Below are 72,089 nucleotides of genomic sequence, written 5' to 3' on the forward strand. Positions count from 1 at the left end.
TATGAAGAGGGATGGTTTGTTAAACCGCTCTGAGAATTGTGGCTTACTCAGCATGCTATTCTTTGAAGGAGAACTACCTGAAAATGATTCACAGATGGTAAAGGGACGTGGGTGGTGCTGTGGGTAAAAGCCTCAGTGCCTAGGACTTGCCGATCGAAAGGTTGGCGGTTCGAATCCCCGCGGTGGGGTGCGCTCCCGTTGCTCAGTCTCAGCACCTGCCAACCTAGCAGTTCGAAAGCACCTCAAAGTGCAAGTAGATAAATAGGGACCGCTTACTGGCGGGAAGGTAAACGGCGTTTCCGTGCGCTGCGCTGGCTTGCCAGATGCATCTTTGTCACGCTGGCCACGTGACCCGGAAGTGTCTCCGGACAGCGCTGGCCCCCGGCCTCTTAAGTGCGATGGGCGCACAACCCTAGAGTCTGTCAAGACTGGCCCGTACGGGCAGGGGTACCTTTAGGCTTGCTAAGATTTACAAGATTGAATCAGATAAGTGCTGGAGATGTAAAGAGGTGGAGGGAATGTTCTTTCATATGTGGTGGACATGTAAAAGGGTAAAAGAGTGTTGGAGTTTTAAAGTTTTAAAGTACTTTCCCCCCAAAACCCAAGTCCTTTCTGTTGGGGATAATTTAGACTGAAATCCCCAGGTGTCAGAAAAGGTTATTTATGTATGCCACTACTGCGACCTGTGTTTTGTTACCCCCAAAATGGAAGACAGTCCAGGAATCAGTGTGTTTTTACATGAATAGAATGCGTCCTTTTATTTAAAATGCACCTCTGGGTTATTTGGGGGGGGGGGTTGCCTGGTGTTTTTGCATGAGTAGAATGTGTGCTTTTATTTAAAATGCATCTCTGGGTTATTAGTGGGGCATAGGAATTCGTTCACCACCCCCCAATATAGTTCGGCCCCCCACAACGTCTGAGGGACAGTGGACCGGCCCCTTGCTGAAAAAAGTTTGCTGACCCCTGGTAAACTGTTGTCATGGAGCTTTAAATGTATGGTGTGAATCTGACTTGTGTTTATTCATTATGCAGCACATCTAGGCAGAGGCACAGCCCTTAAATTAGCGCCAAAGGATTCTGCCTTCCAGACATTACTAAAGAGGTAGCTGTCTTCCTGCAGCAATGACCCTTAAACAGCCACAACCCTTGGCAGTATTATAGGGGTGAGCAAGAAGGGGGAGCCCCTGAATTATTGTAGGCTTCAAACTGTTTCTTTGTTGGTTTAGTTCTCCCAGAGAACTAAGACTGCATTCACTGTGGGTTCTTAAAATCTGCAGAAATTGGGTGTGTGTGTGTAGGGAATTCTAAGCATATGGAAATTAATGGAGCTTCTCTGAGAGTAATTAAGGGGAATCTCAGGGAACTTTTGTTGGAACTGTCAAGGCTGGTGGCAAGCAGATTGTCAGAGCGCCGTAGCACGCATCTCAACTGCCACTACAAATTTTAAGGTCCCAGATGAAAGGAACACTTCAATAAAATAAAATAAAATTGGGGCTTCCCTTCTGGTCCCCCCCCCCCATAAACTAGGGAACTCAATTGCATAAGAAACGGAGGAAATAAAATATTCAATGAAACATTGGGCAATAGATATTGGTCCTAATATAGACATGGAAGCACGGGAATGATTGTGGAATATGGCTATAAAATTTACAGCATGTTATGGTCTATGAGGGACGCGGGTGGCGCTGTGGGTTAAACCACAGAGCCTAGGACTTGCCGATCAGAAGGTCGGAGGTTCGAATCCCTGCGACGGGGTGAGCTCCCGTTGCTCGGTCCCTGCCCCTGCCAACCTAGCAGTTTGAAAGCACGTTAAAGTGCAAGTAGATAAATAGGTACCACTCCGGCGGGAAGGTAAACGGCGTTTCCGTGTGCTGCTCTTGTTCGCCAGAAGCGGCTTAGTCGTGCTGGCCACATGACCCGGAAGCTGTACACCGGCTCTCTCGGCCAGTAAAGCGAGATGAGCGCCACAATCCCAGAGTCGGCCAACACTGGACCTAATGGTCAGGGGTCCCTTTACCTTTATGATCTATGAGAAAATATATGACAATGATATATCGATGGTATCTAACGCCGAGTAAGTTGGCAAAAATGTATAAATTAAATCAAATAAGTGTTGGAAATGTAATGAGAAAGAAGGTTCTTTCTTTCACATGTGGTGGTCTTATAGTAAGGTCAAACTTACTGGGAAATGATATATAATGAAATGAAAAGGATGTTTAAAATAACCTTTGTAAAATCAAAACTAAACCCAGAAGCTTTTCTTTGGGGAATTATAGGGACAGAACTACCTACAATGTATAGAAACTTATTCATGTATGCTACTACAGCGACAAGAATGTTACTTGCCCGGAAATGGAAAGAAGCAGAAGTCCCAGCAAAGGAAGAATGGATACAAAAACTTATGGAATATGCTGAAATGGTAAAACTTACCAAGAAGAATGAGAAATCGAGATCACACACACACACACACACACACGCGCATATATAATATAATTAATAATATAATATAATATAATATAATATAATATAATATAATATAATATATATAAAAAAGAATGGAAATGTTTAATGGAATATTTGCAGATAAATTGCAAAGAGATAAAAACATTGGCAGGATTATTGTAACAACCTGCAGTTTTATAAGAGTATATATTTAAAGTAGATGAACAGATGAGCATTTTAAGTTAATTTGGTTATGCAGAAGGTATTAGAAACAAATTTAAGGAACCACAGAAAGAGGGGGATGGAAGTCAAGTTTTGAAATGTCAGAATGATTGTAAAATTAGTGAAGTGTATAAAACTGTCTTCCCAGAGTGGTGCATGCTCTGGTTATCTCTCGCTTGGACTACTGCAATGTGCTCTATGTGGGGCTACCTTTGAAGGTGACCCAGAAACTACAACTAATCCAGAATGCGGCAGCTAGACTGGTGACTGGGAGTGGCCTCCAAGACCACATAACACCGGTCTTGAAACACTGGCTCCCAGTACGTTTCCGAGCACAATTCAAAGTGTTGGTGCTGACCTTTAAAGCCCTAAACGGCCTCAGTCCAGTATATCTGAAGGAGCGTCTCCACCCCATCATTCTACCCGGACACTGAGGTCCAGCGCTGAGGGCCTTCTGGCGGTTCCCTCGCTGCGAGAAGCCAAGTTACAGGGAACCAGGCAGAGGGCCTTCTCGGTAGTGGCGCCCTCCCTGTGGAACGCCCTCCCACCAGATGTCAAAGAGAAAAATAACTACCAAACTTTTAGAAGACATCTGAAGGCAGCCCTGTTTAGGGAAGCTTTTAATGTTTAATAGGTTATTGTATTTTAGTGTTTTGTTGGAAGCTGCCCAGAGTGGCTGGGGAAACCCAGCCAGATATGTGGGGTATAAATAATAATAATAATAATAATAATAATAATAATAATAATAATATAACTAGTGAAATGTATAAACTTGAATAGAATGAATGAATGAATGAATAACATGCATAAGAAACTGGGAGCATCAGAAGATGCCTGATTTCAAGCCCAGACCATTGTGCCATCTCACTCAGTATTGGTAACTCTGGCTGGCAGCGGCTCTCGCCAGAGAGGACAGGGAGTGAACCTGGAATTCTCTGCATTCAAAGCAGATGCTGTACCACTGAGCTGCATGCCTCTTCCCATGAACTGGTATCCAGAGACATTCTGCTTCTGATCCTTAGCAACCAGGACCAGTAACCATTGGTAAGCTGTGTCCTCCAAGAATTGTTCCCTATTAATGCCATTCACATTGGTGGAACCATCACATCTTGTGGCAGAGAATTCCACAGGTTAATCACAGGGAAACCACGATGCTGGGGGGAAAACAAATGATCCAGAATCCTTCAGCTTTAGCTCCCCAGGCTATAAAACTGCCATTATAGCAACTCCCCTACTACAGGGGTTGAATAAGGATGACCTGGACGAGGCAATATCTCATTTAGGCAATGCATGTTAGTGGTTTGCTTTTACTTAAAAAAATATATCCTTCAATAAATCACTTGTATTCTCTGACTAGAGTATTTTGCCAGAGGAATTCAGAGAGAACTGATGATTCAGATCAATGATTGAATTATTATTATTGTTGTTGTTGAACTTGTAAGGCCCATTTCACAACTTCTTCTTCTTCTTCTTCTTCTTCTTCTTCTTCTTCTTCTTCTTCTTCTTCTTCTATTACATTTCTATACCTCCCTTCATCCAAGGATCATGGGGCAGTTTACAATATAATAATACAAAAATACATACCATAGTTACAAGCAAAAATAATAACCTCTCCACACGCGCGGGGGGGGCACATTTGAGCCTGTGGATTCTTACCACAATTAAAGGTAAAGGTACCCCTGCCCGTACGGGCCAGTCTTGACAGACTCTGGGGTTGTGCGCCCATCTCACTCAAGAGGCCAGGGGCCAGCGCTGTCCGGAGACACTTCCGGGTCACGTGGCCAGCGTGACATCGCTGCTCTGGCGAGCCAGAGCCGCACACGGAAACGCCGTTTACCTTCCCGCTGGTAAGCGGTCCCTATTTATCTACTTGCACCCGGAGGTGCTTTCGAACTGCTAGGTTGGCAGGCGCTGGGACCGAGCAGCGGGAGCGCACCCCGCCGCAGGGATTCGAACCGCCGACCTTTCGATCGGCAAGCCCTAGGCGCTGAGGCTTTAACCCACAGCGCCACCTGCGTTACCACAATTACAGCTGAGATAAAATGAGTGTAGCTGAAACACCTGGGATAGCTCAGTTGGTTAGAGCACAGTGCTGATAATGGCAAGGTTGTGGGTTTGATCCCTGCATGGGACAGTTGCATGAAGTATTTCTGCGTTGCAGGGGGTTGGACCAGATGATTCTCAGGCTCCCTTCCAACACAGCAATTCTGTGATGGAGATCCTCGCTTTGTTTTTAAGGGGGTTGTTCTGTCCCTACTTTAAAACTGAAAAGCAGAACCAGGAGAACACTGGGCTGAGTCCTAAACCCAGTAAGTCGTGAGCTTAAGCTGGGGAAAAATAAAACCTGGACCAGCTCAGAAATGCAATGTCTTTGCCCAGCCTGCCTCTTCCCTGGGTAATATCTTGGCTGCATTAAAAGCATCACCGTTTCTCTCTTCTAGAAAATGTGTTTCAGCATTAATCGCTTTCCCCTTCTCCAGCTAGTGCTTTGTGTTGCAGAAGATGGAAATGACCCAGCATATTTTTGAAGGGACCGTGTAAACAATGTAAAATATCAGCCAGGCTGCTGCTGCTGACTCCTTTGTCATTGTGACTCACAGCCTCCTTTGGCAATTGTGCCTCTCATTCTCTCTCCCTGCAGTTTATCATTTCTTGGCTCACTGTTCACGAGCTCAGCAACTAAAAGCCACATTATTACTATGGGACGGACTAAGGTCAGCTTACGTCCAAATGTGCGAATGTCCCATCACGAATGAAGAGAGCCACACTGAATTTTCACGAGTGCCGAGCTGAAATGTGCCTGTTTAATGAGGAGGAAGCCTTTTGCCAAATCAAATGGGGATTAGAAACGTTTCCTTGACTTTTGTCCAAGTCCTAGCCATTAAGTACGTACAGCACAGAGAGACTTGCAGAAAAGGCCCCGTGGGCTGATTTTTAAAGTGCAAGACTGGGCAGCCTTCAGAACAATGAAAGTCCATCATTTTTCTGACCAAGTTGAGACAACCTTCTCACCTGGATTGAGCTAAGGCACAGGGCAGGAATAGACACTATGGTGCTCTGCAGAAGATGTTGGACTACAGTTCCTATAATTGGCCATGCTACCTGGGGCTGATGGGAATTGGAGTCTAAAATTCTACAAGGCAGGCTTAAGCAGTATGTGGACCGAGAACTCCCAGAAGTGCAAGCTGGATTTCAAAGGGGCAGAGCACCAGAGACCAAATTGCAAACATGCGCTGGATTATGGAGAAAGCTAGAGAGTTCCAGAAAGACATCTACTTCTGCTTCATTGACTATGCAAAAGCCTTTGACTGTGTCGACCACAGCAAACTATGGAAAGTTCTTAAAGAAATGGGAGTGCCTGATCATCTCATCTGTCTCCTGAGAAATCTCTATGTGGGACAAGGAGCTACAGTTAGAACTGGATATGGAACAACTGATTGGTTCAAAATTGGGAAAGGAGTACGGCAAGGCTGTATATTGTCTCCCTGCTTATTTAACCGGCTGGGCTGGATAAATCCCAAGCCGGAATTAAGATTGCCGGAAGAAATATCAACAACTTCAGATATGCAAATGACACAACCTTGATGGCAGAAAGTGAGGAGGAATTAAAGAACCTTTTAATGAGGGTGAAAGAGGAGAGTGCAAAATATGGTTTGAAGCTCAACATCAAAAAACTAAGATCATGGCCACTGGTCCCATCACCTCCTGGCAAATAGAAGGGGAAGAAATGGAGGCAGTGAGAGATTTTATTTTTTGGGCTCCATGATCACTGCAGATGGTGACAGACGTCACAAAATTAAAAGACGCCTGCTTCTTGGGAGAAAAGCAATGACAAACCTAAACAGCATCTTAAAAAGCAGAGACATCACCTTGCCAACAAAGGTCCGTATAGTAAAAGCTATGGTTTTCCCAGTAGTGATGTATGGAAGTGAGAGCTGGACCATGTTGTTGTTGTTGTTTAGTCGTTTGGTCGTGTCCGACTCTTCGTGACCCCATGGACCAGAGAACGCCAGGCACTCCTGTCCTCCACTGCCCCCCGCAGCTTGGTCAGACTCATGCTGGTAACCTCGAAAACACTATCCAACCATCTCGTCCTCTGTCGCCCCCTTCTCCTTGTGCCCTCCATCTTTCCCAACATCAGGGTCTTCTCCAGGGAGTCTTCTCTTCTCATGAGGTGGCCAGATGCTTTTGAATTATGGTGCTGGAGGAGACTCTTGAGAGTCCCATGGACTGCAAGAAGATCAAACCTCTCCATTCTGAAGGAAATCAGCCCTGAGTGCTCACTGTAGTCCCAAAAGGGCCAAGGCTGCCTATGCCTGGAATACAGGAACTGGAGCATGGGGATTCTTCAAAATTTGCATTTCTCCGAATTCTGTGATGCTATTCTTTAGCCAAGTAATTTGCACAAAAAATGCACATATTAGTAAAAATAGAATCGTGGAATTGTAGACTCGGAAGGGACTCTTCCAACCCCCTGCAATGCTGGAATATGCAGCTGTCCCATACGGTTATTGATCCTGCTAATAGAATTATATGAGGACATTTTTTAAAAAATGACAAATTGATTTGAAAGAGTTGCATTGCAGGACGTTGGACTAGATGAGCCTCAGGGTCCCTTACAACTCTACAATTCTATGATTGGAAAAATGAGAAACTTAAGGAAACCAGAAAGGCCTGAATCCTAATTCTTAGGCTCTGGACTGACAGAGTTGGCAGTTGTGTTGCCTTGCCTGGAATAATTTTTTGTTTGAGCTGGGTCTTTGCCTAAGCAGCAGGTCTTCCCTGAAACTGCTGCCCTCTAGATGTTTGCTGAACTCCAAATCCCATCAGCCCCAACTGGCTTGGCCAGTGGTCAGGGATGATGGAAGCTGTAGTTCAACAACATCAAGAGGGCACCGGGTTGAGGAAAGCTGGTCCTGGCTTGGCAGCTGCCCACAACTCAGTCCTATGAATTGTCAAAATCAAGATTTGAGCTCAGAGATGCTATCAGACTTTGAGTTTCAGATGCACATTTACACACTCCTCATACTGGGCTATTGTTAGAGGATTGGGGTATGAATGTGGACCAACCTCTGCTTCATTTGGAGCATGTTTAAAGCAAGACATATTTCCAACCTGCTCCCAATGACAGGCCTGATTAAAATCTCATTTTCTCTCCCCTCCACTTTTAAAAAAATTAAACTCAATTTTAATTTCATGTCAATAAATAATTCATCCTGATTAATTTATTAATGTGTGCGGAGATGGAAAAGATGGAATTTAGTATTAGGTTATTCTTATGTGAGAATAATGGGTTTCTGACTCGAGCTGAGCAATCTTTCGGGTGTCTGCTCAGACATAAGTCCTACTAAATTCAAAGGGGCTTACTCACAGTTTTGTGTGTCTAGGATTGCAGCCTAAAAAGTTGTCTTGATGAGCAGAGTATCATCCCCACCCTCTGGTTTGCAACTTGATGTGTAACAATAATAAATAGATTTAAATTTAAGGGGCTATGGTAAAGAGACCTTGGAAGGCCCATAATGGAAGAAGAATGGCTCAGATATGTAAAATTATTTATGTCAATTAGACACTGTTAAGTCTTGGTGTTATTAAATGCCCTCACGGTTTCTAAACAGGTCAATGATGAGGTGGCATTTCAGCAAGATGTAAGGAGGCAACCATTCTGACCTTTATTTGTCACAATCAGCACTGTTTCCGTTTTCCTGCAGTTCAGTTTCTACCCAACACTATGCTGTTTCTCTCACTGCCGACTATGCAATGCAAGTTATGTAACTTACATATCTATTTATGTAATTTACATAACTTATGCTCATTCTGATGTAAATGAAACATCCAGAAAATGCAAAAAAACCTTCATTAATTACAAACCATTTGCAGACTTAAAAACATCATTTTTTAAAAAAAAATATGAATTTATATATCGCCCTATACCTGGAGGTCTCAGGGAGGTTCACAGAACCATGAATGAAAACAGATCTTATTCACTTGTCTGATTCCTGACCACAAACATGCAAACTGCTGCAATTTCTGCTTCCTCTATAATTTTCCATGGAATTATTTGATCCCTCTAGTGGTGACACCAGAAAGAAAGAACAAATTCACAGGGGAATAGAGAAGGGCCAGATTTTTTATTTTTGTGTTCATAAGTCACTTATAATTTACATGCAGATAGTGTGTTTCCTTCAATAAACCCAGATGCCAACTTTGCTGCCATATACACCCGGACAACACCATAACTCGCCCCAACTTCATCAAACATTCCATCTCAGGACGATTTAATTGCTCATCTTCTAACATTGTGTATGCCATCAAATGCCAACACTGCCCTTCAGTTCTCTATATTGGACAAACAGGCCAAACCCTATGCCAAAGGATAAAGGTAAAGGTACCCCTGCCCATATGGGCCAGTCATGACCGACTCTAGGGTTGTGTGCCCATCTCACTTAAGAGGCCGGGGGCCAGCACTGTCCAGAGACACTTCCAGGTCATGTGGCCAGCGTGACGAAGCTGCTCTGGCGAGCCGGCACCAGCGCAGCACACGGAAATGCCGTTTACCTTCCCGCTATAAAGCGGTACCTATTTATCTACTTGTACTTAGGGGTGCTTTCGAACTGCTAGGTGGGCAGGAGCTGGGACCAAAAGATGGGAGCTCACCCCGCCGCGGGGATTCGAACCACCGATCATGCGATCGGCAAGCCCTAGGCACTGAGATTTTACCCACAGTGCCACTCACATCCCACGCCAAAGGATAAATGGACATAAATCTGACATCTGGAATCACAAGACAGAGAAACCAGTAGGAGAACATTTCAATCTCCCAGGAAATTCTACACAAGATCTCAAAGTAGCTGTCTTATTACTAAAGAATTTCAGAAACAGACTGGAAAGAGAAGTTGCTGAATTGCAGCAGCAGCAGCAGCAGCAGCAGCAGCAACAACAACAACAACAACAACAATACAGGTGGCGCTGTGGGTTAAACCACAGAGCCTAGGACTTGCCAATCAGAAGGTCGGTGGTTCGAATCCCCACGAAGGGGTGAGCTCCCATTGCTCGGTCTCTGCTCCTGCCAACCTAGCAGTTTGAAAGCACGTCAAAGTGCAAGTAGATAAATAGGTACCACTCCGGTGGGAAGGTAAATGGTGTTTCCATGCGCTGGTCTGGTTTGCCAGAAGTGGCTTAGTCATGCTGGCCACATGATCCGGAAGCTGTATGCTGGCTCCCTCGGACAATAAAGCGAGATGAGCGCCGCAACCCCAGAGTCGGTCACGACTGGACCTAATGGTCAGGGGTACCTTCACCTTTACATTTACCAAACTTAAAACCATGGAGGGACCTGGTCTGAATAGGGACATTGCTTTATCTCATTATATATGATAAAGCTGTTTTAACCATCTCACCACTTGCTTTTTCCTGTAAGACCAATTGCAGTTGTTAACAGTCGTCAACAGGTTTACCACACCTATCAGCCATTCACCCATTCCCACCACCCTTCTGAGTAACCCCCCCCCCCTCTCACTATATATAAGGCTCTGGTGACTTCTGTTTCAGTGTATCTGAAGAAGTGTGCATGCACACGAAAGCTCATACCAATAACAAACTTAGTTGGTCTCTAAGGTGCTACTTAAACCACAGAGCCTAGGACTTGCCGCTCAGAAGGTTGGTGGTTCGAATTCCCGCAACGGGGTGAGCTCCCATTGCTCGGTCCCTGCTCCTGCCAACCTAGCAGTTCAAAAGCACATCAAAGTGCAAGTAGATAAATAGGTACCACTCCGGCAGGAAGGTAAACAGTGTTTCTGTGTGTTGCTGTGCACTTTGCCAGAAGGGGCTTAGTCATGCCGGCCACATGACCCGGAAGCTGTATGTCAGCTCCCTCAGCCAATAAATTGAGATGAGCGCTGCAACCCCAGAGTCGGCCATGACTGGACCTAATGGTCAGGGGCCCCTCTACCTTTAAGGCGCTACTGGAAGGATTTTTTTTTTTATTTTGTTCCTTCAAGGGGGTGAGGTATTTGTCTGCCAGGGAATGAGGGTAACTCACCTTCCCCTGCCATCCTTTATGAAATACGCTGCTGGAATATTCAGCTCCTCGAAAAAACCACCACTAGAGTAACAGACCACAAGAAGAGAGCTGTAAGTAAAAGAGAGAAGATCACAGGGGAGGAAAAGGTTCAATCAATGTTTACATAATGGGCTTGAGTAACTTGCATGCTGCCAGCCCAGCTCTGGAAAAGCAGATAATTAAGGCCACAGGAGACTCTTGAAAAAATCTTTGGAATAACAGCAAGCATCTACATAACACTTTTCACCTTTGAGGATAAACATCCAAAGATGAACTTTTTTCTTTTTAAGCAAAGGCAAAAATCACCAAAACATTGGGTGCAAAATGAACCAGATTTCAATTCCTGAAATTGCAAACTGCTTGGCAAATAAGGAAGTGAGCAGCAAAGTCTGTGTTTCAAATTCGGCTTTCAGGTGGAAGATAAGCCATGCCTTTCTTCTAGGGAAAAAAAAGTGTCTGTTAGCAGCAAGGCGATTTATTTGAGAGTAAGTTTCGGGAATAATAATAATAATAATTTATTATTTGTACCCCGCCCATCTGGCTGGGTTCCCCCAGCCACTCTGGGCGGCTTCCAACAAAGATTAAAAATACATTAAAATGTCACACATTAAAAACTTCCCTGAAGCTTTAATAGTGGTAGTGGTTGTTGTTGCCTGTACAGTATTTTTGTTGGGAACTGCTAGTGTAGTCCAGTCAGATGGGTGTGTCATAACAACAACAACAACCACCCATCAAATTTAGCAGAGCTTAATTCTGAGTAGACCTGCATAGGGTTGGGAATTTAATTTGAAATCACCATGGTGAAAAAGCAGTGTTTATTCTGGATTAGTTTTTTTTAAACGGTTGTAATTTTAAAAATTATTTATACTTTCCAAGTTTATACATTTCGCTAATTTTATAAATTTCATTCATTTTACAATCATTTTGACATTTCAAAACTTGATTTCCTTCCCCATCTTTCTGCAGCTGCTTTAATTTATTTTTATATCTTCTGCATAACCAAATTATCCTAATTTGCTCATTTATTCATCTTCTTTAGATAAATACTCTTATGAAAACTACAGGTTATTACAATAATCTTGCCAATGTTTTTAATCTGTTTACAATTTATCTGTAAATATTCAATAAACCATTTCCCTTCGTTTACAAAAAGTTTGTTATTTTGATTTCTTATCTTCCAGAATAAAATTATTCTTCAAATCGGAAGCATAACACTCAAAATGGAGCACGTTTGACTTCCAAAAGAAGTTCACAAACTGGAGCACTTACTTCCGGGTTTGCAATGTTTGGGTTCCAAGTTGTTTGAGTACTAAGGCGCTTGAGAACCAAGGTACCACTGTACTTCATTTTTTGGAAATGCAATGTTAGCCACGCAAACTATTCTCACATTTGGAAGCCTCGCCTGAAATTTTATGCTAAGGGTTTTGGTTATAGGCAATTCAGATCTTGTGCCACGTGTTGGGAATGTTTTAAATGCTTGGGGCATTCTCTGAGGAATGTTAAGTTATTACCTAGGAGCCTCACTGGTGCAGCTCAGATTATGCATGTGTAATATTGGGCACTGTTATTAAAAGCACTGTAATTTGCAAGTACAGGCAGATTGCTGGATATGGCTCACCAGAGCAGCAGACAGGCAGACTGGTTTTCTGATGAAGTGCTATCATTTGTCGTATTTTGGAATCAGCATTATGCAAACGAGAAGCATGATTATTTTCTGTACTTCTGTCATTCTGAACCTTCCCCAGTAACTGAAATCATTTGGGCATTTGAAAGAACACAATGTGGTTCAAACTGTGTAACATGTCAATGGTAGCACCCAGAAGGAAAGCTTCTTAACCGATTTGTACCATTGGTCTGGTCAGGGTAAGACATGGAACTGGATGGCCTGATCCACTTGTGTTTTTTACTACATACCTTCACAACCACTTCCGCACTGAAGACTGACAATTTTGCAAGCTGCTTCCAGCAACTGCTATGGTTGACATGATCTACAGTACAGACCCACTGTGCTGTATCTGTCAAATGGATGTGCTTGTCTGTCCAAGGCTTCAGCCATCATAGTGGCTGAGTGCCAAAGAAACTGAAGACAGGCAATCTGTATATACTTGGGTTTTTTCCTCCCATTCCCTTTGCAACAGTTCCCTCTCCCATCCGAGAGAGGGCGGGATCTAAATTCACAGCTTGATATGGATGACAATGAATTTCTTGTTTCCAAGACAGAAAAGTTCACGTCAAAATAAGGAATTACCACTCAGTTTTGGAGAACCACAGCATTTTTTTAAAAAATGCTCTTTTGGTTCAGGAAGCTCAGTTCTGATTTTGGTTTCAACTTATCCCAAAAGGCCAGAGTGATTGAAACCTTCAACTAAAGCAAAGCTGGTTGTGTGTCAAGCACACAGTTCTAATTTCTGTGCTGCATTCTTAATCTATATTGGAAGTGCTACAGCAGAGATGATTCAGTTTGTAACCAAAGGGTAAACTTTGTCCTCAGTCTTAGTCAACTACCCAAGGGTGTGGTGCTGCTACTTAGCAACCAGTCAGAGTGGATGGTAGAACATGCTCTGATTGGCTGTGGAGCTCGGAGTGAGTTTTTCCTCTGCATGTTTGGTTGGATGTTTCCCTTGTTTGTTGTACAAAGACTGAAGTAAGAAAGACAGAAACCTCTCTCTTCCTTCCACCTCAAATTATACTGTTTATGTTCGGTTTCCTCAGTTAATTTATATTAGGATTCTTTTCTCTGGACTCAGATGGCATTATTTGAAAGACTTTAATAACACTTTGCACTCAAATATTTGGCAGGGGTTTTAAGGATTGTCCAATTCAATTTAGTCTCCGAGAATGCTGGGAATCCTTAGATTAATCCAAGGATCCCCAACCTTCAGCCCTCCAGATATTTTGGACTACAATTCCCATCATCCCTGACCACTTGTCCTGTTAGCTAGGGATCATGGGAATTGTAGGCCAAAGCATCTGGAGGGCCGAAGGTTGGGGATGCCTGGATTAATCCCATTCCTCACAGCAGCAGTGTAGTAGAGGATATCATTTTCCTGGACAACCTGTTCCATCATCCAGCTCATTTCCCAATTAGAAAATCTTTTTTGGCTAATCAATCAAAATGTGATCTTGCTTCTTCCACTGCACAGGCAACATTTCTTATAATTTATCACAAATGAAATAGATTTCCTCACAGCATTTTTGAAGCTGCATAATAAGCACTGTAATCAGTCGCCATTTTTGCTTCTTCAGTGATTCTCATGGATTTGTTTTTTGTTTCCCCAGATGAACGATATTATTTTGGAATGTGAATTCCCCTGAAAGCACATAGCTTTTGTTTTGTTATTTCCCTCATGGCTTTATTTGCGCATTAAATTCCTATCAAGCCCTTCCTCTCAAAGGAGCCGAAGGTGGCAAACAAGTGATAAAACAATAAAAATATATTTAAAACAATTCCAGTACAGATGCAGACTGAGAAAGCGTTCAGCTTAGAAAGCTTGGTGAAGGAGGAAAGTCTTCAGCAGGCATCAGAAAAAAATGACATAGATGGAGCCTGTTCAATATTCGAGGGGAGTGTATTCCAAAAAGCATGTGCCACAACACCTAGGGGCTAATTCCAACACTGTAGAACAGGGCACCTGAAAGAAAGAAAGAAAGAAAGAAAGAAAGAAAGAAAGAAGGAAGAAGAAGAAGAAGAAGAAGAAGAAGAAGAAGAAGAAGAAGAAGAAGAAGAAGAAGGGGAGTAGTAGTAGTAGTAGTTTGGATTTGATTTGACAAACACTCTGTGAGGTGAGTGGTGCTGAGAGACTTCAAAGAAGTGTGACTGGCCCAAGGACACCCGGCAGCTGCATGTGGGGGAGCAGAGACGCAAACCCGGTTCCCCAGATTACGAGTCTACTGCTCTTAACCACTACACCACACTGGCTCTCATCTGACCCTCATCTGCAGAGCAGTGATCAGTCTGGTATATAAAGTGTGGGACAATCTTTCTAGCATCCTGGTCCCAAGCTGCCTAGGGCTTCATATCTCAAAATCAGCACCTTGAAGCCTGGTAGCTAATTTGCAGCCAGTTGCTCCCTAGCATGATGTGACCAACATATTGAAACCTCATAAAGGGGATGCAGATGGCGCTGTGGTCTAAACCACTGAGCCTCTTGGACTTGCTGATCAGAAGGTTGGCGATTTGAATCCCCAGGTCGGGATGAGCTCCTGTTGCTCTGTCCCAGCTCCTGCCAACCTAGCAGTTCAAAAGCACACCTCTGCAAGTAGATAAATAGGTACCGCGACGGCGGGAAGGTAAATGGCATTTCCGTGCGCTCTGGTTTCTGTCATGGTGTTCTGTTGCACCAGAAGTGGTTTAGTCATGCTGGCCACATGATTCGGAAAGCTGTCTGTGGACAAACGCCAGCTCCCTCGGCCTGAAAGTGAGAAGAGCACCGCAACCCCATAGTCGCCTTTGACTGGACTTAACTGTCCAGGGGTCCGTTACCTTTATTTTTATTTTTATTTAAACTTCATACCCTGCTGAAGTCAAGAACAGAACTTTAGATTTCAATCAGTAATATACATTCCAAGGGACAATCAAAGACAGCATATGGTGGAGAGTCTACAGATGTTGGACAATACCTCGGGTTAAGTACTTAATTTGTTCCGGAGGTCTGTTCTTAACCTGAAACTGTTCTTTACCTGAAGCACCACTTTAGCTAATGGGGCCTCCTGCTGCTGACGCGCCGCCGGAGCACGATTTCTATTCTCATCCTGAAGCAAAAGTTCTTAACCTGAAGCACTATTTCTGGGTTAGCGGAGTCTGTAACCTGAAGCGTATGTAACCTGAAGCGTATGTAACCCGAGGTACCACTGTAATGAAGATGCACATGGTCATGGTACAAGGAGCACGAATGCTGTACAGAGAGCACAATAAGGGTGCCTTGACGTTTGCATAGATTTGGAAGCTGAAGCAATCCTCACTGGTACACCGAAGAAGAGCAGATAACATACAAATGAAAACACTTTTGAAAAGCATAAAGCCCTACTGCCATGAACGGCCATGGAACTCCATGTGTGTGGCCCATCTCATTCTAAACCAGTAGCAGCACAACTCACACAATATCCTTTTCGTGGCAAGCAACCCATGGTGGCTGCTGCCCATTGGGACTGATAGGGCCGAAGGCTGGGAGGCCAACAGAAGGTGGCACCAGAGCCAACAGCAGGCAAAGCCAATGAGTTCTCGTTTTGCTTTATCCTTGCTGAGTTCCCGAAGGGCAACCCTGAGATTATGGAGGAGGGTGTTGAGAGCAAGGGCCACCCCCCTGGGTCAGAAGTCATGAAGAAGGCAGGCAGGTGTGGGCTGGCCAAGGGTAGACTGAGCTTTTTGGGACAGTGCCCCATTTGCCCTCATGGACCAACTCCCCCCACAAGCGACAGTGAAGATAAAACCTACACCCCCTTTGTGGCAGCAAATGGCTTTTCATGAGAGTTCCAAAGGAATTAGTTTTGTGTTTTGTGTTTATATTAGTGTTGTTCGGGACGGAGCAAAAACACCGTATGGCATTCCTTCAACTAGCTTACACTGTTCCTTCAAATAGCTTACTATTTATTATTATTATTATTTAATCTAAATATGTGTGTATCTGATACACCAGTGGCCAAAAGTGTGGAATCCTTTTGGAAAAAGTGTATTTCCAAGTTTGATGGCTCATAACACCTGATTGGCTCTCTAAACACTTATACTCATTGGCTTCATTCAAATGAAGGAAAGTTACTGCATATCAACCTAAGCAAGTTGTGCTTCCTTTTTCTGGTTATTTGGCTATAACTTTTGACAGAATACAGATAATTGAACAAACTTTGTTGCATTACATTCTTCATTAAATTATCATTCCACTGATAATATTGTATTACTCCAAAAAAAAAGTGGTGTTATGAGCCATCAGATGAAGCTACAAGAAGTATTTGTGGTTCTCGAGTTATTTAATTCCCTGCTACCATTTAACTGCCACAAAAGTTTATACAGTGGAACCTCGGGTTAAGTACTTAATTTGTTCCAGAGGTCTGTTCTTAACCTGAAACTGTTCTTAACCTGAGGTACCACTTTAGCTAATGGGGCCTCCCTCTGCTGTCGCTCCGCTGGAGCACAATTTCTGTTCTCATCCTGACGGTGGAGGAAGGTTGGAAGAAATTCAAGGATTATCTTAGGAAACACTGTAAAATTAACGAATGTTAGATTGACATGGGTTTAGAAGTTAAGTGGTTTTCAGCGGTAATGATTAAATAAAAAGAAAAGAAAGGTTAAAAATTAAATCGAGAATAAGGGAAAGGATTTGCTGATTTGATAAATAGAAATTGGAATACAGAAAAGGGAGGTATGAGGAGGTCGGGAAAGTAAGTCACAAGAAAAAAAGAGATTGAAAATATACTTGTTTTTGTTTGTGTTTGTATTGTTGTTTTGTTTATGTGCAAAATTTAAAACTTTAATAAATATCATTTAAAAAAAAAATCTGTTCTCATCCTGAAGCAAAGTTCTTAACCCAATGTACTATTTCTGGGTTAGCGGAGTCTGTAACCTGAAGCGTTTGTAACCTGAAGCGTATGTAACCCGAGGTACCACTGTATATAAAAATGTAGCCTGCGTTTTTTGGAATTTGTGCTGTGGATTCTGCTAGTTAAAGAGGCCTGGAAGGGATGCAGATTGCTGGTATTAGAAAGGCTAATAGGCCAGCTGTCAATTTTAGACCAGTGATTCATAGAGGAATCCAACCGTTTTCATTAATGTCCTGAATTTCTACAACGCAGCATTAATCATTACTCTTGCAGATACTTTCCCACCATCTGGGAATGAAGTCAGACGGCAGCCTGGAAGCTGGGATCTGCTGGACTTCGCCCTGAGTGTTCTCTCAGCCCAAAGAATGTGTGCTTTCTTACAAACACACAGGCAACTTTTACATTTCACTACTGAGGTTAACAGCGTCACTTTGCAGTTTCTTCCATTCTGAGAACATCCCTTCGCTCACCTGTCCAGACTTGGCTGGGGAATCAGTGATGTCCCAGATTCCCTGCTCCGTTAAAATGTGATTATAGGCTTTTCAGGAGCGTTGGGCTATTGGCAAGCATCCTCGGATTTAGCCCAGCCTTCATCAAACTGGTGCTCTCCAGATGTTTTGGACTACAACTCAGCCCCTGCCAGCATGGCTCTAGTGGGAGCCATCAAAAACATATGGAGAACATCAGGTAGACAAAAGTCAATTTAGCCACTTTTCCGTATGCCTGTGGTGAGTAAAGATGCTACAAAGCAAGACAGAGGGAGGCAGGACACAAGTGAAACAAGAGGAAGAGTTTGGATTTGATATCCCGCTTTATCACTACCCGAAGGAGTCTCAAAGCGGCTAACATTCTCCTTTCCCTTCCTCCCCCACAACAAACACTCTGTGAGGTGAGTGGGGCTGAGAGACTTCAGAGAAGTGTGACTAGCCCAAGGTCACCCAGCAGCTGCATGTGGAGGAGCGGGGAAGTGAAGCCGGTTCACCAGATTACGAGTCCACCGCTCTTAACCACTACACCACACTGGCCAGTGAAACAACCCCAGTTTGTTGTTGTCCCTGTATTGATTGTCCTGGCTGAGGAAACATCAGAGCGCTGTGGCTGCTGTCTTTGCATTCCTGGTTTTGGAGGAAGGACTAGCAGCAAAAAATAGTGGTTATTCACTACAGACTATTGGATAACTAGCTAAATAATACAAACATATTAAGGTTCTTCCAAAGAACATTGGGTGCATATACATACTTACATACATAGTGGGGTAAATCATGGTTTGTTTGTTCTTTCATTTCCTTGATAAACAGGAATTTTTCTCAACTTCATTTTTTAGAGTTGAGTGGACATGGATCAAAACTAGGGACTCAGCTGTATAGCTGCAAATAAAATGTTTTGTGTGTGTTTTAAGTGCAATATACAATGTGACACTAGATGGTGATGGTGAGCCTTATGGAAAATTCCATGTATTGTTAAAAACTTTTTTTTAAAGCATTTTCAGAACGGTTTTTATATGTGTGTAGATTCCTCCTAGGAATCACCCAGACCACTTTCCTGTATTATATCTGTATTGCTTTTATGTTATCCCACCCACGACATGCCCACAAAAAATAAGGAAAAACCTACACACCCGTAAGCACCAGGACATTCTTCTCATGGGAAAATTCTGCGGACTTGCACAAATTCTACAGCTGCCTTAGATTTAAGAAGTATCACCAACACTGCTCAGTACACTGGATATTTATAGCACCTGGAAATAATTGGTTTCAAGTTTCGGTAGCAGGATAGAGTCTATTTTTTAAGCAAGGAGATGGTTTCAGATCTGGATGACTGGGAGAGGGTAATAAAAAGTCAACTGCAATGCAGTAGGGTAGCTGGACTCCCACTTTCCTGAAATGTACATTAATCTTCCAACTTGTTGCTAAAAAATAAATAAATGAAAACAAATCCATTCCCAAATGCAAGACAGAGTGGTCCTCCTGGTTGAATACTTTGAGCATGCCCTGTACTGAAATTACATAACTAAAGAACAAAGCGAAACTTCCATCACAGTTCAGGATAACATGATTCTTGCCCTCTTCGGAACTGGATCCTTTCCTTCCGGGACATCCTTGCAGGAATTCCACAGTGATTAATGCAAAATAGCACCCTGTTGTAACAAACGGGCTTTCTCCATAAAGTTCCTCTTAAAGGGCATCATAAAGTCATCGAAGTCCACCTCATAACTAAAACGCTGCCGGCGCATCTCTCTCTTCCTTAGAAGGTCTTGGGTTGTTGCTTCTGGACTCCAAGTCTTGAAAGAGAAAAGGATCCCATAATTAAGACTCAGCACGTAAGAGCATTCCTTACATACATTTCTTAACGGAAGGAAAAAAGCATGGTTGATATATTTTATAACCACCCCCTCCCATGCCCCCGCCATGCTGAATTTAGGATTGAAAGAAGCATTCTTTTGTAGCCTATGGTATAGGTTTCTGGTGTGTTCTTGATCATAGTGTGTTTATGGTACCCAGAAAGATTGGCAACCTCCAGTTACTATCTCGCTTATTCCCAAGTTTTATATTTTCCAGGCGGCTTGCTTTTCCAGAAGGATATTTTCAGTGCGTTTCCCCACCCCTAAAAAAATGTTTATGGGTACTCTCATTTTCCTACTCATATTGAAATACTGCCCCTCAATGAGGCCAAACTTAGATACACAAAATGTTTAGGAGTATGTGTACCCCTGCGTCCCCCCCAGAAAAAAAGCATTGGATTTTTTTTTCACAAACTGAACCCCTCCCCAGTACTGCTGGGCTCTGGAATAAAGTTAGCAACATCTAGCTGTAAAGAATTCAGAATTATGGAGCGGAAGTACTCCAGCAGAGTTGAAGCATCATATACAATCCTGTCACCTACAACTCCCAATAGGGGAAATATTCAAGAACAGAATTTCTTTGTGGTCATTTCCTCCCCCCTCAGATGAGTGGAACACTAAGAAATAAGCCATTCTACCACATTCTTCCCCAGAGACCCACTCGGGTGTTAAGATCAGCAGAGGGAGCTGGTCTTTTTTTACAGACATACTTACCCTCTGTGGTGTGAAAGTGATATTAACTTTCCTTGTGGCTCCTCTGGTTATCAGTGAATTCAGATGGACGACATTATCCTTGAGGGATTCTTTCTTCTCCTCGAAGAGAGATTTCTCAGCGATTGTTTCCGATGACGGTAGAATCTTAAACACAGAACATCATCAGTTGCACAAGTGTTTGTGTGTGTCGTAAATGTCTCACGCAATTAGCCGGAATAGGCCTTTTTGCAACCCAAGTTTCTCGTTATGTGTCAAAATCCAAAAGCAGGGGGCTGTCGCAGTATGTATGGGGGTCATGGAGGCTGCTCCCCCATTGCAATGTGAGCACTGATAATAATAATAATAATAATAATAATAATAATAATAATAATAATAATTTATACTCTACCCATCTGGCTGGGCTTCCCAAGCCACTCTGGGCGGCTTCCAAAAGAATATTAAAATACCGTAATACATTAAACATTAAAAGCTTCCCTAAACAGGGCTGCCTTCAGATGTCTTCTAAAAGTCTGGTAATTGTTGTTCTCTTTGACATCTCTTTGACATGTAAAAACACCAGGCAGGCCCCACAAATAACCCAGAGATGCATTTTAAATAAAAGCACACATTCTACTCATGTAAAAACATGCTGATTCCCAGACCGTCTGTGGGCCGGATTGAGAAGGCAATTGGACCAGATCCGGCCCCTGGGCCTTAAGTTGCCTACCCCTGTAGTAAAGATTTCTTAGTTTACAAAACTATGTGCATTGTCTCTTTCTTCAAGTTGTGCTTTCTACAGATCAGTTTCATTTGTTGTGAGACATTAGTGTTACATACAATGTTAGGTTAGGAAGAAAAGGGGGGATGAGGGGGAGGCGTGGGGTGGGGTGGGGTCAGGTGGCACTAGTTGTGTTTCCTTGGTGGTGAGAAAGCTTGGGGTGGTCTAGGGTGTGGGTGGTTGTCTTTGATTGGCTGTAGTGAGATTTGTTTTTGTGTGTGAGTGGGGTGTGTGTGTGTGTGTGCATTTTTTGATCAGGTTAGCCAGATTGATTTGTATGTTGTTGGCGGATTCGTGTCATTGTCTTGTTGGGCTGTGTATGTGATAAAGGGGAGCTATACCAGGCCAAAGGCATCTTCTTCTATTTGTCCCTTTGTCAGCTTCAGTTTATGGGTTAGTTTTTCTAATAAGGCTGTTTCCCACACTATTTGATACCATTGGTCCATCCATGCTTACTCCAGACAAGTCTCTCCAGTGTCTGGCTATGATGCTTCTGGCTACCATGCAAGCTGTTGAGGTCTTCTGCTCCCATCACCCCCTGGCCAAGCTGCCTGGGGATGACGAGAGTTGAGTCCAGCAACATCTGGAGAACCCACCATTGAAGAAATCTCTTGTGCGGAACCATGGCATCGCCTTACCTCCTCTTTCACAGACTCTTTCGACGCAGGATCTGGGATCTTTGGCTTGGGAGTGCCGGGCGTTGCTGGAGTGGTTGGGGCTCCTGAGGCTGCTGAGGCTGCTTTGGCCGGTGCCTTTGGCCTGGCCCCCTTTTTCCCTCTCTGCTTGTCCCCTTTGCTGTCAGGTGGCTTCGGCATGCGGTCCAGCGTGTCTTGAATGTAGTGGACCAGCCGGGTGTCAGCATAAGCCTTTGCAACTTCCAGAGCGTTTTGTCCTGTTTGTAAAAAGAAGGTGGCTCAGTATGTGAGGGCAGTGGCGTTCTTCTGCCTGATTCCAGAGTGATTCCATGTCACCAAGAATACAGGGACAGAGTGGGATGGGAGCCCAGAGTATTTGGGTGGTAAAGATGCTATTGAGATACAACTAACCTGGGTGCATAAAGTTCAGTGGTGAAGCATTGTAAAATGATTGGATTTTGAATCCATTGGCGCCTACCTCTTTCTTATTTATTTATTGATTGATTGATTTATTGACATGATGTACCACCCTATACCCAGGGGTCTCAGAGCAGTTTACACAGGCTTCCTCAACCTCGGCCCTTCAGATGTTTTGAGACTACAATTCCCATCATCCCTGACCACTGGTCCTGCTAACTAGGGATCATGGGAGTTATAGGCCAAAAACATCTGGAGGGCTGAGGTCGAGGAGGCCTGAGTTTACAGAATAAAATCAAGACATAAAACCACAAAATACATAATAGAAATAAAAACAACAACCCAATAGCCCCCTCCCCCAAAAAACCCCACACACAAGGGCATAGGATATAATCAGATCAACCAAAGGCCAGGTTAAAAAGAAATGTTTTTGCCTGGTGTCTAAAGGTGCATAATGAGGGTGCCAGACGAACTTCCCTAGGGAGAGCATTCCACAGACAGGGAGCCCCATGGACTGCAAGAAGATCAAACCTATCCATTCTGAAGGAAATCAGCCCTGAGTGCTCACTGGAAGGACAGAACTTGAAGCCGAGGCTCCAATACTTTGGCCACCTCATGAGAAGAGAAGACTCCCTGGAAAAGACCCTGATGTTGGGAAAGATTGAGGGCACAAGGAGAAGGGGACGACAGAGGACGAGATGGTTGGACAGTGTTCTCGAAGCTATGAACATGAGTTTGACCAAACTGCGGGAGGCAGTGGAAGACAGGAGTGCCTGGCGTGTTCTGGTCCATGGGGTCATGAAGAGTTGGACACGACTAAATGACTAAACAAAAACAACAACATAAGCTGGAAAGAGTTATTTTTTAAAAAAAGAAAAAGAAAATGTAAAGGGGCAATGATTGAATTTCCTGTCTAGGTCAGAAGTTACTGATGAAACACCATAGCTAATTTAAAGGTTGCATTGGCTGTCAATTAGCAGTAACACAAAGGTTTTACCTTTTCTGTTTGTCAGCTGAGGCTTAGCACCGGCGTTGACCAAATGATGAACCGTGTCCAGTCGGCAGCTCTCAAGGCCTCTCATCAATGGGGTTCCATAGTTGATTGAAATAGCATCTACTGTTGCTCCAGAATTGATGAGCAGCTCAGCAATATCCTGCTGGCCTGCATGGCATGCATGGTGGAGAGCAGTCCACATGAAATTGTCTGTTGCGTTCACATTAGCCCTGCAGGCAAAGAACAATTGTTCTCTATATTAGAAATATGCTGTTTTGTCACATAGGGACATTTGAGGAATTTCAATTCAGTGAATTCCAATGAGAAGGGACCTGATTTGTTAGGATCCATCCTACTCTCGTGTAGGACCCTGGCAGAGACACATGCCCGACTGGCATGTTCTCTCCCTCCTGGTCGATCGTTCGGGAGCTTCAAAAGCTTTCTTCTTCCCGAACATCATAGAGACCGATGCCAACAGACATCAGCACACTTAGGGATCCACAGAGTGCAGCTTGTGTAACAGACCTCAGCAACTCAGCATTTTGGCTAATCTACTTTATTTATATATAAACACACACAGAGCACTGCAACATGGCTCCCTCTCTCTCTAGCATCAGACAGCAAAGAGAAAAAGAACAAAGGACAATCGTCCCACTTCACGGAACACAGTAACACAAACATCCTGTCTCTGTCACTTCCCATTCTGTGGAATGAAAACATACACCGCCATGTGATAGATAACAATCCCATGATGGCAGACAAGGAGGATGAATCTCCAATAATTTGCACACACCAATGCCGGTTTCTGTTACAACTACTGCAGTGCCTGATTGACATGTAAGCTAACAAGCTATAGCTTAGGGCCCCACTCTCTTGCCCCCCCCAAAAAAAAAAATTAAAGGAAAAAACCATACCTGGATGTACATTTCCAAAATATAAGATAAAAACCAAATAAAACAAAACCTATATACAGCAAAAGTGTTTTGTGGTTTGTAGGCTCCTATGATGTAAGCAATGAGTCCATAAATTACCATATAGCATACCGTATTTTTTGCTCTATAAGACTCACTTTCCCCCTCCTAAAAAGTAAGGGGAAATGTGTGTGCATCTTATGGAGTGAATGCAGGCTGCACAGCTATCCCAGAAGCCAGAACAGCAAGAGGGATTGCTGCTTTCGCTGCACAGTGATCCCTCTTGCTGTTCTGGCTTCTGAGATTCAGAATATTTTTTTTCTTGTTTTCCTCCTCCAAAAACTAGGTGCGTCTTGTGGTCTAGTGTGTCTTATAGAGCGAAAAATATGGTATATTCAACACAAAAAACAGAGACAGTTTGTTCCTGTCAAAGGACAGCTGGACATATAAAGGGCCCCATTACCTTCAGTAGCTTAGGGGCTCATCAAACCTAAATCCGGCCCTGACCAACTGCCATTATTCATCACCACAATGATGGTACACAATTGTCTGGGACTGGGTAGAGGAGGAATGGTGAAGCCCACCTCCCCAGCCTGACCCTTCAAAGAAGAAGACCATTCAGAATTACAACAGGGGTTTGAGGGAGGTCACAGCTGACAGTTGGCTGATACATTATCACTAGAAAGCATTCCAGACCCATCATCTCCCAGAACCCAGCGAGTCTTAAAAATAGGAGAGCAAAGGGCCCTCAGCACCAACCGTAGAAGGGATGATGATTGAGGAAGTGGGAGAGAAGCGGAGATTTACTCGGAGCAACAACATTATTCCGAGAGGCCACATTTCTAAGCCTCTCTCTGTGAATATTGAATAAAAGCAGATGATAAGGATTTTCCCTTGTCTTGTCCATTCCTGGCAACCAGCCATGGGGGTTGGTTCCTCCGCTGCCTGACAACAGTTGATGCAACACCTTTCTTTAAGCCAATCTCTAAGCGGTTTGCCAACAAGGTCAAAGCATCCACATACGGAACGGTACATTTAAAGTACATGAGTTCCCTGGAAGAACCTTGGAAACTGTAATTTACTCCCCCCAGAGCTACAATTCCAAGCACCCCATAACAAACTACCTTTCCCAGGATTCTTTGGAGAAGTCACGTGCTTTAAATGTGCTTCAAAGTATATGTAAAGGTAAAGGTAAAGGTAAAGGGGCCCCTGACCATTAGGTCCAGTAGTGGCCGACTCTGGGGTTGCGACGCTCATCTCGCTCTATTGGCCGAGGGAGCTGGCGTACAGCTCCCAGGTCATGTGGCCAGCATGACTAAGCCGCTTCTGGCGAACCAGAGCAGCACATGGAAACACCGTTTACCTTTCCGCTGGAGTGGTACCTATTTATCTACTTGCCCTTTGACGTGCTTTCAAACTGCTAGGTTGGCAGGAGCAGGGACTGAGCAACCCCATCGCGGAGATTCAAACCACTGACCTTCTGATCAGCAACCCCTAGGCTCTGTGGTTTAACCCACAGTGCCACCCACGTCCCTCAAGGTATATGTACACAGTTATATACTGCCTTTCCTCCAAGGGGCTAAGGCTATCATGCATTGCATTCTCCCCCACCCCATTTCACTCTGCAACAAATCTGAGTTAGGTTAGTTAGGCTTAGAGATGGTGACTGACCTAAGGTCACCAGATGAGTTCCATGGCTGAAGAAGGATCTGGTTGTGGATCTCCTCAGTCCTGGTCCATTGCTCCCACCATGACAACTTGCCTAGGCTGTCACATCACAATGGTCACTTGTGCTGGACATAGCCATTTGTCTTCAACTCATGGGTGAGGACACACTACTACTGGCCTGCAGCCTGAACTAAGGTGGGAGACAACAGCACCTCTACCACAAGGAACACACAAAGAAATGGGTCTCCAAGTGTATCTTTGGGTTAAAGGAAGGATATGAAAAAGTTGACTACTGTTCTAGCCCGTCCCTTTGAGTGCAGCCTTCTGTTGCTTCCTTCACAACCATCTTGTGAAGTTGGATAGGGTAAGACTTGGTGGCCTGTCCAAAGCTACCCACAACTTCTTGGTAGTGGCGCCCGCCCTGTGGAACGCCCTCCCTTCAGATGTGAAGGAAATAAGCAGCTATTTTATCTTTAAAAGACATTTGAAGGCAGCCCTGTTTAGGGAAGTTTTTAATATTTAATGCTGTATTGTTTTTAACACTTGATTGGAAGCTGCCCAGAGTGGCTGGGGAAACTCAGCCAGATGGGCAGGGTATAAATAAATAAATAAATAAATAAATAAATAAATAAATAATTACTACTACTACTACTACCCACTGTCAGGATGGTGTCAGCGGCTCCTGCCTGGTTGCCCAGGAAAGTATCAAGACAAGGGAAAGTTTCTTACCCTCCATTTTCATTTTAATATTACAAATAACCCAGCCTCTTGGATGAAGGCATTGTCCCGAGTGAATCTCCACCCTCTGTTTCTCCCACTTCCTCATTTGTCACTTCTATGGGTGCTATTAGGTGGCCCTCTGTCTTTGAGCTCTTCACTCTCCTACTTTTAAGGCCTGCTGGATTCTGGGACATGGAGGGTCTGGAATGCTTTCTAATGACACCATATCAGCCAGCTGCCATTTCGCTCCTGCCTCCTCCTCTCCCATTATTTCCCAACTCCCCCCCTCATCTGCCTCTGAGCTGTGACCTCCCTCAAACCCCTGTTGTAAATCTATTCTGTCTTCCTCTTCCTCCTCTCTGGAGGGGTCAGGATGCAGAGGTGGTCTCCACCATTCCTCATCTGCCCAGTCCCTGATGCCCACTGACCTTAGTGTCTGCACTCTGTCAACCGCAAAATTCTGAATGCCCTGCACAGGGCATGGACACACCCCTCATAAATTGGGGGATGTATCATCACTGAAGCAGTCAAGTACAACATTTTCCTGTTGCCTAGAGTGGACACCTAGGGGAATGTGGCTCCAGACAGGGAGGACTTCCTGCCATACCTGCTCTGGAGCCTCCTGCCCTTGTGTATGACCAGGTAGATGTGCATGAGCTTAGCAGACCCTGTGAAAGGGCTAGCCACACAGCCATATTCCCTTTTTCTCTTTTCAGACTTCTCTCTTGGAACGCCTCTCCTGGCTCTTAGCTAACACATGGGTCATCCTTACAGAGGATGGAAGCCACAAAGCAGAAAGTCTGAGGTGTAGCTAAGACTTCTTTTCTGTACAAATGTAACTGTAACCCCCAGCGGCGTAGCATGGGTTGTCAGCACCAGGGGCAAGGCAAATAATTTGCGCCCCCTAACCCGGGGCAAGGCAAGTAATTTGCGCCCCTAACCCCTAACCTGCCGCCGCTGTCAGCTTCTTCTTGCTGCTGTCTGGGCTGGGGTATTTACGGTAAGGTAGCCACTGCGGCGGCGGCAGGTCCGTGTCAGGTGATCTGAGCTGAGTTGCCGCTGGCGCTGCCGCCCAAACAACGCCGCTTGCCCGGAGGAGGAGGGCAGAGAAGCGAGGAAAATGCAACATGGCCCAGCAGCTGCAGCAGCTGTGGCACCGGCGGGGCTGTGAGGAGGGGCTGCCTGACGCTCCCTCCGCAGCCCTGACACGTGGGGACCACGGCGAGCGCTGAGAGCCGCTGCCTGCCGGACACCTTCAGCCTGGACGCGCGCACAGCTCGTCGGTTCCGCGAGACATGGGGCTCTGCTACAGCCTGCGCCCGAGGCTCTTCGGCGACTCCGGAGGCGGTGAGCACGCCCACCCAGATGTTGCGCCCGGTGCGGCCGGCCCCCCTGCACCCCCACGCTACGCCACTGGTAACCCCAAGATCAAGCCTGCCTTCAGATTACTGCTGTGAACTGAATGTAAGTAAAACTTTACTCTTACTTTTAAAGAAGACTGTCTTGTGCTATTATTATTTTAAGAGGGAAATAAAAGGGGGAACTTACCAGAAACAATCCAGACTGGATTGCATAAGTTAAACGATTCTAACAAATCCATCAACTTGCTTCCAACTATCTGCAAGGGAATGTGCTCTCCTGCTTGCTCACTGGCGTGAGTGAGGAAGGATAATGTTTCATCAATACATCCTCTTCCTCAACATTCCCACATAAATCCCACATTACTTGTGTCTACAGGGTTGCCTCCTATGCCCACCAGCCCAATAAGCCTCCAGAGGAAGTAAACCCACCCTCTTTCCAGGAGAAACTTCACCACTTCGATGTTCCCACTTGCGCAAGCGGCCATCAAAGGAGTTTTGTAGAAATGGTCTCGTATGTCCACTGATACCCCTGCCTCAAAGGCTTTCTTCATGGACGAAAGGTCTCCGTCTTTAGCGAGGTAGTTGATGTGGGCGAAAGTCTTCAACGGGTCGTCAATGTACCACCAGGAATCATCTTGGATGGGGTGCTCGGGAGGGTGGTCCCGATTGAATCGGTTGCAGTCCGTCACGTTCTTATAGGTTTCGATCATGTACTCGGGCGGCCCGCCATCTGCCCGCCGCGGGTACGCACTCTCCGGAATGACGCAGATTGGCATAGGGGCAACAAACTTGGCTTTCCTGCCTCTCGCTTTCTTGGGTTTCTTCTTCTTGGGACCATAAGATGTAAGGAGGAAGGCTTTCTGCAAGAACCGGTTGCCCTTAAGAAACTCCTCGAACTTAATCCCTCCTGCTCGCGTTTTCTCGTGAGCCTGAGCAATTGTCATTAATTGTTCAGCCTCCACAAATGGACACCTCTCTTCGATGATGGACACAAAATCTTCCTTGTTCACGGCCCCGTCCCCTCGATCTGCGATCTCAAATGCTTCGCGAAGACTTGCCTGGTGTTCTACGGTCCAGTCGTGTAGCCTAACAGCCCAGGGTGGGTTGGGGTTCTTCACCCCAGGTTTGGGCTTGGAATATTTGGCATAGCGCCGCTCAATCTTACGAATCTCCTTACTTGCTGCTTTGAATCCACCGTCTTTAGCCACCTGCCTCGGGGTCTTTTTCTCTAGGTTCCTCCATGTAGGGTCAGTGCCTAAAAGGCAAAAGTGTAAGTTCCAATGAAGACAGCTCTAAAATCTTAGAAAATGAGTCAAAAGAAAGTCTCAACACCTGGGGAATCATCAAAACCGTGGTTGACTCATTCATTTTATGGCTCTCAAGATTCTTACGGAATAGAGGTGACTAACCCTTTCTGGCCGGAGGGCCACATCCATCCTTGATCAACCCTTGGGGGGGTCACATGCAGTTGGTGGGTGTGGCCAAAGGTGGGTGTGGCCAGCCCACATTCTTTCACACACTCCCTTGCTTGGACACAAGCACCACACACCAGCACACAACCTGCTCACCTCTGTGGATGTGCGAACAATCCACAGGCCACCCCACAAATTAAATGTCCATATCATAAATTAAAGCATTGCAATATATTTGATATTACTTAATATACACAGTTAATATATTTGATTAAATACATATTGTGTATTTAACAGATTCAATACATGCAACCAGTAAACCAATTTCATACGCAAACAGACGTGGGTGCTTTTTCTAACAAGATTTCACACAAAAATTTCTTAAGGCTTTAAGATGTCATTTTCCTGAATGTTGCTGAAGGCCGCCAAGCAAGGCATCGGGGGCCACAGCTGTGGGTTGGACCACCCTGATGCAGTATATTACAGGCACCGAAACAAGATTGCTTTGTTCCTGCTTGAGTGCAGTGGATTTTTGTTCACTGAATCAGGTGACTGAACCCCTGAGTTTATCCCGGGGTTGGGGGGAGCGCTTCATTCTCAGACAACCATCCTTTACCTCTTTGACCTATAAATCTGCAACACTCTGCATAACCCCCAGCAGCAGCGTAATGCAGCGGCGTGTTTCCATTCATGGCTATCAAACCCACATCTCCATTGTAGGCGGAAATAAGCTTCAGGATCTGCGAAGCAAAGTCAACACCATTAAACCAAGACAGACATACTTTAACCAAATGTACTGTACCTGTTTTCTTCTCAGCAAAATTGCAGCAAATGGATGCCATTTAAATAGTCTGAACAGCTGTAACTATATAAGCTGGGGCACCAGAGAAAGGCCTAATACAGGGGTCAGCAAACTTTTTCAGCATGGGGCTGGTCCACTGTCCCTCAGACCTTGTGGGGGGTGGACTATATTTTTTTTGGGGGGGGGGAATGAAAGAATTCCTATGCCCCACAAATAACCCAGAGATGCACTTTAAATAAAAGGACACATTCTACTCATGTAAAAACACACTGATTCCTGGACTGTCCACAGGCCGGATTTAGAGGGCGATTGGGCCGGATCTGGCCCCCAGGCCTTAGTTTGCCTATCCATGGCCTAATTAATACTTGGCTGTGTAATGGTGAGAGGGCAAAATTCCTGCACAGAAATACCCCCACTTAAGACAAGGTCTGGAGCACCTGCAGCTTTTCAAAATTTGCGGGACTACAAAACCCATATTCCCTGACCACGGCACCATGCTCACTGGGGCTGATGGGAGTTGGAGTCCAGCAACATCTGGAGCATAGCTGTCAACGTTTCCCTTTTTTAAAGGGAAATCCCCTTATTCTGAATAGGATTCCTCGCAAGAAAAGGGAAAAGTTGTCAGCTATGGTCTGGAGAGCCGAAGGTCGCCCACCTGTGCTTTAAAATAAGCCTTTTTCTCCTTCTGACAAGGGCCAAACTCCATATCACGTGAAATGTGTCTCTGCATTTGTGTGGGTGTTTCAAAACAGTGCCCAATTTAGAGCAGCGAAGTTGGCTTCCCCGCACAGGGCGCCAAGCCGAGGGGGTACAAAATTGAGAAGATCCATCACTGAGAAGATTCCTTTGGGGGTGCTAAATTTCGGCCTCACTACCAAAGATGGCCAAAGCCCACCGCTATCCCATACGAGCCCTGCGTGGGGAGCCGTGATCCACAACAGAATTGAGGCACAGGGATAAGGAGTTTAATCCTCCTCCCATCATTGCTGCAGTGACTTCCAAAATAAATCCCTTCTCCCAGTTGAAATTGGCAATTGCCTTGGGACAAAAGTTGCTACTATGCAGCTTCACCTTTTGGGCAAATAGTAAATTTGAGGGTGGGCTCCAATTTTTTATGGTATTGCACAAAACCACTCCCAATCTAGACTGGGCCCTTTGCAGGTGCTATTTTTAAAAAACCACACAAAGAAATATTGAATATAAAATGTAGTATTACCCAAAGGGACGCGGGTGGCGCTGTGGGTTAAACCACAGAGCCTAGGACTTGCTGATCAGAAGGTCGGTGGTTCAAATCCCCGTGACGGGGTGAGCTCCCGTTGCTCGGTCCCTGCTCCTGCCAACCTAGCAATTCGAAAGCATGTCAAAGTGCAAGTAGATAAATAGGTACAACTCTGGTGGGAAGGTAAACGGCGTTTCCATGCGCTGCCCCTGGTTTGCCAGAAGCGGCTTAGTCATGCTGGCCACATGACCCGGAAGCTGTACGCTGGCTGCCTCGGCCAATAAAGCGAGATGAGCGCCGCAACCCCAGAGTTGGTCACAACTGGACCTAATGGTCAGGGGTCCCTTTACCTTTATTACCCAAAGGGATCATTATTCTGACTCTTTAACTAGCTATCTGCCACTTTCAAAACCATCCTCATGACTCCTCACTGCTCTCCAGATCTTCAAGATTCTCCCTCCCTGAAGGAGGCAGAGGCTGAGTGGTGCTGAACAGCACTGGCTCTTCCTTCAGGACAATGACCCTCAGGCTGTGCAGGGGAGTAGCACACAAAAAAGGTAAAGGTAAAGGACCCCTGGACGGTTACGTGCAGTCAAAGGTGACTATGGGGTTGTGGTGCTCATCTCGCTTTCAGGCCAAGGAAGCTGGTGTTTGTCCACAGACAGCTTTCTGGGATATGACTAAACTGCTTCTTGCACAACGGAACACTGTGACGGAAACCAGAGGGCACGGAAACACCTTTTACCTTCCCGCCGCAGTGGTACCTATTTATCTACTTGCACTGGTGTGCTTTCGAACTGCTAGGTTGGCAGGATTTGGAACAGAGCAATGGGAGCTCACCCCGTCATGGGGATTTGAACTGCCGACCTTCCGATCAGCCAGCCCAAGAGGCTCAGTGGTTTAGACCACAGCGCCACCCGCATCCCTCTCACCATAGCACACCACTATAGTATCTCCATGTTTCTTCCTATTTGGGTCAAGCTAAACATTCTAAAAAGTGTGCTTTGGGAAAAAGCCAAATTGGATTTTCTGGGATCCCCTCTGTTAGCCAAGCCTGATTATTAGTAATTAACCGAGAGAGTTCCTTGGGCTGGGTACCTTTGTTTCTGACACCACCAACAAAGAATACCTCAAAAAACCCTCCTTTGGCAGCAAAATGTGCGGCATGGTGTCTTTCATCGTCAAAAACATTAACATTTCCACCTCTCTCAAGAATACCGCGGACCACATCCAAAACCCCTTCTCTGGCTGCTTCCATCAGGGCTGTGCGGCCGGTCGCCTGCAGATCAGAGAGAGAGAGAGAGAGAGAGAGAGAGAGAGAGAGAGAGAGAATTAACACATATTTGCTCATTTACCATATTGCAAAAAGTGGAGGGGGGTTCAGAGTGAGGCATCTAATCATAAGCCTGCATTTTTATCAAAGCTTATATTTTTGATTAAGGCCTGTATCTTAAAAAGAGCTTAAAGATTTTCAAATGTTTATGCCAGGCAGAAGACCAGCTGCCTAAGAACCTTGGCAATGTTTATTCTCCTGGACAAGGGGGCCCCCTGATTTATAGCAGAAAACAATTCTCGAAGTCGTAAAAAGGGAATTACAGGCTGAGAGCCAAGGTTACACTGACCCTACATATTACAGAAGATAAAAAAAGCGATAAACATAATTAAGAGTGGGTAAATAGTAAAATAAAACCATGTGCCTCCCATTAAACTTGAGCCATATTTTCCTAAGGTTGAAAGGTCAAGAGCAGTGAAAAAGGCAACTGGCTTGGCTGGAGAAGATAGGTTTCTTCCTATCTTATTTTGAGGCTGGAAACTGTTCCTTCCTTTTTTACTTTGAGAAGGTTTATTCTTCTAAAAAGCTATCTATGTTATGTATTAAATATATTGGCTTAAATGTAATTATGCAAAGGATTTAGAAAGAAAGAAATGTTAAATCCTTATGCTAGATTCTTATTTCATATAGTTGGAAGAGATCACAGGGGCCATCAGCCATCAGCCCAGCCCCCCTGCCAAGCAGGAAACATCATTAGAGCACACATATGGTTGTCAGGCCTTTGTTTAAAGACCTCCAAGAGAAGGAGATCTTTCAATGATGATGTGAACTCAAGATCCTTGACATCTGTTTAAGATAAAAATTTAAGATTAACCATTTGTTTTGGAGGGCAATAGGGCAAGGAGGGCAAGAGGTGAGCTGGTAATTAAGGTTCCTTGTTGAGACACATGTAAGATATATTACTACTTATTTGTCATTTATAGATAGAATATATAGCTTTTTGTTTCCCATAAAAGGGCAAAAGGAAATGGGTGTATCTTTTGTGATTGGTTCTAGCAAACAGCCAATAGGAATTTCAACCAGGCTGATTGGACAGAGGCAGCCACAGGAGGAGCAAGGGGGCTGGATTAAGGAAATATAAGTGCTGGCCAGAATGGCAGGAGGGCAGGCCAGAGCTTGGTAACCATATACCACTGTGCCTCTCATTTATTTGTCTGACAAATAAATTATTATTTTAATTTCTCTATTGCTGCGTTGAATATTTCATTCCAGCTAAGCGTTAACCACAAGCAGGGTGCTACAAGAGGAAATGTCTTAAAGAATGGAAGCCATGAACAGGGGTTAGGGCTGCAAAGTAGTTCCTTGCTGCCCTCTCCTCTACCTTAGAAAAAAGGGGACTGTGTGTACAATGGGAGCCATTGTTTCAGGTACAAAGCAGGCCTCTCTGAAAAAGATCACAATCCTAGCAGAAAACATGAGATATTTCTGTGGCCTGCTCCCTATCTTGAATTTACATGTGTATTAGTGTGTCTTGATAACGCCGGGAGGAGGGATACATGAATCTGACAATCTCCATTTCTCCCCTTTTCTCATTTCCCCAGTCATCTCCAAATGTCCACATCAGTTTGCAATTTCTTAATATCCATACATAAAAAAGGCTTCCTGGAAATTCACCGGTATTTTAGTGTGAATTTATTTTTATGCGCTTCCTTACTATCTGCAGTTTTTCAAGTTACAGCAGCACCTCAGTTCTCGAACGTAATCCATTCCGGAAGACCGCCAGAGTTCTGAAACGTTCGCAAACCGAGGCACAAAGGGCTGACTGCAAATGCAATTGAGAAAATTGAAAAATTGAAAAGCACACAGCGGAAGTCGTTCAACTTCCGAGGCACGTTTGAAAATGGAAGCATTTATTTCCTGGTTTTTGGTGTCCAGGTTCTGAAATGTTCAGCAACACAGACATTCGAGAACCGAGGTACCACTGTATGTGTTATATATATCTATACATGTATACAGTGGTACCTCGGGTTAAGAACTTAATTCGTTCTGGAGATCCGTTCTTAACCTGAAACTGTTCTTAACCTGAGGTACCACTTTAGCTAATGGGGCCTCCCACTGCCGCTGTGCCACTGCTACACAATTTAAGTTCTCATCCTGAAGCAAAGTACTTAACCTGAGGTACTATTTCTGGGTTAGCGGAGTCTGTAACCTGAAGCGTCTGTAACCCAAGGTACCACTAAATATATATATCTATATATGATCTGCTGCCTGGTTGATCAGGATAATAAATATTCTTAAAGCATTTTTATGGTTGCTTAATTTAACCAATTAGCCACTGCAGCCCTAATTATTATTATGCTTACGCCTGTCGGCATTCCACTCCCCACTCTTAGAATGGCTAAGAACATTCTTACTGGGTTTGTTGCATTAGGGTCTGCTCCTCTCTCCAAAAATGTCATGCACATGTCTCTGATCTCATGCGCCTGCTCACAGGCTTGTACGAAAACTGGCTTCCCCTCAAAAGTGCAGTTGTTAACATCCGCCCCATATTCCAGGACCATCTGAACACAGCGGAAGTGCCGTTTGGTGGGCAGAATGCAGTAAAACAGAACACCTGTGTGAAGAATAGTCGCAGAGTGGCTTAACAGGGAAAGAGCCGTGATCCTGAAAAGAGAGACCAACCACTAAATGCCAAGTAGTAAAATAATCTGCTTATTGCCTTTGTGTACTGCCCATATAACTAAGTGCTCAGGGAGGTTGGCAGAGGCATTAAAATATACCAATACAATCCAAACCAAAATAAACACTCAAACCGATTAGTTAAAATCACAACACCAAAATATACATTACTAAAAACAGCATAAGCACATCAGTTGAAACAATGAGGAATCAATACGAAACTAGCAAAGGGGGGGAAATGGAGCAAAGAACTAATGCACCAGATATTTGCTGTGCTTTTTTTCGGGGGGGGGACGCATACCCCGAAACATTTTGTGAACCTAAGTTTGGCCTCATTGAGGGGCAGTATTTCAATATGAGTAGGAAAATGAGAGTACCCCTAAACATTTTTTTAAGAAAAAAAAGCATGGATATTTGTACCCATGATAATTAATATGAAGGCCAAGGAAATCAAAATGATCTTCAGCAGGTATCTAAATACCATAATGTGGGTGCCAGGAGAGTATCTTTGGGAATGACATTCTAGTTATTTTATTATTTATTGATTGAATTTATAGACCGCCCTTCGTCTGTAGATATCAGGATGGTTCACAGCCTAATTCTATCAACCGGTGGTGGATGGGTGTCACTACTGATTTTTTTTTTAAATGATTTTCATTAAATTTCCTGTTTTACAATTTCAAATAAACACTTTGCATCCTTCAGATATCAATGACTTCCCTTCTTCTCTTTCCATGGTTCAATTTACATATCCCTGCATATTTTAGAAAAAAACTATACCAATCAGTTTTCTATTATTACATCCGCAAAACTTATTGACACTTTTGAATGTATCTTAATGCTGCCAGTGTTTTTAGCTGTACACAGTTATTTCCCATATATTCAATAAACATTTTCCAATCTTCTCTAAACATATGTGCTTCTTGTTCTCTTATTCTATATGTTAAGTCTGCAAGTTGTACATATTCTGTGAACCTAAGTTGTGAATCTTCTTTGGTTGGAACCTCGCTCGCTCATTTTCCATTTTGCGGCTAACAAAACACGGGCCACAGTTGTCACATACATAAATAACTTTTTCTGGCACCTGGGGATTTCAGTCTGAATTATCCCCAACAGAAAGGACTCTGATTTTTTTTAATAAAGTAATGCAAGTTTCTTTTCCTAGCAGATACCTGACTCACTTCATTAGCTAAGCTAAGGGAAGCTGGGAAAGGAACTCAGATGAAGATCTCAGGGTCTGGGCAAGTATGCATGGGAAGAGATCATCCTTCAAGTAACCTGGCCCCAAGCTGTTTAGAGCAGGGGTCAGCAAACTTTTTCAGCAGGGGGCCGGTCCACTGTCCCTCAGACCTTGTGGGGGGCCGGACTACATTTTGAAAAAATAATAATAATGAATTCCTATGCCCCACAAATAACCCAGAGATGCATTTTAAATAAAAGGACACATTCTACTCATGTAAAAACACATTGATTCCCAGACCATCCGCGGGCCGCATTTAGAAAGTGATTGGACCGGATCCGGCCCCCGGGCCTTAGTTTGCCTACCCATGGTTTAGAGCTTTAATTTATTTATTTTTCCAAAAAAATTATTAGTTTTCACAATATTATAAACAAACAAACAAACAAACAAAAACACACACAAGACAAACAAACATAAACCATAGCCTTATTGAAAATTACAGTTATTAAATTTGTTAAGTGACTTCCTCGCTTCCCCTGGTTGAATTTCATTGCATTTCCTTTTAACGGTTTTCCAAATCCCAATTTTTATGAAATTTAACTTAAACATTAACATCCTTAGATCTTCACCGTATGGTGAACATATTAATTCATCACTTAACAGAAATAAAATCCTAAGCCCATTAAGTATCTGCAAGCTATTTTCAGTTAGTTTAACTTAACAAATTTAACTAAATAATCATGGTTTAGAGCTTTAAAGGTGAAAGCCAGCACTTTGAAATGTGCCCCAATGTGGATTGTACTTCTTGAGCTACAAGAGAAATCTCCACCTCCCTTGCCAACACCTGATTCTCTTTACCTTTTCCTTCCACATCAACGATGGTCATGTCTGCCTCGGCCTGGACTAATACATCCAAGGCCAAGTCATGGCCCAGCTCAGCGGCTTTCATCGCAGGGGTGCGCCCCATCCGATCCTGAACATCTGGATGAGCTCCGAGCTCCAAGAGAAAGTTGCACATGTCAATGTCATTGGCAACACAGGCCAAGTGAAGAGCAGCCTCTCCATCGACTGGCTCGGTGAAGTTGATGAGTTCCGGGTAGCCGAGTTTGGTGAGCTTCTCAATCTGTTTCTTGTCCTTCTGGCGAACGCACTGGAGAACTTTGTAGATCTGTAGGTTTTCGAGCCTTTTGTCAGCCAACATTCTCAATCAACCGAAGGAAGGATATTCTCATAGAGGTGGTTCTCTGGACAGAAGGAGAAAATGGGAGAAAAATGAGTCTCTTTTGTAATGGAATTCTACGATGTACCCCATTTATGCTGTGGCAGTTAAGCATATCTGTTAAAGGATGTGACTGTTTCCCCAGCCACTCTGGGCAGCTCCTAACAGATTAAAAACAGAATAAAACATCAAACATAAAAACTTCCCTAAACAGGGCTGCCTTCAGATGTCTTTTAAAAATCAGGTAGCTATTTATTTCCTTGACATCTGATGGGAGGGCGTTCCACAGGGTGGGTGCCACCACTGAGAAGGCCCTCTGCCTGTGGCTCATGACACAGTAAAGCATGCCACACTACCATAGCCAGTGGAAGCTGGTCCTTTAAAATGAATGGGATATTGCCCCACCAACTTCAGTTTCCCTTCAGCCAGTTCCCACCAGCCTATCTTCTTACAGCAGGTGGCATTGCCTGTCATGTTCCTCCTCTTTAGTCTACACACACACACACACACACACACACACACACTTAAATTTTCTGTTTTACAATTTAAAATACTCATTTAAACATCCTTAAAGTATCAATGACTTCCCTTCTTCTCTTTCCATGGTTCATTTTGCATATCACAAATCCTTGCATATTTTACAAAAACTATACCATTCAGCACTGGCGGAGGAAGACAGGCATGGGGGGAGCTATGCCCCCACCTGCTCTCTGCCCCCCGGTGCTGGAGCATGAAGCTCCGCCACTGCCATTCAGTTTTCCATTATTACATCTGTCAAATCTTGTTTACACTGCTGAATTTATCTTAATGCTGCCAACATTTTCAAGTATACCCAATATCGCCCCATGTGTTCAATAAACGTTTTCCAGTCTTCTCTAAACATATGTTCTTCTTGCTCTCTTATTCTATATGTTAAGTCTGCAAGCTACACATATTCTGTCAGCTTAAGTTGCCATTCTTCTTTGGTTGGGACCTCACTCGTTTTCCATCTTTGGGCTAACAAAACACAGGCCACAGCAGTGGCTTACATAAGTAACCTTCTCCTTAGACTTAATGTTGCCCTTGTAGAACTCCAAACAGGCAGGAGGATGGAGACAAAAGTAGAATTAGTTGGCTCTGTCTGTCATTGGCTGTGGCTGTGCGGACTGTTGATGTCCCTACCTTCCACTCAACCCAAAGGGCGCCAGTCACCACTGGCCACCACACTTATGTTTGCAGTCAGTTGTCCTTTGCTACTGCTGTTTGCCATTGCTGTTTGCAACTCATTAATACTCCTGATGATGCAACAGTGCAACATAGCAACAATGCCATAAGTCAAAGATGGACTGGCACATTAGCTTTCACTTGAATCTGTTTTAAAATTCTAGTTTCTAGGAGTGTGTCAACTGAGCCTCAAGAATAAACCCTCAACCTCTTGGCAAATACGGGTGCTGTGATGTTTGCACACATTGCGAGAAGCCTCCTTGTGAAACCTGAGGGTCAGAGGTGCAAGACAACAAACCCAAAGCACGACAAACAAAGCAAGTTCACACACGCATGTGACATCCAACCTGGATGGATTTAAAAGAGGATTAGACATGGAGGACAAGGCTATTGATGGCTGGTGCCCATTGAGGCTGGTAGGAAAGGAGGCAAGTTATAAGCAGAAGCAGCGCCAACAGCAGACCGAGTCAACAAAGGCTAGATTTGTCCCCATCCTCCTCTCTGCTGACTTCTACAAGGACAAAGCTGAGCCTAAGGAGGAGGAACAGCCAGGAATAACCCCTGTAAGTAAGAAGGTAGGTGGATGGGGGCTGGTTAATGGCAGACTAAAGTTGGGTCCCTTTGTAGGCATCTCAGAGGCATCTGATTGGCCACTGTTAGAACAGGATGCAGGACTAGATGGGCTTTCGTCTTATCCAGCAGGCTCTTCTTAGGTTATCTAGGGTGGCATGGAAGCACTAAGGGTTGAATGCCTGGAGGCCAAACCTGCAGGCAGAGCTTTTGTGACACACCAGGTATCACCTTCTGTCCAGACCTGGGGGCTCTGTGCTGGAAACCTGCCTCCAATTTCTCAAAAGTTTCCTTCCCCTTCCATTTTGCTGTCTCATTCACAAGGTGCTTCAGAATTCCCCTAAGTTTGGGTGGGTGTGGAGTTGAGATTACCTACCATGGTGCAGTGATTATGATGTGCATATTGTCCCCAATTTCCATTAAACATTTCCCCAGCATTCTGCAGATTGTCCAGCTGCACACATTTCCTAATAATAATAATAATAATAATAATAATAATAATAATAATAATATGCCCCATGGGAAAGGAACAACCTCATGGAATTACCCCCTAAACTTTAAATGAAGTGCATCTGGAGGGACTGCCTACCAAGCATCTGAAACTGGTGTGCCCACTTTTGCTTTTAAAGGAAGTCTATATGCTTGCCTTTACATGTCATTAAAAGTAAAAGGCCTCATTTTTTTAAAAAAAAGCAACAAACAGCTGTCAGGTACATATTAGGCAGTTCCTTCACACACAAACATACCCCAGCTTTTTGTGATTTACAGAAAAGCCTGGTCAGAGCCGTCATTGAGTTTTCAGGAAGGACAGAACACCTGGGAAGGCTGCCGGCAGATGGTTTGAAGAAAGGACACTTACAAACAGCCTCAGCCACTCTGAATATAAGGTGAGCGCAACCAAACTTATCCCATGGGCCGGACTTTGGTGATATGGAGCCCTGAGCTAAGTCATAATTTAGTGCCCCCTGCCCTCAAATTTTCTTATTTTCACAATAATTCATTTTGATACAGTTGCTTTTGCATGGATCTTCTTCATAATAATAATAATAATAATAATAATATTTTGTGCCCCCTTGGCTTGGTGCCCTGTGCAGGGGAACAGACTTCACCACCCCAAATCCAGTGCTGCTTCATGATAATTTCACCTGCAGTTTCTCTCCCCTTTGCCAATTTTCATAGTTCCTTTTCTCATTAATTGATGGAGAATGGTTTAAAATAATAATAATAATAATAATAATAATAATAATAATAATAATAATAATAAATTAAACCCAATATGTTTCTAGCTCATCATTCATTCCCATGCTCACCGACATATAGTCAAGACACAAGATTCAGATCTATATACAAGAATATATGAATCTGCCCTCATCAATAATAGTCATAGAATTGTAAAATTTGAATTATTATTATTATTTCCCCAAGAGATCCTTTATTTAATAATTTTTATATGAAACTATTTGGTTTCTCAAATTAAAATTTTATAATCACAAACATACAACATAAAACATAAAAACAAGATTCCAAAGAATCTCCTGGATTCCCCTCCTCCCCTTTGTGGGTCCTATTATTAACCATTTCCTCCTGCATCTTTTATAATAATCCAAATCTTTTACATCTCCATTATATCCAAAATTCACCATTAAACTACAAGTGTTATTCAGATCCTACCGACGACTTTAACTGTTTACAATGGTTTGTAAGGTAAACTATAAATTTCCCCAAAGAGCTCCTTTATGACTTGGGGATAGCTGGCAATAAAGTTCACCTGCTGCAGTTCTATCTGCAGGTATGACTTATAAGTATTTACAATTCATCAGCAAAGCAACTCCGAGTCAACTCAGTGGTCCCTTAAAAGACAAACAACAGAGCCTGAATGAGAGCAGCCTACCACCGAGCGCATGAAGAGTTCTACGCGTATGTGATGAAGTCCGCAATAGCCTTTGCTTGTCAATCAATCTGTTCGGTCCTTTTAAAGGCGCTGGGCTCTTTGGGCTGCAACACCATTCCCAACGCAGGGCTCCCCGAGATTCCTTTTTCTAGACAGAAGCACTAAGGGATTACATCACCCCGCAAAAACAATGACCACTACTGGCCAGATCTGCCTGGATTTCGCCCGCTCCTCCTTTTTCTTTCTCCTTTTAACCTGCCGCGACTCCAGCAGCTTACCTGCAAGCTTTGCTGACGCTCCAGGAGAGCTGGAGGAGACCAGACGAAAGCAGCCGCCCAGATGCCTCGTAGATGGGCATGACTCTTCCCCGCTTCCTCCGCGGGCTGATGGCAAGAGAGCAGGAATGGTTCCTTGGGCGGGTGGCAGCGTCCGCGAGAACGAGCGTGTCCCCGGAGCACCCAGCGGGAGGAGGGGATTGTTAGACGGGAGCTCCTATAGCAACGGAACCAGGGAGAGGAAGCGCGCCAGCGCGCGCGTAACAATGGCAAGCCGGCTCGCTGCGGAAAGCAGAGCGCAGGAGCCAAGCACATCTCATTCCCCAAATCACGTGGAAGGGGAGATGAAACGGAGAAGAGCCCGAAGGCCACCAGTTTGCCAACACGTCTAGAACCAGAGCCTTGCAAGGGACCCCAAGAGCCAGCAAGTTTGACCGCCTGCAATGCAGGAATCTCAACTAAAAATAAAAAAGGTAAAGGACCCCTGGACAGTTAATGTTAACTATGGGGTTGTGGTGTTCATCTCACTTTCAGGCCAAGGGAGCTGGCGTTTCTCCACAGACAGCTTTTTGGGTCATGTGGCCAGCATGACTAAACCGCTTCTGGCGCAACAGAACACGGAAGCACCATTTACCTTCCCGCAGTACTTATTTATCTACTTGCACTGGTGTGCTTTCAAACTGCTAGGTTGGCAGGAGCTGGGACAGAGAAACGGGAGCTCACCCCATTGCGCAGATTCGAACCGCCGACCTTCCGATCAGCAAGCGCAAGATGCTTAGTGGTTTGGACCACAGTGCCACCCGTGTCCCTTAGGAATCTCAGCTAAAACATCCCTGACAGATGGCTATTCAGCCTCTGCTTAAAAACCTCGAGGGCAGGCAAGCCCACTACCTTCCAAGGGAGTTGGTTCCACTGTCAAACAGCTCTTACCATCAGATCTCCCCACCCCATGTTGAGTCAGAATCCTCTTTCTTGTAGTTTGAATCTATTGGTTCCAGACACTGGTTTCAAAGGTGTCCTTTTCCAGCCCTACCTCCAGCCCTATTGGGCTTGAACCCTAGGGCCCACAGAGCATATGCTCTACACCAAGGGTCAGCAACCTTTTTCAGCTGTGGGCCAGTCCACCATCGCTTAGACCATGTGGTGGGACAGACTATATTTTGAGGAGGGGGAAATGAACGAATACCTATGCCCCACAAATAACCCAGAGATGCATTTTAAATAAAAGGACACATTCTACTCATGTAAAAACACACTGATTCCCGGACCATCTGCGGGCCGGATAGAGAAGGCGATTGGGCTGCAACCAGCCCCTGGCCCTTAGGTTGCTGAAGTTGCTGAAGTGTGTCTGAACTTACCTCTCCATTGCTTTAGGGCAGCTAATTAAGACACATCTTTTTCAGCAAGTGTTTGGAGGGAGACCTTTGCTTCTGCTCCTCCTCCTATTAGTCATCGCATTGTAGTGATTTGTTAAATTAAAAGATTGCCTTAATTTACCTCTTTGATCTAGTTGAAAACTGACTGTCAGCACAAGCAAATTACCGAAATAAATTAAATAGACCAATGTAGGCATCTTGTGATATCAACAGATTGTTGCACACTGTCATCAATATTACCTGAGGGCCCATATTAGAGTTGTCATGTGTCCTGTTTCTCCAGGACAACATCCTCTTTTTCAGGGGTAAAATGTGAGACAAATTGCATTTATTTGCTTTGAATGGTTGCCAGAGGGTCCTCTTTTTTGCTCTTCAAAGTATGGCAACCCTACCATGGTATTTCTTCTCCCCCACCACCCAAGATGTGCGTTGGGAACATTCAGGTTCAATATTTTAAGAATGACGAAGATAGAGCAATGTTAGTTAATGTGGACCATTGGTATCAATTCTGTATTGGCTGACCAGTTCAACAGTGATGGAAATGCACCAGACTTCAGTGCAACTCATCTGCTGATGTTTCTTGTGTGCCAGTAATGCATTGCAGGCCCTTACTTAAGCTTTTAGGACAGATGCAAAACAATAGCCTCTCATGTGAGTAGTCCAGCTCATCTTTCTTATGTTCGAGGCTAGTGAATTATTCATCCATACACCATCGTGCATAAGCAGCAAACCAAAAGGAGTTCTCTCTGCCCTCCACCCCACTGGTTTAAAATGATGTGTACTAAATAGGAAGACAACTGAGAATGAAAATTGAGTCTGGCGCAACTGTATTCCTGCCATTCTTGAGTTCTTGCTGTGCATCTTGTGAAACCAGCAAGGAATAGATCAGGAAATGCAAAGAAACATCTTGGCTGAATGAGCAGGAGAAATGGCATGTCTGCTACAAGTCTTGTTGGGGATGCTGTTGGCACTGTGGTCTAAACCACTGAGCCTCTTGGGCTTGCCGATCAGAAGGTCGGCAGTTCGAATCTGCACGGCAGGGTGAGCTTCTGTTGCTGTGTCCCAGCTCCTGCCAACCTAGCAGTTCGAAAGCACACCAGTGCAAGATAAATAGGTACCGCTGCGGCGGGAAGGTAAATGGCGTTTCCGTGTGTTCTGGTTTCCATCATGGTGTTTCATTGCACCAGAAGTGGTTTAATCATGCTGGCCACATGATTTGGAAAGCTGTGTGTGGACAAACACCGGCTCCCTTGGCCTGAAAGTGAGATGAGCTCTGCAACCCCATAGTCACTGTAATGGGATAAAGGGGCTACTCGTGCGTAAGCGTTTAAGCCCTCAAGGCTTTGCAATCAGTTTCTAAACTCTCCCAGTCCGCGGAGCCATGGTGCATGGCTACCTCAATCGCTGGCAGAATCCGTCAGTGGGCGCTTCCGGAATTTACGCCAACATAAGAGTTCCTTAACGGAAACTCTCCTTCTGGATTCTCTGCGTGACAGTTTCCTGCGCGGAGTAGGCGTCCCCAGTGGAGGTCCTGAGACCTCCCCGCTGTTCTCACTGGAAGTATCTTGTTTTATATATATATATATAATTTTTATTATTTTTCCAATTTTAAGACAAAACAACATACATACATCAACAAACAAAAACAAACACACAGATATAATTTCATAACCTCATTTTCATAAGCCTTCTTTCTCGGACTTCCCCATACCTCACCCTTTTTGCATCCATATTTTACAATTTTTCAGCAACCCTTTACTCCAATTAATTAAAACTTATTATCTTTCTCAATTTCATCTTATTTCAACAAACAATTTCCGCTGCAATTCTGTATCTTCCTTTCCCTTGACATTTTAGCACTCATCAATATTGTAACAGTTCTTAAGATAAGCTTTAAACTTCTTCCAGTCTTCCTCCACCGTCTCTTTCTCTTGGTCACGGATTCTGCCAGTCATTTCTGCCAATCCCATAAAGTCAATCACTTTCGTCTGCCATTCTTCCAGTGTGGGGAGTTCTTGTGTCTTCCAATACTTTGCTAGAAGGATCCTTGCTGCTGTAGTGGCGTACATAAAAAAAGTCCTATCCTTCCTTGACACCAATTGGCCGACCATGCCCAAGAGAAATGCCTCTGGTTTCTTGTGAAAGGTACATTTAAGTACCTTCTTAATTTCATTATAGATCATTTCCCAAAAGGCTTTAATCTTTGGGCAGGTCCACCAAAGGTGAAAGAAGGTACCTTCAGTCTCATTACATTTCCAGCATTTATTATTGGGCAGATGATAAATCTTCGCAAGCTTGACTGGGGTCATGTACCACCTATAAATCATTTTCATAATATTTTCTCTTAAGGCATTGCATGCCGTGAATTTGATACCGGTGGTCCATAACTGTTCCCAGTCAGCAAACATAATGTCATGACCAATGTCCTGTGCCCATTTAATCATGGCTGATTTAACTGTCTCATCTATTGTATTCCACTTCAGCAACAGATTATACATTCTTGATACATTCTTAGTATTGGGTTCTAACAATTCTGTTTCCAATTTCGATTTCTCCACCTGGAAGCCAATTTTCCTGTCTTGTTTAAAGATTTCCATTATTTGGTAGTAATGAAGCCAATCTCGTACCTTGGGCTTTAATTTCTCAAAACTCTGTAGTTTAAACTCACCGCTTTCTTGTTCTAAAATTTCAGAATATTTTGGCCATTTGGATTCCATGTTAAGTTTCTTCACCTCCTTAGCCTCCATAGGTGATAACCACCTAGGAGTTTTATTTTCCAACAAATCCTTGTATCGAATCCAAACATTATGTAATGCTTTCCTAACAATATGGTTTTTAAAGCCCTTGTGAACTTTAACCTTGTCATACCATAAATATGCATGCCAGCCAAACCTATTATCAAATCCTTCCAAATCCAGAATATCTGCATTCTCAAGAAGTAGCCACTCTTTCAACCAGCAGAAAGCTGCCGATTCATAGTACAGTCTCAAATCCGGCAGGGCAAACCCCCCTCTTTCTTTTGCATCAGTAAGTATCTTAAATTTTATTCTGGGCTTTTTGCCCTGCCAGATAAATTTAGATATATCTTTCTGCCACTTCTTGAAACAATCTAGTTTATCCACAATTTGTAATGTCTGAAACAAAAATAACATTCTAGGCAATACATTCATTTTGATCACTGCAATTCGGCCTAACAAGGAAAGCTTCAGATTCGACCATATTTCTAGATCTTTCTTTACCTCTGTCCAACATTTATCATAATTGTCTTTAAATAAATTCACATTTTTAGATGTCATGTTAATCCCCAAATATTTTGCTTTCTTTGCCACCATTAACCCAGTTTCGTTTTGGAATCTCTCTCTTTCAACATTTGTTAAGTTTTTTTCCCAGAACTTTAGTTTTTTGTTTGTTCAACTTGAATCCTGCCACCTGGCCAAAGAATTGAATTAACTCTAAAACTCTTTTTGTACTAGTATCTGGCTCTTGTAAAGTCAATACTAGGTCATCTGCAAATGCCTTCAATTTATAGTGTTTAGTTCCGACCTGAACTCCTTTTACCAGCTGGTCCCCCCTTATCATGTTCAACAAAACCTCCAGGACTGATATAAAAAGTAATGGGGATATCGGGCACCCCTGCCGTGTCCCTTTTTCTATGGAAAGTTCATCAGTAACCACGTTATTTACAATTAGCTTAGCCTTTTGTTCAGAATATATTGCACTTATACCATTTTCAAACCTTTGACCTACCCTCATCCCATGGAGATTCTTCTTCATGAACTTCCAAGAGATATTATCAAAGGCTTTCTCCGCGTCCACAAAAATTAGGACTGCCTTCGTATTAATATTTACAGTTAGCAGTTCCATAATGTCAATTATGTTCCTTACATTATCTGATAAGTGTCTTCCTGGGAGAAAGCCTGCCTGGTCCTTATGAATCTCCTCCATTAACACCCTCTTCAGTCTTTTTGCTAAAATGTCAGCAAATATTTTGTAATCCACATTAAGTAATGATATAGGGCGGTAGTTCTTGATCTGGTTTTTTTCAGTTTCAGTCTTTGGTATAAGTGTGATGAAAGCTTCTTTCCACGATTCAGGTGCCTTTTTCCCCTCTAATATTTCATTACAAACCTCCTTAAGCGGCTGTATTAACCATTCTTTCAATGCTTTATAGTATCTGGAGGTTAGTCCATCTGGTCCTGGAGATTTCCCTAGTTGCATGTTTTGAATGGCACCCTCCACTTCTTGATCTGTTATTTTCTCATTTAAAATCAACATACTTTGTTGCGAATTTTTTTGTAATCCATATTTCTTAAGAAAATCTTCTATGCCTCCTTCGTTTTCCGGCCCTTGTGCATATAATCTCCTGAAATAACTCTGAAAGCAGTTGCTAATCTCATTTGGTTTAAAGATGTTCTTTCCATCCACCTCCAAACTTGTGACTGTATTTAATTTCTGTCTCTTCTTCAATTGCCATGCTAGAAGTTTCCCACATTTGTCCGCTGATTCAAATGTCCTCTGTCTCATTTGCTTGATTTTCCATTCTATCTCCTGGTTCATCAATTCCATATATTGCATTTGATAGAACTTAATTTCTCTCAGAATTTCATGAGACTTTGGTTTAGACCTCAGTTTCTTTTCTCCTTCTTTTATTTTTTCCAGAATCTTCTCCTTCCTTTCATTTTGTTTCTTTCTCTTTAAAGAGTTCTGTTGTATCAGAAAACCTCGCATCACGGCCTTGCTCGCGTCCCAAATCACTCTTTTCTCAACCTCTGTGCTCAGATTTATCTCAAAGTAGTCCTTCAAGGTTTTTTGGGCCTTTTTGTAAATCTCCACCTCTCTGAATAGGGTGTCATTCATTCTCCATCTGAAGGATCCAGCTGTTGTTAGTTTCATTTCCATCCTCACTGCGTTATGGTCGGAGCATGTCTTTGGGCAGATTTCCACCTTTTTTATCCTTGGAGCCATTCCACTAGTAATCCATATTTGATCTATTCTTGTCCATGTCATTTGTGCCTCTGAAAAGAATGTTCCCTCTCTCTCAAGAGGGTTTCTTGTTCTCCAGATATCAATCAGGTCTATGTTTTCAGTCATTTCAAAAAAAGTCTTAGGTAGTCTCCCGTCCTTAGAGACCACCTGTCTTTGTGCTTTATCCATATTTGTAGAGACCACGCCATTCATATCTCCTAATAAGATCACCTTATAATCCAAATAATCCGTTAATGTCTCATGCAATTTCTTGTAAAATTCTGCCTTCCCTTCATTTGGTGCATAGATGCCCACTATCAGGAGTTTTTCTCCTTGGATTTGTATCTCAATTGCCAAAATTCTTCCATATTCATCTTTAAAGATCAATTTTGGGGCCAATTTTTCCTTTGCATAAATCACCACTCCTCTTTTCTTAACTTTGTCTGATGAAATAAATTCCTGTCCTAATCTTTTATTTATAAGTAGTCTTCTGTGTGCCCTTGTTACGTGGGTTTCTTGTAGACATATCAAATCCAATTGTTCTCTTTTCAAGATATGAAAGACCTCACGCCTTTTTCTGGGAAGGTTGAGTCCATTACAGTTCCAAGTTAAAAATTGCAGAGACATTATTAGTTAGTTACCTCCAGCTGCTCCCTGCAGCTGTTCTTCTTCCGTTGGTGACTTCAGTCCAAATGTCAAGTTTCCAAGGTCTGTGTCAGAGGTCGAGTCTAGCACTCCTTTCACAAGGTCCTCCTCGTTTCTGTCTAGGAATTGTTCTTTATCTTGCACTGTTCTTATTTTGACTTTCTTTCCTTTGAAGTTAAAAGACAAACCTTGTGGAAATTCCCACCTAAAAGGTATGTTATTCTTCTTCAGCAGGTCAACCAGATTCTTAAAATAAGTTCTTACCTCCAGAATATATTTTGGGATGTCCTTATAAATTTGAACAGAAGCATTTCCAATCTGAAGGGTTCTCTGGTAATGTAAATTTAAAATTTTATCTCTTTCCTCTTTAGATCTCAGAGTTATCAGACAATCCCTTGGGATCTTCCTGCCTTGCCTTCTGCCCAATCTGAAGGTGGTTGTTATCTTAAAATCTTCTTCCTCTGAGTTTACCTGCCAAAATTCTGATAATTCTTTTGTGAGAAAGTCCACTTTCAGGGACCAACCTAAGTCTCAAATTCTTCTCTTTCCTCTGCATCTCCCACAAAGACAAGGCCGCCTCATGCTGGTCCAACTTCTTACAGACTGGTATTAGATTTTCCTGTGTAGTTTCTGCAGTAATTTTAGCTTCTTCTGCAATTTTTTGAATTGTGGCGTTTTCTTGAACCAATTTGTTTATGGTTTCTGTATTAGATGTAATGCTTTTGGTATTTAAGTCCAATTTTGTTGTAAGTTCTGTCAGTTGTTTGGTATTCTCCGTGCTCTGCTTAGTCAAATTTTCTAAAGATTCATTTATTTTAAGTAATGCTTGAGTCACTGAATCCATGAATACGTTTATTCCTTTCTCCTGTCCAGCTGTGCCTGTTGGCAGTAAGCCTGATATTGAGCCTTTTTTCTTTTGTGCAGCTTTAGCCTTAGATCTTGTTGTTATGTCTTCTGCGGAACCACTCATGTCCCAAGGTCGTTCCCACAGGAACAGCTCTTAAGTAGCAAAATCCAGTGACTTGTTTTTATTTGACAGTCTATGTTACAACTGTAACCTTTCAGCCCTCTAGAGGGAGCAATACATTGTGTCCAATAAGCAGAAGAAACAAAGAAACCGAAAACCCTTTTGGAGAGAGGTTTTTTTAGAAACTTTCAGTCTTTTAGAAACTTTCAGTCTTCCAATTGCAACAGTAATATTTCTGTAAAGTCCCAAAAATTGTATCTATTTAAGCTCTCCGCTTTGCAGCAGATTTTATCAGACAGTTCCTGTCAAAGCGCTTCACCCAGGCAGTCTGTTCCCAGAGTCAGAGACAGCAGGAATTAATCACTTAAATTTCCTCTCACGCAGGTTAAGCCAAGTTTCCTTTTCTCCCCCCCCCCTGCTCCTGCTTGCTGGAGGGGTAGTTAGAGTTCAATGCCAAAGTTAAATAATTCAAAAATTCAAAGTTACTTTTCCTTCAATTGCAGCTTTCCAGTTCCGTTGCTTTAAAAGCCATGCAAACCGGGGGAGGCAGACTTCCTTTATTTACCATCCCCGTTTTCAGCCAAATTTCAAAAGTTTTTTTATAATCCCAGTAGGTTTCCCAATCCTACCTACGGGTATTTCAATTTCAGTCCAGATTTCAGGAAGGAATCGGTGCTCTCCGCTTATGGCGACGCGGCTTCACTTCACGGGCTGGGTAGTGACTCTCAGCACCGCACGATCCCCCGATGCTCCTCCGGAGCCTTTAAAAAGGCTCTTTTGCAGTAAGGGGGGGCGCAAAAGGTGCCCACCGAGTCTCCTTGTTCACAAGCTTCCGCGCCTGTGATTTTAGGGGTCCCCGCTTCGCCGTAGCGGTCAGACCTGAACTCGTGAAGCAGCCCTCTCTCTGGAGATCGGGGAGAAAGCCGCCATTAAGCACTGGCGCCGACCGGAAGCCCTCACTGGAAGTATCTTGGAGCCATCCCTCCGACTGAGTTTCTGCAGGAACTCTCCCTCTCCCCCTGCTGGTTCCTTCCTCAGCATCCGAGGGTCTCCTAGTCTCCTTGAGCCCTTCCACCACCTGACTCTCCGATGGCAGTTCCCTGACAGTCACCTTTGACTGGACTTATCCATCCAGGGATCCTTTCCTTTTTTTTTTTTAACCTTGTTGAAGCATCCTCATTCCCAGTGAGCATTAGATTACTGCAATGCATGGGGCTGCTTTTGAAGACTATTCGGAAACACCATTCATACAGAATGTATTAATCTGGTCCTCAGTATCATGTGTAGGGTTCCCATATTTCAATTGCACACTCCCCACCCCCACGCCCATGGGGAGGGTGGGATATAAATAAAATTTATTATTATTATTATTATTATTATTATTATTATTATTATGTCTACCACCACTGGACCTGAGCTGCCAGAGCCCCCAAACCCAGACATTTGCCTTTAAATGTAAAAATCCCCCTGGACTTGCATGTAGGCCCTCCCAAAGAGGACATGTCTGGGATTTCCCAGACGTATGGCAACCCTAATCTTGTGGCTATTGTTTTATGATCCGTAATGTTTACCAGTTTGCTTCTTAGAACTATTCAGGCTGGGACCTAAAGTTTCATAATGTAGGTTTCTGATAAACGGGTGTCCTAAAAGTATCTAAATGGTCATGGACCATGCTGTCTGAAGGACTTCTTGCTCTCCTATGAACTTCCCCCATCTAATAAGGAATGATCTTCTACTGAGGCCCATGATTGATAACATGGCTGAACTGTATTCATGAACTCTGATCATTCCCCCTCATATGCACTGCTTTCCCTTTGCACTGAAATGAATGGGGTGAAATAATGTAATGACAATGTAACTGACATAATTGTGTAAGTTATATAATTTCACCCTAGTGGACAGTGAGATGAATGACATTGCTTTTGGTGGAAGACAAACTGCAGCAGAAAGGAAACAGTGCCACATGCGATGGATAACAGATGGAACAAAAATGTTGTCTTCTTGGTATAATAATTTTTATTAGTTATAATATAAATCCAATAAAGGCCACATTATCACAATGCCAAATTACAATCCAATTAAAAACAGAGCCAATTATTTAAAAACCAAATTAAACAATTTGGGGTGACTTCCCGTGCACTGGGCCTCAGGATGCTAAACTCTTATTTCTCCCTGCTTTCCAAAAGAAAATGTTGTCTTCTTAAGTCTCTAGCTTTGAAAAACTCCTTCGAGGCTTATGGTTCTGATAAAATCTCAGTTAAAATTATTCCGTATGGGCCTGTCTCAAAAGATTTGACTCTGCAGTTGAATCTCTGCAGTGTTACATCATCTCACCTGTGATTAAACCGCTTGATGGGGAGCCTTTGAAAGCTTTCCAGTCCAATATATGATTACGGCAGTGAGACTTTCGTATGCACAAAGATGGAAGGACTCGGCTCACCGCCAACAATGGAAGAATGGCTGTTAAAATTAACGGGCTTAGCTGAGATGGCAAAACTGACATGTTTAATCAGAGAAAAATCATTGCTAGCATTTATTGAAGATTGGAAACCTCTCGTAGACTTTTTGCGTGAAGAAGAAAATGAAATAACGACATTTGGATGGAAAACACTCAGTAAATTTTGGTTTATAGAAAGTGGCTTTGAACAGTGTTACACTGGAGTGATTGAATACTGTTTATATACAGCGTCAGACGAAGAACTGGAAGTTATTTAATTTCTGAACTTTATTTTTTCCTCTTTCTTTTAATCTCTTGTCTATTTCTTCTTCTTTATTCCACCCCTCTCTCTTTCTATTTTCCCTGCTTTTCTTTCTCTCTCTCTTTTCTATGTTCTTATTGTATTTAGAGCAATGTTTCCGTTTGGGACAAAAAATAATGTTTGATATTAAACTTTGTCTTTCTATTTATAAACAGAGAGAGAGAGAGAGAGAGAGAGAGGGAGAGAGAGGTTTTCTTTTCATAAAGGCTCACACCACTTCTGGACATTTGGTGCAAGCACTTGCTGTGGGATGTGAAACACAAGAGCAGTCAAGTACAACATTCCTAGAGTGAACATGTTTACACATGGGGAGGAACGTTTGTCCAGCCAGCAGGTAAACTTCCTGTTTCCTTCTGGTCTGGGACAGACTTCCTCTGCATGTGACTAGAGGTGGCCGTGGCCTCACTTGTGCAGGTATCGACAAAAGCACAGGGCAGGGCAGCCATCTCTCTCTTTTTGACTACATGCCTCGAAGAAGCAACATCTGCTTAGCCAAAGAGAGGACAAAGGGACTGTCTCTTTATGAGATAGTTTCCAGGTGTATGTTACTTTTCTAAGCTAAGTCTGCCTTCTGGGATCCTATTGTGAACAGAATGATGTGTGAGTAAACATTTTTATACTTTTATAGAAGACTGCGTCGTGTCTTATCTTTGATGGAATAAGGGGGAAATACCAGAACAGTTATTACAGAGGCTTTAGCAAGTCTGAGCAAATGCATCCGTTGCAAGTTTAAAAAGGGGAATGTTACTCTGCTAAATTGTGAACTTGTTAACGCAAGTTGGAAAGGCTATAATCAAACAATATATCCTCTCCTGCATCCCTGAACATTCCCACACTTGCAAGCACACAAAAAACTTGACAGGGTTTGCAAAGTGCCTTCTGAGCCTGACACTATGTCTCCCTTTCTCTGCCTCAAGATCCAAAAATGTGCCTTGTAGGGAAAGCAGAGGAAGGCTGTGAGAGCATCCAATGGCCGAGGGAAGCATGTTTTCTCACTAGTGGCTGGAACTGCAAGTCCCAGAGAAACTCCAGAGGGCATTTCCCTGAAAGTACATATGGAATCAGCCATGGGAAAAGGAAAGGAGGAAAAAAAATAGGCATCACTATGATTCTTAATTACTGGCCAGCTACTGAAGGACCTCTCTCAATATACTTGCAGCAGGTAAGCATTAAAGGATAGTTTTTAGTGCTTTGTCTTGCTCATGAAAGCTTAATTAAATTGCTCACAGGTGCCTAGCAGACCTTTCATATCAATAACAGTACCTGGGAAGAGAGAATTGGCAGCAAGAACTCAGCCCTAGCCTCTAATCTGATCATATTATTCATGAATGATTTAAGAAAACAATAAAGTTAATGGCTTGTTAAAGAGCTTTAGTTAAGCAAGATAGGGATGGTTTGGTATTATTTTAGCTCTCTTTTCCCCCCACCTATGTCGCCTGGTTAATATTTGGATTTTATCTGTCCAGTGTCACAGACCAGAAGACCCCTGGTTTGCCTGTGGTACCTGAGTCCACAGAAAAGGGCATGGGGAAAACAAAAATTTGCTGTTGGAGACAGGAATCCCTGCTCAAATTTGGTTTTTCTTCATGAGTATGTATGAAAGATTTTTTTTTTTTTAAGGATTAAAAGCAGAAGCAACTTGCTGGATGTGTCAGAGCCACTGAGCTAAGTCATTGTTGTAGTGTTTGCAAATGATCCACAAAGACTGGATTAGAAGGAACCAACTTTACTTAGTGGTATGCTGCTGCCAAGCTATATACAAAACGGAAACCAGTAAGCACTTTTTGGCTTCCTTTTCCTGCAGGTGTCACGCGGAACTGATTCCACCTGCGTAACCATTTCTATATCACTTTTGTTCCTGATCGCATTACAACTGTTGCTTAGCGGAAGGGGTGAGGCAGCAGGGAGGTTGGTGCAGTACAAACACCCTGGCTGGAGTGCCAAATTATGTTCTTAATCTCGTGCACCACCCTGGAATATTTGGGTGGAAAACACTCAGTAAATGTTTGTTTATAGAAAGTGGCTTTGTACAAGGGCCCTATACCCTTTGCCTTACATCTTTCTACTCCATTCATTTCAGTGGAAAAAGAAACACCATACAAAATGGTAGCAGTTGTGTGTGGCGGGGTGTGTGTAAAAGAATCAATTGTGATTAATTTATGGACTGAAAGCAACAAGAGCAGTGAATACTTATTGCTTTCGCTGCATTGATTTTCAGTCCAGACATGGGACGAATAAGCAAACATCAGAATTTTCCATGCCTGTTTCTGCTGGAATTGTCCAGTATCCTTATTTTGTTTTCTTTTTTATTATTTTTAATGAGTTTTATTAATACAAAAAGAGAAAAAGAAAAAGTACAATCTACCAAAAGAAAAACAAAAATACACTATTATTTACACAAATGTAAATCCTCCCCCCCATTTCCCTCCCACCACCACACCCCTCGACTTCCCTCCACCACACCACGACTTCCTTATTTTTAAAATTCTATATGACCCTTGCATTCTTTAGATTTTGAATTTTTATTTCTTTATAACATTCCTAGATAATGTTGTTCTTTCTGCTTTACTCCTTTAATCTAAACATATCAACATACATATTCCTTTTGGAACAATATTTGTCCATATATTCTTCAAAGCATTGCCATTCTAGTCTAAGTTGTTGGTTTGTCTGCATTCTGATATAGGCAGTCAGCTTTGCCATTTCTATGAACTTGCTTAGTTTACACAGCCAATCGTCTTTTAACGGTATTGCCTCACTCTTCCATTTGCTGGCAAAAGTTATCCTGGCAGCTGCTGTGGCATATAAGAAAATTTCTTTCTTTTTCTGTGGTATATCTTTCCCCAATAAGCCTAATAAATATACCTCTGGTTTCTTTTGTATAGATGTTTTAAACATTTTTTTGAGTTCTTCATGAATCATATACCCCAGTAGGCCTTGGATTTTTCGCAGCTCCACCAGGTGTGGAACAGTGTTCCTTCCACTTTTCCACATTTCCAGCATAAGCTGGATGTGAAAACAAGGGCTTACTTTTACACCTGCAACATCAAGTGATATAGTTAATTCAAAACAGTGTATATGTGTCCAGTCTTCCTCTCCCTGCCACTCAAGCACACACATAGCATTTACCAGATTGAAAACTATTTCTTGACTCATCTAGTTAATTTCAAGACTCCATCTATTTTGGGGGCTAGGGTAAGAACAGCTGCATTAGAAAAAAGGGGGGTACATAGAGGAAAATGCCACCCACACCCAGATTTTGTGTCATGGGTAGATGCCATAGTAACACTGGGGGGAGAGGAAGTTGCTTCTTTTGCAGCACTGAAATATTTTGCTCACAGGGCTTGTTTTGGGTTTGTCTTTAAACTCCTATCTTTAAATTTCAGGTGATGTGTTGCAGTTGCTATGACAACCTTGCATTTTTGTTTCCTGCATAGATTTTGGATCACGTGCCCTGCTTTGTTTTGTCGCCTTTGGGAGTTTGTCGGTAGCTGAAGCAACTCTCTTTCAATTCAGGCAACCTGCAGGGATTGCCTCTTATATTCCTGCTATTACCGGTTTAATCATTTGCAGACCATTTGTTTTTTGATGGGCTTGGGAGAGGGCTTCCCTCATCCGGCTGCCGAAGCAGAAGGATCATGAATCAAGTCTCCATTAAGATTGTGGCATTTGATCTATGCAAATGTCTGTGTTGTTTAAAATATCATGCAAAACTAACGCCCGGCATTGTCATCAAGCGATCATATTTTATCCAGAGAAGACTAATGGTCCATCTAGCTCAATAGTGCCTACCTTGACTGGCAATGGATTTTCAGGAACCAGGTCTTGTTATTTACTGAGTATCCCAGGATAGACTGAAATTCCTCATCAATGGCCTTCTCCTTTCAGCCCCCAGAAAAGTATAACGGCATTGTCCCAACTATGTCCAATTGCCTAGTGAAAACCACCTGTATAGTTAACTGTGTGTTAAGGTTGCTGCCACTGTGTCACAGCTTGGGTTAGTGATCTCAAGACTGTGACATCCAGTCTCAGGGCCAGGTTGTTGTGGGTTGTATTCAACTACATCCTATTCAGAGCAGGCTCATTACAATCGACAAAACTGAAGCTAGCCATGCCCATTGTTTTCAAAGGTCCTACTGAGAGTGTGACTTAGAAATAGGACTGGAGGAGAGGCAGCTTTGCTCTCATGTGGCAAGCTCTGGTTTGTAGTGAAAGGGGAAGTGATTCAAAGGAGTATGTGTACACACATACACATATCTTAAAGGTAAAGGGACCCCTGACCATTAGGTCCAGTCATGGCCAACTCTGGGGTTGCGGCGCTCATCTCGCTTTATTGGCCAAGGGAGCAAGCGTACAGCTTCCGGGTCATGTGGCATACATGACTAAGCCACTTCTGGCGAACCAGAGCAGTGCACGGAAACGCCATTTACCTTCCCGCTGGAGCAGTACCTATTTATCTACTTGCACTTTGACATGCTTTCAAATTGCTAGGTTAGCAGGAACAGGGACCAAGCGACGGGAGCTCACCCCATCGCAGGGATTCAAACCGCCAACCTTCTGATCGGCAAGTCCTAGGCTCTGTGGCTTAACCCACAGCACCACCCGTGTCCCTTACACATATCTTACCTATATAATAAAATTATAAGACTGTCATCATGCTGCAATTCATGCAGCTGCCAGCAGAGGGCCATGAGAACAGTCCAGCAGGCAGGCAGGCAGGCAAGCAAGCAAGCAAGCAAGCAAGCAGTGTAGTTGAGCTGTTTCAAGGAGAGTGGAAGGTGCTCCAAAGACCTCTCTGAAGCACTCCCCATTAAATTTCACTGGGGCAGTGTTTTAAGGAGAGGGAGCTTCAGAGAGTGGTTCGGCAAAGGGATTGGTAGGTGGGCAGGCTTGGCAAGCAAATCAAGCATTGGTGGCAGTCCCTGGAACATGCATACATACATGTATCCCAATTAGTTCATATCCACACCAGCAGTCATATCATTCATATCGTTGCAATGTGGTTTGTTAACCTTAACACCTGCTGAAATCAATAGTGTTCCCACTGAATGAAGACATTGAACATTTTATGCACAATGAAAGCATTGTAGCTATTTTGAGAATCCTCAGAACCCTTTGCTTTGTCAATCAAATCCTTTGTGAACTGGAGTGGTGGGAAATCTTATTATCAAAAAAAGGTTCCCCCTTCTATACCAAATCTGAACAGCAGGCCCTTAATCTAGAATAACTCCAAATGACTAAATTACCCTTCTCTGGTGTTATATGAATATTAAGCCAATTGTTATAATACTTGAAATTGGGAAAGGTGTCATTAGTGGCTTAGGAAATTAGGCCAACTGGCAAACAAGCTACATAAAGTGTATTGACTTCCCTGATATACTGGGTATAATTTTCTCTTCATGGTGTAGGCAGGAAGAATAGAGGTCTTTCCTACCTTGAAAGAAAAGGCTAATATCACATATCATATATCCTATGATATAGGATATGTAATTCGGCTGGACCAATGGGAGAAATTATGGAAATATGATATTAAATTCATGGCATGTTATACAATAAGAGAAAATTTTATGAAAATGGTGTACCAATGGTACTTAACTCCAGTAAAATTGGCTAAAATTTACAAATTAAAATCGAATACCTGTTGGAGATGTAAAAAAGAAATAGGAACAATGTTTCACATGTGGTGGGAATGCCGACCTATTAAACAATTCTGGAATGAAATCTATGAAGAACTCAAAAAGATGTTTAAAATATCTTTCAGTAAAAAACCGGAGGCTGTTGTGGGTTGTATTCAACTACCGTATTTTTCGCCCCATAGGACGCACTTTTCCCACTCCAAAAATGAAGGGGAAATGTGTGTGCATCCTATGGGGCGAATGCAGGCTTTCGCTGAAGCTTGGAGAGTGAGAGGCGCACACCGACCCCTCTCGCTCTCCAGGCTTCGCGCAGATCTCCGCAAGCCGTGGGAGCCTGCACCGGGCTCCCGCTGCTTGCGGAGAGTTGCCTGCATGCCGAAGGCTGGGCGTGCTGAGTTCAGCGTGCCCAGACTTCACGCACCTCTCCGCAAGCAGCGGGAGCCCTGCGCTGGGCTCCCGTGACTTGCGGAGAGTTTCCTGCATGCCGAAGGCTGGGCGTGCTGAGTTCAGCGTGCCCAGAATTCGTGCAACTCTCCGCAAGGCGCGGGAGCCCTGCGCTGGGATCCTGCTGCTTGCGGAGAGTTGCATGCATGACGAAGGCAACTTTGCGCACCTCTCCGCAAGCAGTGGGAGCCCGGCGCTGGGCTCCCGCTGCTTGCGGAGAGTTGCGTGCATGACGAAGGCTGGGCGCGCTGAGCCCAGTGCTCCCAGACTTCGCGCACCTCTCCGCAAGGCGCGGGAGCCCTGCGCTAGGCTCCCGCGGCTTGCGGAGAGTTGCTTGTTCTGGGGGCTGGGGTCAGGGGAAGCTTGGGCTTCCCCCGCCCCAGCCCCACGCCTGGGGGGGAAATAATTTTTTTTCCTTTATTCCCCCCCCCCCAAAAAAAACTAGGTGTGCCTTATGGGACGGTGCGTCCTATAGGGCGAAAAATATGGCACATCCTTTTAGGCATTCCTTTTAGGTTTAATTGCAAATGATATCCCCGAAAATCAAAGGAAAGTATTCCTTTATGCAACAACAGCTGCCAGGATGCTTATAGCTAAAAACTGGAAAGGCAGAAAAATTCCATCAGTGAAAGATTGGCAAATTAAATTTTGTGAATACATAAATCTGGCAAGACTCACAGCTTACATAAGGGGACAATCGGACCAGAAATTATTAAAAGAATGGGGTTGTGGTAAAGAGTATATGAAAAAACATTGTTCTGGAGTAAGTATATTGGTATGTAATGGATGATGCTTTACAGGGTTAAAGAAAAAGAAAAATGGTGTAAAAAAGAATAAGTACAAAGGTGGAAGTAATCTAATTAGACACAACAATACATTAAGAGTAAATTTTTTGAGGTCTTAGAACAAAGGAAGGAAGTCAGTTTGTGTTTATGTACGTAATGATATGGTTTTTTTGCTGTAGATGTGTGTTTTTTCGTTTTTGTTTAGTTTAGTTTTGTTTCCTTTCCTTTTTTTTCCTTTTCCTTTTTTTTTTTTGTATGTTCCGGTTTTTCTTGTTTGTATAGTATTATTTTGGATTCAATGTTTGTAATTTTTTTTATGATTGTGCATGGAAAATAAAAAAAAATCAAAAAGAGAGAAAGAAAGAAAAGGCTAATATTAGTGCCTTGTACATTAATACTGGTGGCGCGCTGGTGGCGCTGTGGTCTAAACCACTGAGCCTCTTGGGCTTGTTGATTGGAAGGTCGGTGGTTCGAATCCCCATGATGGAGTGAGCTCCTGTTGCTGTGTCCCAAATCCTGACAACGTAGCAGTTCAAAAGCACGCCAATGCAAGTAGATAAATAGGTACTGCTGCAGCAGGAAGGTAAATGGTGTGCCTGTGCGTTCTGGTTTCCATCATGGTGTTTTGTTGCACCAGAAGCAGTTTAGTTATGCTGGCCACATGACCCGGAAAGCTGTCTGTGGACAAACGTCGGCTCCCTTGGCCTGAAGCGAGATGAGCGCCGCACCCCATAGTCACCTTTGACTAGACTTAACCGTGCAGGGGTCCTTTAAAGGTAAAGGTAAAGGGACTCCTGACCATTAGGTCCAGTCGTGGCCAACTCTGGCTTTATTGGCCGAGGGAGCCGGCGTACAGCTTCCGGGTCATGTGGCTAGCATGACTAAACCGCTTTCTGGCAAACCAGAGCAGTGCACGGAAACGCCGTTTACCTTCCCACTGGAGCAGTACCTATATATCTATCTACTTGCACTTTGACGTGCTTTTGAACTGCTAGGTTGGCAGGAACAGGGACCAAGCAACGGGAGCTCACCCCGTCACGGGGATTTGAACCACCGACTTCTGATTGGCAAGTCCTAGGCTCTGTGGTTTAACCCACAGCGCCACCCGCGTCCCTCTTTTTTTAATAGTAGTAATTATAATAGACAGCCTTTGGCTTTGTTATCAGGGTATTTTTTTTTAAGAACAAAAAGACCATTGAGGCATAAGTTTGCATGGACTAGAACCCACATTGTCAGATACAAGAAGTCACTTTCCTTTGTCTTCTGTCACAGACACCATACAAAGCATTTGCTCACAATGTATAAACTCCACAACCCCCCTTTTATGCATGTACACAACTGCCAACAACAGATGCCATTTCATCATTCCTGAGAAGTGGATGCTAGTTCAAGGAGGCCGATTGCCATCACAATAATTGCCGCAAGTCTCTTTGTTAACTTTACCGCGACAGACCCAGAAGCATCACTTTCCTTTTTTAAAAAAAGAAACACAGTATAGTATGTCCACAAGATGGCGCTTGAGACATGGACATTTTAAAAACGTAGATCAGTTTCTTTGGGTTATGGTTAATGCCCAAATAAACCATGTGTACATTGAATTTCAGACTAACAAAATAGAAATGGGTATGTGTGGTGGTCACATTCTGCCAAAAGATACATCATACCTTGCACTATGATGCAAATGGCATTTATGTATATGGCAAGGTAGCCCTCTTCCCTTTCAAATCATGCTACAAAGAAGGTACACACACACACACAATTTTTCTGTTTCAGAATTTAGAATATTCCTTTAAACAACCTTCAAATATCAATGATTTCCCTTCTCTTTCCAAAGTTCATTTTGCGTAGCATAAATCCCTGCATATTTTATATAAACTAAACCATTGAGTATTCCCATTATTACTTCCATCAACTCTTGTTTGAATTTATCTTAATGCTGCCAACATTTTCAAGTGTACACAATTCCCCCCATATATTCAATGAACATTTTCCAATCTTCTTTAAACAAATGTTCTCCTTGTTCTCTTATTCTATACGTTTGATCCGCAAGCTGCGCATATTCCATCAGTTTAAGTTGCCACTCTTCTTTAGTTGGGGCTTCGCTTGTTTTCCATTTGGGGGCTAACAAAACACGGGCAATTGCATGCAGCCAGTTCTCTTTCCCCTCCTTACAGCAGCAGAGAGAGAAAGTCCTTCTCTGTGTCATTTATCAAAGAGGCATGAATATGTAATCATAATTATAGGCCCAGCCTTCAACATTTCAGATCTAAATATCCTGATTTATACCCATTTTCATGCAAGGTATCGCAGCAACCACCACCATCAACCTTGCTCAAGGACCTGCTCTGGATAGCTGTATGCTGTATGCTTGACTCTGCAATAGCCTGTCGTGCAACTGGTTTGAAAGCAAAGAGTATGCTTGTTTATTTTGGGGTTAAATATTTAGGAGAAAGCGATGCGGGTGGCACTGTGGGTTATACCACAGAGCCTAGGACTTCCTGATCAGAAGGTCAGCAGTTTGAATCCCCACAACAGGGTGGGCTCCCGTTGCTCGGTCCCAGCTCCTGCCAACCTAGCAGTTCGAAAGCACATCAAAGTGCAAGTAGATAAATAGGTACCACTCCAGCGGGAAGGTAAATGGCATTTCCGTGCACTGCTCTGATTTGCCAGAAGCGGCTTAGTCATGCTGGCCACATGACCAGGAAGCTGTACACAGGCTCCCTCTGCCAATAAAGCGAGATGAGCGCCGCAACCCCAGAGTCGGTCATGACTGGACCTAGTGGTCAGGGATCCCCTTTACCTTTATTTAGGAGAAAAACACAGTCTCTAGCATTTATAGAACCTGAGATATGAAGCAAAATGTTCATGTGCCATTCTTCTCTCACGCTTTGGTGAGAAACAACTTACATCCGTCAGGAACGACACCCACACTGTGTTTCAAACAAAGATGTGTTTTCCAAAGCCCACATTCCCAGCATGTTTGCACTCCTGTCTCAGCGACATCTACGTTTGCTTGGTCATGTCCACAGAATGGAAGGTGTCAGGATCCCCAAGCGTGTGCTATACAAGAAGCAGACTTCAGGCACGGGCCTGTTAGTAGACCAACTCTGAGTTAACAGAGACATAAAGGTTGGTAACATCAACCCAAGGAGGTTTGCCTGGCTCCTTCATTATATACCTTTAGTTGCCAGTCAAAAACACATTCTTCTTTAACCAGGCCTTTGGTTGTCTGAAATTTAATGCCCTTTTAAAATAGGGATGCAGGTGGTACTGTGGTCTAAACCTCTTGCGCTTGCCAGTCGGAAGGTCAGCAGTTCGAATCCCCATGACGGGGTGAGCTCCTGTTTCTCTGTCCCAGCTCCTGCCAACCTAGCAGTTCAGAAGCACGCCAGTGCAAGTAGATAAATAGGTACGGTTGTGGTGGGAAGGTAAAAGGTGTTTCCATGCACTCTGGCTTCTGTCCCGTTGTCCCGTTGCACCAGAAGTGGTTTAGTCATGCTGGACACATGGGGTATCTGTGGACAAACACCAGCTCCCTCACACTGAAAGCAAGATGAGGGTTGCACCCCACAGTCATCTTTGACTGGACTTAACTGTCTAGGGTTCCTTTACCTTTTACCTACCTTTTAATTTTTTTTTTTGGGGGGGAGGGGGACATTATTGGGTTGTTCTTGTTTTTATTTTGATTAAGTGTTTTGTGTTTTTATTTTGTGTTTTTATCCTGAGGCCTGCGGGTATTGGGCAGTATGCAAATTTAATAAATAATAATAACCCTGCAGTGTGGGAATCCCTTTCAGATGGTCACAGAGCCTGGAGACAGTCAGGTTCTGCATTCACAGCAGTGACCAGAGGAGGAAAAAGAAGCCCGGAAAAAAATTAACGCCATGGTACACTTGCATCCTGCCCACCTAGCAGTTCGAAAGCACATCCAAGTGCAAGTAGATGAATAGGCACCACTCTGGCGGGAAGGTAAATGGTGTTTCTGTGCGCTGCTCTGGTTCACCAGAAGCGGCTTAGTCATGCTGGCCACATGACCTGGAAGCTGTCTGTGGACAAATGCCAGCTCCGTTGGCCTGTAAAGCGAGATGGACCCCAGAGTCGTTCGCGACTGGACCTAACAGTCAGGGATACCTTTACCTTTACTTTACACTTGCATCAGCACAACCAGATGCCTTCATCTGCCCCAGCTGTAACAAAACATTTCTCTCCCCTGTTGGTCTTTTCAGCCACAGCAGGCGCTGTAACTCTGTAATGGTTTGATTTCATCCCTGAAGGTGCACTCTCCCAAGACAGATGCTAACCCACCTGCTTGCTCCACACCTTCTGTGTTTTACTCAAATCATGCAGTTGCCCATAAAACTACTGACCCCCTCACTCCCAAAATATTGCCAAATTTGACACAAATACAGTGCATGTTCAAGGATGAAGCACCAGTGACTATATTGATGGTGGCAATTTATTATATCCAGCATGAGAGGTCCATGCCACTGAATACCACTTTCTGAGAAACTTAAGTGGGGAAGAGTCGGGTCTTTCTTCCGAGCATCTCGTAGGCATCTGATTGGCCACTATGAGAATGGGTCTATCATTGGTACTTCACTCCCACCAAACTGGCAAAAATGTATAGGACAAGTAGTAAAACTTGTTGGAAATGCAAGGAAATAAAAGAGTTTTGGGAATCGGTTTATAATGAGTTAAAAAAGATGTTTAAGTATAGTTTCCCCAAAAAGCCAGAAGAATTTTTGCTAGTCTTGGTGGGAGAAGATATTAAGAAGATAGACCAAAGACTATATCTGTATGCAACAACAGCAGCTAGAGTTTTGATAGCCCCAAAGTGGAAGTTACAGGAGATGCTGACGATAAGAGAATGGCAGATAAAGCTGGTTGAATACGCTGAAATGGCTAAATTGACACCCAGAATTCAGAATCAGGAGGAGACAAAGTACCAAAAAGAATGGAGTAAATTTATGGTTTATATAAGTGAGAACTGTACAAATATGAAAATGTTGGCAGGATTGAAGTATGTCATGGTGTAAGTTTTAATTAAATAAACTGTGAATTATGGATTGGAATAGGAAAACTGGTGGAAGGGAAGGACGGAAGTCAATGGCGCTATGGAGCATAAAGCAGGATATATGTAATAAGACATGATGTTTTTGTTGGTTGGTGTTGGTGTTTTGAAACTTCAATAAAAATCATTTTTTAAAAAAGAGAGAATGGGACGCTGAATAAAACCTTTCAGTCTGATCCACCAGGACTCTGGTGAAAGGTTGGTCTGCCACTGAATCTTGATGTTCTCCAAAGTGCTAAAAATAAAATCCAAGACTTTTCTTCATCATCTGAAATGATCCACTGAGGTTTGAAACCAAATTCTCTCCAGGATTGCAAAACAATGTTTGACAGGCATCCAAAAAGCATGGCTGCTAAATAATGAATAGCACAAAAAGCGGCTAAGTGCTGACATGACAAAATGCCTCCCTTCTCGTAGTCTCCTTCTTTCTCCTTGAAACATCTAGATACCACGTTGCCATACACTCGAGGCAGCTCACGACAATAATTAAAATTGCAACACAGTTACAAAACTATATGGCCACATTTAAGTAATTTAAGCATGCAAAACCGTCCAACCTCAGCCATAGCCATACAGGTAAAATTGTTGGCATCTCTTCGCACAAATCAGATTTAGAAAATGCATTACAGGCTCTTAATGAAATCAGGGTATTGTCTTTCCATCCACATCTAATTCAAAAAGCTTTGTCATTGGGCTAAGCCTGTGATTTATTGCAGCGTATAGGGTTTTTCCTTTTTTCTGAAAACAGGAGTTGACATATCCTTTCCCTGACCCTCATATTTTTAAACCTACCAAATAATTAAGGTTTCTTTTGCATATCTGAAGAGGTGAAGAGGTTTCCAAGGTGTTCATCCCTGTGAAATCCATTACAAGTCTAATTTCTGCCTAATTCAGATTGACTCTTGAATTATTGTCACATTAAGCCTAGAGTTATTTGCAAGCATGGTTCAAAAAGAAGCTGTAATCAATTGCATACTGCAGAAACAACATTAGTATTCACTTACAATGTTCATGTTGCCCAGCAATTGTGTGCTACGTAAAAAGCAACTCAGCTAAATATGGTAGCACATAAATTGTCCATTTATGTTGTAAATCTAGTCTCTGTTTCTCCTTTTGGAATTATGGAGGGATGAACCTTGTCAATTTCAGTTTCTCCCTGCCGTTTTTCTGATCGAAAATTCAGTTTGTCACATTTCTTCACCAGTTTGCATTTCCTTAAAAAAATGTCCTTGTGTAAATTCATCAGCGCATTTCTCTCAGTAGACACCATTTTGTGCGACATTCAGACTAATATCGGCATTTTGGCAAGCAATTCCCCCTATATGCATTTGATATTTTATTTTCACAGCTGCATTTTTATGTACACCTTCCCCCAACATACACATCTTCATACACAATTTATTTCACTGTGGGACAGCATCACAACACTTGGAGAAGTGTGAATTTCGACTGAGATTAAATGGACGCAATTCAAATCATCTTTGGACTGGACCAGGAATGGAGGAGAGAGGAATTTGGCAAGATGAAGGACTGCTGATTACATCTGGCAGGAGTTTATATATTTGACTTTGTTTTTTAACTGCGGACTGAGGAAAATAATCCTCAGAATTTTAATGGCGGAGATAAATGGCGGAGCTGGCATCTTATCAGGAAGTTATTTATAGCCCAGCAACTCCTTGAACAACTGAAGGAATGTTTTCAAAGGAGTGGAATGTGAATGGACAAAGGACGGTGGCAATAAATTATCTCTACATTCCAGGTTTGGGAACAGAGTGCTGGAAGGACTACACGCATGAAATCGATATCTATATGTTTGCGAAACAACCAAGGTGCTGATTGCAAGGGAACAAGAAAGGTCAGCTTTGAAAATGGATTAAAATTAACAGAAGGACGAGAAGGTGATTAAAAAAGAAGAATGAAGTGGCAACATCAGGAAGCAACGGACATATGATTGTAACAGGAGCGGGAAACTATGTTTTTTTAAAAAAAGTTGTATTAAATCTTAATAATTTGGATCAATTTGTTATAATTTGGAAAACTAATAAAATTAATATATATAAATATAAAAGAATTTCAGAGGAGAGCTGCATTTTGTTTTGGGAATTGCAGGTGAAAATGCAAACTGTGACAATTTTCTCCTCATCCCTATTTGCAATGGATGGTTTCCACACATTCAAATTCTGCATCTGCACATCATAAGCTGAGCAAACTCCACCAGTCTCTCTGTGTTACAGGCCTAGTCAGCTTCACCCGTCACTCTTGAGATTTCGAGAGGGTTATAAGCATCTGAGGACTTCTTTTCTTCAGACGTGAAAACACAGTGGTCACCGGAGTCCAAAGGAGGCCAATGATGACAGCTGCAAAAAAATTATAATAGTATTCAAAATGGATGGTTCTAAGGTGGTGCTCAGACCAAGCACTCTGTCATCTTCCCTTCAATTCTTTTCACTCAGTCCCAGAGCAAATCTTGTAGTTTTCCCCCACAGAAATGTACACACTCGCCGCAAGCAACTTCTCTTCCTCAGACATGGGCATGCAATTTTCACTGGAAGCCAAATGAGGGCAATAAAGAAAGCTGCAAAAGAGAGGAAAAGAAGAAAACATATGTCTGCGCTAAGGTAATGCCCTGGTTAGTGTTGTGTGTCACCTCAGTCATTTCCCTCACTGTCCCGGACAGCAAATAATCTCATATTCTTCATACATCTCAACACCTGGCCCAATTTTGGGCGGCTGGGGGTAGGGAATGGTGGGAAGGAAAACTGGCAAAAGGCTTCATAAGACAGCTAGGTTTACTGTAGGCTAAAATAACTTGGCCAAAGAGGTGAGTATTCAGCAGAAAGGGAGAAATGGGGAAAGACTCTATTCACGAAGGAGAGAGTGTTGGACAATGTCACACAAACCAAGCCTGAGTCAATAAATGGCTACAAGATTTTGGCCATATATGCCCCATACATTTGAAGTACTAGGATCAGTGAATCTAAGTTTGGCCTCATTGAGGGGCAGTATTTCAATATGAGTAGGAAATTGAGAGTAGCCCTAAACATTTATTTAATTTTTTTTAAAGCACTGACTATGATAACACTTTAAACAGTCATGGCTTCCCCCGGGAAATTATGAGAGCTGAGGTTTGTTAAGGGTGCTGAGTTATTAGGAAGAGTGAATTCCCCTCACAGTAGGACTACAGTTCCCATCATAGGAGCCAACTCCTAGGGACCGAAGAGTCTTTGGCTACCCCAAGAAAATATTTGAGGGGGCTAGCCCCCCTCCAAACTCAATGGGCATTGCTATTCAAATGGTGTGCACGCACCATGTCATGTGATCAATTATGCAGGGTGGGGCTTACCTGCCCCCACCCCAATATTTTATTCAAATTGGCACGCCTCGTTCCCAGAGTTCCCCATGAAGAGTAATTAACCATTAAACCACTCTGAAAATTGTAACTCCCAAGGGAGCAGAAAAGACTATTTATGTATGCGACTACGGCTGCACGATTGCTACTAGCCCAGAGATGGAAAGAATATAAAGTCCTGACCAGAGAAGAATGGCAGATCAAGTTGATGGACTATGCCGAAATGGCACAAATGACTGGAAGACTCAGAAATCAGGAAGACCAAAATTTTAATAAGGAATGGGGAAAATTTATCATCTTCCTTAAAAACCATTCTAAACAGCTAAAATTGTTAGTGGGATTGGAATGTCACTTATAGTTTAATGGTGAATTTTGGACCTAAAGGAGATGTAAAAGATTTGGATTATTATGAAAGATTCAAGAGGAAAGGACTAACAATAGGACCCACAAAGGGGAGCTGGGAAGTCCAGGAGATTCTTTGGAATCTTGTTTTTATGTTGGATATGTGATTGTAAAATTTTAATTTGAAAAAAACCAAATAAATAAATTTGCAAGAGAGAGAGAGAGAATTGTAACTCCACAGGGAAATGGGAGTCTCCTAACAACTCTCCATATCCTTGAAAGTGACTTGGAAGCATGGCTTTTTCCCCCCAACTGAAACTTGCAAGTTCTGGCGCCTCTAAGGAGGGTGCCATTGCCATTCTAGGAGAACAAGGAGGTGTTCAAAAATAGGACTGCTTGGAAGTGAGTACCATTTGATCTGGTGTTTTGGGAGTGGGGCATGCAAAGGATTGGGTTGCAACCATTCGGAGGAACAAAATGTCTACTCAGATGAGCCCTGTATTTTGTAAGGCTGAACCTTAATTCTCCTCTTACCAGGTGTCAAAATACCATTCTTCTGCTTAGGAGATGACCCCCCTTCATATTCATTTTGTGTCTCTGCCTCCTTTTCCTGGAACGTGACAGCAGGATTCTTCAGCACTCCAGGCATTCCTGCCAAATTTAAAATATTATTGATTATGCAAACTTTTAAACTATAATAAAACATAACTCATTCCCTTCTGGGTACAGACTTCAAACTGTTCCTCTGCTGGTGGTGGGGCTTTAAATGGTAATATGTAGGTACTTCATTTACTATAAAAGGTGCTAAGCCAGCTTGGTGCATTTGGGAACCTTGAGCTTATTTTACTGAGTTTGGGGGAAAGTCCTAGTCCTGATGGAATTGCTGCCAGATTTCATGCTTAACTTTATAAATACAATTTTTTATTAAATTTTCTGCTCTACAATTTAAAGTACTCATTTTTACATCAGTGACTTTCCATGGTTCATTTTACATATCCCAGCATATTTTACACAAACTATACCATACAGTTTTCCATTATTCCATCCATCAAAACTTATTTACACTGTTCAATTTATCTGAATGCTGCCAGCGTTTTCAGCTATACACAGTTATTTCCCATATATTCCAGAAACGTTTTCCAATCTTCTCTAAACGTATGTTCTTCTTGCTCTCTTGTTCTATATGTTAAGTCTGTAAGCTGAGCATATTCTGTCAACTTAAGTTGCCATTCTTCTTTGGTTGGGACCTCAGATTTCATGCTTAACTTTAATTATGAGCGTTCTTGTTTGCCCGTGAAGGAGGAACAGTGGCTGGATAGAATTGGCTGTGTTTGTTTCCCTTTATTTATTGTGTTTGCTGTTTGAACGGTTGTTCATTATCCTCCTGTTTAACTTAATCCATCTGGTTACTTCCTCAGAGGCCTGACTTGCAGCTCATATTTACCCACTTTTACACGACAGTAAGTCTCATTGTGCTTGTTGGTGCTTACTCCCAGGTGAGCATTCATGGGGTTGTAGGTATAAGTGTTCATTTATCAACCTGGTGTATGGCAAACAGTACAAAATGTTTTCGGTGGTTTGGTAAACAGTTTAAACACCTCTGCTATAGAAATTGTCTTGAGCCTTTCAAGTGGCAGTGGGAAAAATAAGCTTAGGAAGTAAGCTCCGAGATCAGTGCTTTTGGTTCATGTACCTGGAACTAAAATCTTCCTCTGGTGAGACATTTTATATCAGCCTTCACCAAGCTGGTGCCCTCCAGATGTTTTGAACACAGCTCCCACTAGCCCCACCAAACATAAAGGTAAAGGTGAAGGACCCCTGGACGGTTAAGTCCAGTCAAAGGTGACTATGGGGTTGCTGTGCTTAAATCGCTTTCAGGCTGAGGGAGCCAGTGTTTGTCCACAGACAACTTTCCGGGTCATGTGGTCAGCATGACTAAACTGCTTCTGGCACAATGGAACACTGTGACAGAAACCAGAGCGCACGGAAACACTGTTTACCTTCCCACCGCAGTGGTACCTATTTATCTACTTGCACTGGTGTGCTTTCGAACTGCTAGGTTGGCAGAAGCTGGGACAGAGCAACGGGAGCTCACCCCATTGTGTGGATTTGAATCACCAACCTTCTGATTGGCAAGCTCAAAATGCTCAGTGGTTTGGACCACAGCACCACCTGCATCCCATAAACACCTGGTATGGTATAAGCCCCATTCAGGGTTAACAAGAGTTAGCTTAAAAACATAATTTTTTTTTTGAATAGTCTACTAGATCACAGAATCATAGAATTGCAGAGTCCTGCAGGAACAAGTTTCACTATATGTGTTCTGAGTCTCCCAACATTCAGATTCATGGGATGTCCACACATTCTAGCAATGGAGGATAGGAATGCGCATCTTCGCACATGCACTGGGTCTAGTTCAGACCTTTATAGTTCCCAGGTTCAGCATGAAGGCCCAAAGGAGGAGTCAATGGGTGCTGAAAATGCCAGATCCCCAAACAGACAGGAGCTGACTGTTGTGAAAGAAGGGCATTCCTGTTTACTGTCTGAGGCAGCGGAAACCTCCTACCAGTTGCAGCAAATCCATGAAACTGGAGTGTTGATCCTAAGGATGGTCTGGCTGCACACAATGTAAACCTTGCTGAAGCTGAGATGGTTTGGGTCTGGTTGGTACATGGATGGGAGACTGACCTGGGACCCCCTTGAGTTCTTTCTTAGAAGAAATACCTGCATAACTTTAGAATAAAACAGTTTTCAGGGTCTCCCGTGAACTTCTAAAGTGGTAGCCCAGACTTCACACTAACAAACCTTTTCTGAAATGAAGCACTTAAAAACCACTTCACCGCCTATTCTGAGACATATGAATGCAGTGTCAAGATGGCTGCCTTCAATTATAAATAAATGCTTCTGTTTCAATAGGGCAGGGGATGGGAAAATGTGGTTCTCTAGATGTTAGTGAGCTATAATTCCCATCATCTGTGCTTGGCAACCGAGCTGGCTGGGCCTGAAGGGCGCTTGGAGACTGACAAGATATGAGAGCCACATGTTCCCCATCTCTGCTATAGAAGTTTGGGTTTCTAAAAAGTTGCTGGGAGAGCCTGGGCTTTTGAGGAGGCAACAATACTAGTACAGCAACTTCACATCTTCTTAGGTTGAGCACTGCAATTAATAATCGGTTCTAGGGCAGAGGTTTATAATTAAAAGCCGGGTTGGAGCATCAGGCTGCAATTAAAAAATCCACACTATCTGAGCAGCGTTTGTAATTGTCTTAAGTGTACGGAGACAAAGCAATCACATCTCGGTTGCTATGCGCCCCCCCCCCCCCAGCTTCTGTTAGGTTGACGTGTTAGGTGTGACAAAAGCTGCATCCCAGATTTTAGATATAGAGAATAGCTCTCCCACACCTGTTGGAAGGGATGCTTTTGCAACTTGGTCTCTTTCATATCTAGCTTCCAGGCAGGATGGCAATCGAGACTTTATTTCATAAAAGATTTCTAAACTGCTGCCCTCGCAAGCAAAATGCCGTAAAGAACAACAACATGCAATATAAAACCATCAAATTAAACCTGCGTTATACTCCCCTTAAAAATGAGCAGCATAACTGTTAGCACATGGGACAACAATTTACAAAAGGAGGATTCAGCTAAAAAAAGGCCTTAAGGTTTCTTTTGCAAAACGCAACAGTGATGGAGCCAGGCATGGGAGGAAATTCAGAGCCACCCCAGAAAAAATCCTGTCTCTTGGTATCTGTCAAGCTGCCAACTGGTATCAACAGGGCATTAGAAACTGATCTTAAAGTCCAGGCAGTCTTGTTGAGTCTCATTCAGAAGGACTGAGTGAGTGGTGGCTGGAGGAACTACTCCTGAATTAGGGGCGTGCACCAGGGGTGGGGAAAACCATGGACCTCAAGGTATTCCTTGACTTACAAGTCCCATCCTTGGCCATGCTTGCTAGGGCTGATGGGCGTTGGAGGCATCAGGTTCTCCATCCCTAAGTAAGCTATCATGAAGTAGGAATACTTGAGTCTGAGAGGTGACTTTTTCCTGAGTGCGTGACTGAGTGAGGAACTGGAGCAAAAAAAGAGCACTCTGGGTATTTAGGCCTGGAAGAGTGAGCAAGAGGGATAATGGCATGTAGAAGAAGCAGAGCAGTTCTAGGTTTTGGGAAGAACTCCAACCCATAAGGAATGCATTCCCTTCCTCTTCTTTTCTGAGGCCACCATGTATTCATTGGCCTCTGCAGCTGTGCCTACTCT

The 72,089-nt window shown here is 43.3% G+C and overlaps 2 protein-coding genes across 4 annotated transcripts in view; both read right to left on the reverse strand.

Moving 5' to 3' along the window:
• Positions 1 to 18,970: 18,970 nt before the first annotated feature.
• ANKEF1 (ankyrin repeat and EF-hand domain containing 1) lies at positions 18,971 to 41,704 on the reverse strand. Of its 2 annotated transcripts, XM_079969796.1 has the most exons (10): positions 41,502 to 41,704; positions 37,199 to 37,584; positions 34,896 to 35,095; positions 32,338 to 32,487; positions 29,804 to 29,927; positions 28,205 to 29,030; positions 23,119 to 23,345; positions 21,708 to 21,961; positions 20,313 to 20,456; positions 18,971 to 19,538 (listed from the first exon to the last, which is right to left on the reverse strand). In XM_079969796.1, exons 2-10 carry the CDS (start codon positions 37,539 to 37,541, stop codon positions 19,377 to 19,379), a joined length of 2,430 nt encoding a protein of 809 aa, XP_079825922.1. In that variant the 5' UTR covers positions 37,542 to 37,584; positions 41,502 to 41,704; the 3' UTR covers positions 18,971 to 19,376. The 2 variants fall into 2 exon arrangements, with proteins under 2 accessions (XP_079825922.1, XP_079825923.1); XM_079969797.1 differs by lacking the exons at positions 34,896 to 35,095; positions 41,502 to 41,704 and having other exon boundaries at positions 37,199 to 37,345.
• Positions 41,705 to 65,469: 23,765 nt separating this feature from the next.
• The window catches only part of LOC307212616 (uncharacterized protein), a 17,138-nt gene continuing 10,518 nt past the window's right edge, over positions 65,470 to 72,089 (reverse strand). Inside the window, exons 2-3 of one of the 2 annotated variants that reach the window (XM_079970154.1) lie at positions 68,372 to 68,488; positions 65,470 to 66,503 (exon numbers count right to left, since the gene is read on the reverse strand). In XM_079970154.1, the coding sequence (XP_079826280.1) occupies positions 66,400 to 66,503; positions 68,372 to 68,488 (221 nt within the window). In that variant the 3' untranslated portion in view covers positions 65,470 to 66,399. Of the gene's footprint in view, positions 66,504 to 66,555; positions 66,722 to 68,371; positions 68,489 to 72,089 lie in introns of those variants that run through there. The other variant, XM_079970153.1, reaches the window with a different exon arrangement.

The sequence above is a fragment of the Podarcis cretensis genome (genome assembly GCF_951804945.1).
Source record: "Podarcis cretensis genome assembly, chromosome: 3".
NCBI lineage: Eukaryota > Metazoa > Chordata > Lepidosauria > Squamata > Lacertidae > Podarcis > Podarcis cretensis.

Bases quoted from the DNA above. Each gene is read 5' to 3' on its own strand.
- ANKEF1 (XM_079969796.1), bottom strand. From the start codon at position 37,541: ATGTTGGCTGACAAAAGGCTCGAAAACCTACAGATCTACAAAGTTCTC. The intron at 29,031-29,803 runs GTAAAGGATGGT...TTTGCCTTTTAG, and splicing joins CAGATTTATAGGTCAAAGAG to GCACTGACCCTACATGGAGG. The intron at 20,457-21,707 runs GTAAGGCGATGC...TCTGTGTTTAAG, and splicing joins AAGAGTCTGTGAAAGAGGAG to ATTCTACCGTCATCGGAAAC.